General features: G+C 38.5%; 3 protein-coding genes across 5 annotated transcripts; 2 read left to right on the top strand and 1 right to left on the bottom strand.

The window, feature by feature from the left end:
• The first annotated feature begins 24,777 nt into the window (after nt 1–24,777).
• Nucleotides 24,778–47,124, top strand: psip1a (PC4 and SFRS1 interacting protein 1a). Of its 2 annotated transcripts, XM_041784299.1 has the most exons (17): nt 24,778–24,913; nt 25,285–25,374; nt 25,610–25,686; nt 26,607–26,745; nt 26,843–26,932; nt 27,238–27,330; nt 29,295–29,354; nt 29,444–29,504; nt 30,035–30,128; nt 30,807–30,987; nt 31,118–31,197; nt 31,439–31,494; nt 32,516–32,586; nt 35,524–35,625; nt 35,726–35,927; nt 42,594–42,684; nt 46,485–47,124. In XM_041784299.1, exons 2-17 carry the CDS (start codon nt 25,303–25,305, stop codon nt 46,513–46,515), a joined length of 1,500 nt encoding a protein of 499 aa, XP_041640233.1. In that variant the 5' UTR covers nt 24,778–24,913; nt 25,285–25,302; the 3' UTR covers nt 46,516–47,124. The 2 variants fall into 2 exon arrangements, with proteins under 2 accessions (XP_041640233.1, XP_041640234.1); XM_041784300.1 differs by lacking the exon at nt 27,238–27,330.
• Nucleotides 47,125–49,352: 2,228 nt separating this feature from the next.
• snapc3 (small nuclear RNA activating complex, polypeptide 3) lies at nt 49,353–59,364 on the bottom strand. The gene is made up of 9 exons (XM_041785454.1): nt 59,117–59,364; nt 56,436–56,519; nt 56,258–56,336; nt 56,069–56,173; nt 55,831–55,980; nt 55,629–55,711; nt 51,284–51,442; nt 49,763–49,870; nt 49,353–49,687 (listed from the first exon to the last, which is right to left on the bottom strand). Exons 1-9 carry the CDS (start codon nt 59,341–59,343, stop codon nt 49,540–49,542), a joined length of 1,143 nt encoding a protein of 380 aa, XP_041641388.1. The 5' UTR covers nt 59,344–59,364; the 3' UTR covers nt 49,353–49,539.
• Nucleotides 59,365–62,638: 3,274 nt separating this feature from the next.
• LOC121507918 (tetratricopeptide repeat protein 39B-like) lies at nt 62,639–71,437 on the top strand. 2 transcript variants are annotated; one of them, XM_041784313.1, is made up of 18 exons: nt 62,639–62,732; nt 63,912–63,943; nt 64,405–64,509; nt 64,655–64,786; nt 65,291–65,367; nt 66,715–66,844; nt 66,930–67,035; nt 67,147–67,212; nt 67,321–67,429; nt 67,795–67,862; nt 67,949–68,008; nt 68,736–68,897; nt 68,979–69,070; nt 69,158–69,278; nt 69,361–69,472; nt 69,554–69,671; nt 70,233–70,349; nt 70,736–71,436. In XM_041784313.1, exons 3-18 carry the CDS (start codon nt 64,415–64,417, stop codon nt 70,848–70,850), a joined length of 1,680 nt encoding a protein of 559 aa, XP_041640247.1. In that variant the 5' UTR covers nt 62,639–62,732; nt 63,912–63,943; nt 64,405–64,414; the 3' UTR covers nt 70,851–71,436. The 2 variants fall into 2 exon arrangements, with proteins under 2 accessions (XP_041640247.1, XP_041640246.1); XM_041784312.1 differs by lacking the exon at nt 62,639–62,732 and adding an exon at nt 63,094–63,320 and having other exon boundaries at nt 70,736–71,437.
• Nucleotides 71,438–71,736: the final 299 nt, after the last annotated feature.

Genomic DNA, 71,736 nt, shown 5'->3' with positions numbered 1-71,736 from the left:
TTTATAGGCACTCGAATTGTACTCAGTTTATGATCAAATAGTAGGAAATATTCACATAATTCACCTGAAGTTGTACCTTTCATTTATTGTCAGTTCTATTACTCAGACACAGTCCTTACCTCAGTCATTGAGTTCATCTTCAGCGGCATCTCTAACATCCAAATACCTTCTTTTTTACAATCAGTGATGACTGACAGGGCTGGAGTTAGAAACAAAGCTTAATTCTTCTAATCCAATTAACCACAAAAATGCATGTCCCAATATATCAAACAATTCCTCACAAAGCAGACAATAAATAATTTACAAGAAAAATAATCTTCAACTTATTCTCAAATCCCCTCCACTTTCCTTATTGTTTAATGCCCCCTATCCATTATGATCAGAAGAATTACAGAAAGAAGAATGGTGTAAAGCGAAATAATTAAAAAGTGCGGAGGAGTGATTATCACAGCCTCAGTGAACTGCCAGGCACAAGATAATCACATCCTCACTGAGGTGACTCTGGCCAGATGAACACACCGACACAGACAGCTCCTGCTACATCTCTGCCTGCAAGCTAAACAGGCTTACTCTACTACATAAACACAGTTGGCCCCGTTGGTCTGCTGTGTGGATGATGTGAGTCAGAGCAGCAGCATGCTGCCCTGCGATGGCACCAGTGACTGCTTTATCAGCATCCCATCATTTATGTTGTGTTAATTAGGTCCCTGTGGCTGTGGCTGGCTGGTAGCAGTGGCTGGTCCCATGAAGGGGAATGAGAGGATGAAGGTGGTCCTAGCAGACATAGTCACATTAACATGCCCTCAGCAATGGCACCAAACTGAGATACAAGCATGTCATAATTAATGCTAGTGAATTATTAATGCACCTGTCCTCATCTGCGCCACACAAGCTCTTGTGTTTTTTAACCTGCATCCTCCTGTGATTTTCAGAGTAAAACATTCACTGTGAGCTGCCTCTTCCTTTACATTCTTCCAGCGATGAGGACAAATGTCATCATCTGGAACTTGGAGTCAAGCTCAGCTGCTGCCCGGCCCCAGCTCAGCCGTCCTGTGTGCTCATTAGCTCAGGCCGAGGTCAGAGGGTCAGGACGAAGAGAGCTGCAGCACGCCGGCCCCACGGTGTACAGGGGCCGACGCACAGGCAGTCCCGCACAGGCCCCTGCTGCTGTGTTATTAGCTCACAGTCATGCTGCAGCGGGCCGGTGCAGGTCGCACACCATGGTCCGCTACAGCTCCTGGGAGAATCACACACTCACACAAGGCATGAGCTTTGAACTACAGAATACAAAACAGAGAAAACTTGCACCCTCGCACATTGAGCCGACACAAAATGGGAAAGCAGAGTGATATTTAGATCCATATTGACAGAACGGAATCCCATAAGCACCCTGCTTCTCCCCGTGTGTCAAATATTCCTCTAGGTGCGGATCATTCGGTTTTATTAGCTTGCTTTAAAATTCAATTGCACAAGATTTAAGTCTGTCTGTGAAATACAATGCACTCTCACAATCTCACTCATATTCTCTAGAGGTATGATCACCTCCAGAATCCTAAATATTGTGGCTGTTAATATCATGAATAAATGGCATAAGTTTGATTCACACTGAACAAATACAAGGAAATCCTACTTAACTTAAACAGTTTGATGAAATTTTTATTTAATCCACTAATCTGTTGCAATTTAGATGACAACTGAACACCAATAAAGCCAGTTTCTTTGCAAATCACTAGTATTTTTTAGCTTATGATCTTTTTTTTTGGAGTCATAATCGAGTATTATTGCCAAGTACATTTAGCTAAATGTACAAGAAATTTGACTTAAGTATTGTGGTGCCACAATAGACACAGAGGAAGATTAAAATAGTAAGAGGCTATAAAAGTAGATGAAACTCCACTGACAGGAATATTAAAACACAAAAAATAGGTAAAAATGTAGAAGGGAGGATTTATTCAGGTGTGGTATTGATTCAGTAACATTTTAATATAATAAAACACTACACACAAAATTTATGGATCAGTTTTATATCTATTACCTTCATGTTAACCTGTTTAAATGAAGATTTTTGCACATGCATACACAAGTATATAAATATATGATGTTTAACACTCCTGCAAATGTGCAATGTGAAGGATTTAGTGGCATCTAGCTGTGAAGTTGCAGATTGCAGCCAGCATATAGCCCTTCTCCCCAGTCTGCTAAACCAGGCATAATTAGGTGTTTGCAAAGCTCAGGAAAATGCTAAAGGATCACCCAAAAGGCACGTCTAAGTTTGTCCATTCTGTGCTTCTGTAGCACATTTATTCTGTTCAATCAGGAGAGTCTCATTGTGGTAAAGAATCTAATTTATAAGAGTTTCCTGACAAAGCTATAGCAGCATTATTTAAGACAAAACAGACAACAATATAAAAAAAAATTACAAACACATATAATCTACCCTATGGTGATTAACATGGCAGTAGAAGTTAGTCTAGTCCCTGTGTGGGAGCAAAGCTAAAAAATGTGTTTAGGCTGTCTAAAAGTGTTGAAAACATATTTATGAGTGTTATATTAGTGTCTGCAGAAGGAGCCCTTCAAGTCCTTTTTTGCTGAATACACTTTGGCCCATAGATTTTTACAATTTAGGGATTATTCCACGTTAATCCTTCACCACTGACATGAAAAGATGCATAGAACTTTACCACTTACCAGGGAAGTAGTTGCAGAAAAGTGGTGTGAATTTGACATGGGTAGACCAACATATATTCTAAGAATCAGCAATCAAATTTTTAAAGGAATATTCTTTAAAGGCATGAAGATCACAATGGGGAACTTCACAAAAGCAAGTTCTCAAATGCAGCTTTTAAATCTTGAGCAGGGGTTTTATAATCAAGTATAAAGAATGCTTACAATTTCTGTACAGAGCAAATGCAGCAAGTCTAGTTTTTAGATGGAAATATAAAAAAAAACTATAACCAAATCTTGCTCCCTGTACACCGACAACGCATATTAACTAAGTTGTAATAAATTTTAAGGCAGCACATGCAGCACACCCACACATCACCAGCGCAAAGGTGAAGTAACTCAGACTTACCTTCTGGTACCTTCAGTTGGGGTCGTATTTGTCATAGTCGAAACTATATAAATGCCCCTTGAAAGCTGAAACAGCTGTTTGTCCATCTGGGCTGCTGTAGTAGCAGCTCTCTTTGAGAGCACATAAAAATAAATGTAGTGCCATCTTTTGTTCAAGGTGTAGAATAAGTGGGTGGCCTCAGCTGTAGTGTAGCGTATTTCTCTAACGTGTCTGTGAGGCAAAAGCAATCAATCACAGATGATCTTAGTTCAGTCTGCTGGGTTGAACAAAGATAAACGTTATATCTCACTTTTAACAGTAAAAAAATTAATAAATGATGTATGTTATAAACTCCTTAATGCTTCTTTTAACATTGAACTAATTTTTCTTATCATACCAAGTTTTTTCCTTAAGCTAACCTTTAAAAATCTTACGCAGTAAGACCTTGTATTTTTTTTTTTATCTTATACTTATTTATGCATGACTTTTTAACTCATAACATTTCCACTACACAGATTGGTGTGTTGCTCAAAGTTGCATTTATTTGGCACTAGCAGTAGGTAACATACCCTTCTGGCCCAACACAGTCCGGCTGCAGACCGTACATCCCTGACGGCCATCTCGCACCGTTCATGTGAGGCACAGTCATTGTCAGAACGGAGGCGTTGTCGCTTGCTGACACAATGTATTTCCAGTTTTAGATTTTTTTTATTCAATTAAATTCTATTCATAAACAAAGTCTGGCAGTTGCAACATTAAATAACTGCATTACAAACATTACAGACAAAGCAACATTTAATTGACAAAGCAGAGAATTAGATCAGAGGTCTAATGTGGGATTAAATTATGTTTCAACCCATTTTAGAAGTAGTTTCACAAATGGTGGCTTACTTTAGCTTTGTTAGCTTCAGCCAATGCTAACATAGCTATGCTAGATATAGTTAACATAACTTCCTAAGCCAGTGAAGCCAAGTTAGCTTTAACAATGTGAGCTTTAGCAGACATAGCTAGCTAACATAGCTACGTAGATAATGTAGCTATGTATGTAGCTCACATGTGAGATTATCGTAGCTATGTTAGCTATGTTAGCTACATAGTTACATTATCTAGATAGCTTGCTGATAGCTCATTGGAGCTACATTTAATGAAGTTACAGTTGAATGGAGGATGAGCTTTACTATTTTTAACTGTTTTTTGCAGGTCATGTTTTAACTTTTGATGTCTGAACTGTTACCTTAACCCTTACCCTTAACCTGAAGTTTGATCTGATTTTATTTTGAACGTTTTAGCATGTATTTCTGTTCTGACAGAGGCAATGTCTTACATGAAAGGTCTACGACAGGGTTGCCAGGTCTGGGTAACAAATCTAGCCCAACAGGGAAGAAAACTAGCCCAAAACCAAGCCCAACGCTGAATTCAAAGGAAGCCAGTAAAACCATTGCCATACCACATGTATTGCTTGTGTGTGTGCAGGTGTGCTGCTTTTGTGTGTGGTGTGTATGTCTCTATGTGCCAGTGTGGCACAGAGGATCTTTGGTTGTGTGCCGTTTTCTATGTTTTCCTGCTTCTCTGCTGGTTGATTTAATTGTATTTGAGGGTAAATTAAGTAGTTTATTCCACTTTGGATATTTAACACACATACATAAGACATCAAAAATGGGTCCACAAAACCCGCGGCAGTACGTAAAAAGGAGACCAATTCCATGGGAAAACCGTGGACCTGTCAACGAGATGGGCCATCAGAGATGTACAGTCTGCAGCCCCACCCCACTCCTTTTGCTGTCGAAATGAGGTCAGGACTGGCTATGTGATGCCACAGGCAAACTGTCTTTTAAAAGGTAGGAGAGCAAGCGGTCTTTGTTGCCTTGTTGATGTTGCATATCATTCAGGTGTTCTCAAGTCTATGACTTCATGACACAACTTTACAAGTCCAGTTTGAAGCCAGCATTGATACACATAAGGTGATCAGACACAGGTGGGGTGCATAATTACAGAGTAAAAAAAACACAAAACTAGAGAGAAAAAGACATCACATGTGAAGTGAGAACTTTCAAAATAAAACAGGAAACACTGAAATCCAAAGTTACTGTTTATATCCCTTTATCAAAGCAAATCTAAGGATGTTTCAGAGCATATTTGTTTAAATTTGACATCTAAAGCTCATTTTTACTTTAGTGAATCAGTTAAAAAAAAAAAAAACTCCCCACATGGTTCATTCAGATGTGATGTATGTTCTGGTCAAAGATTTCTGTTTGATTTAACAGCATTATGAGAAGTTTTGTCCTGTAACGATGCCCTTTTTATTACTTTTAGACTTTGAGCTGTGCCTTTAATGTCAAAATCTTGCGCGTCCTCTGTTATGTATTTGTATAATTTATTTAAACAATGAATCAAGGCTGCTGCTCTGTGGGGTAAAAAAAAACCTCAAGTTGAATTGCAAAAAATTATCTAAAACCTTCAAATCTTTAGAGTGTGAACTGAGGATCCATGGTCACCCCTGCTGGGATCTCATGTTCCTTTAACTTATGTAATTTAATTTGATCTTGTATCGCAGTGTTGCAGCACTTGTTATGCTTTTTCAGAAAATAAAACACTTTTACACTCAGTCAACTTCATTATTTATGCATCTGAGGCATTGAGGGAATAAATATGCCTTTTGAACATGCATTACAGAGGCATGGCCTGACAAGTAGCAGTTTTATTTTTCCTTTAACACACCCTATATAGAGCGCAATAAAACTCCCCCTCAAGACATTTAAATTGCTAATCACCACATAGCTTTAATATCATAGAGACAATAAATAATTTAGACAAATGTCCAGTCGGCATAATTCATTAACTTGAGCTCAAATCCTGCTTTATTTCCAATCTGTCCAACCTTGAAACACTTTAATCCGGCGATGTTAAATGAGATAAAATCATAATTATGGCAGCGGTGCCTGTTATTTAAACCAGATCAAGGACAAGAAAGACTGCAGGGATGTAGCATGGATAGCCATGCAGGAGGAGGAGGAGAAAGAGGAGAGTAAATGGGACAAATCCTCCCAGACCTGTCATGCTTTGTGGTCTAATGTATTTTAAACCCAAAGACCATTAATGTCTTTATAAAGTCAAAACGAACCTTTTAATGTCAAGATGAGATGAAAGCCTGACGTATTAATACGTGCTATTAATTTTTAACAGCTAAAGCAACATAAAGAGCTTTTTGGGGGCCTTTTGTGTTTTACAGTAACATCAACATTCATGCAATTTGTTTGATAGCACCCCTGGAGCTGAACGCAACCCAACGCAACACTGTTTACCATTTGTGCATTGCTATCTGGCACTGTCCAAGCGTTGGAGCATTTTACGTCACTCTTGCATCAGTGAATAAAGAAGTTATGTTTGTCTTTTCTCCTGTGCATGTGTCTTAAGCTACAAGTGTAAGCAAGAAGTAGGTGATGTTAAATAATGCATGTCAGAAAGTCTGAGTGGTCAGAGGTGAAGGAGTCACTCACAGGGTGAAAAGTCTGATCTGATAGTGTGATGACTTTGGCTGGGCGTGGGTGCCATTAGGAGGTGTATGTGTTGGTAGATGGTGGCCAGAAAAGCTACCAGTCTGTATACACTGTTAATGCCGCAGCCACAACCTTCAGTGCCCTGCCCGTGCAAAGCCACCTTACCCCGTCTTCAGAAGTACAGGAAAACCACAGCAGGAATAACAAGTCAGAGATGTTGGATGAAATCAAGTCTCTATCCACAAAAGTCAAGAATCAACATGAAGAATGTCAATGTTTGTGCAGAGAGAGAGAGAAAGAGAGAAAGTGGGGGAAAAAAAGACATCTTAAAATATACATTTATTCAGAGCCTGTGCAAGATCAAACAGCAAAATTGATCTGCTCTTCCTTCAACCCTTGCTCCGCTCCCTCCTCTCAATTCCCCTTCTCACCAAGTATTGACTTTCCACGCAGGCCATTGCCATGACGACTCCAGCCTGGCCTGCTGTCACCTCTCCTCGGGGCAGAACCCTGACTATTATGGGATAGGGTTCATTTGACTGCCCTGGGCAAAGATGCGTTTGGATGAGTGCACAAAGCCCCATTCAGAAACACACTCTGTTTTTTCACACACATAATCATAAACTCTTCAGCTGGGTCCTCTGGTCGTACAGTAGAGAGCCACTGTCTCCCGGAGGGCCCATTCAGTCTACAAACTACTAAAACTGAGAATGTGAGCCAAAACTAATGCTGCAATTCTCCAGGATCCTCTCATATTAATCCATCAGGAAATCAGATTACTAACTGTGACCCATCAAATTTAATTAATCTGTCTGCTCCTTTAAAATGCTTCTTTGCTGACTCTTCTTACAGGGAAGAAATGTTGGGATGCTCCCAAGATTTTACAGGAAATCAGCAGGGATTATTTAAAGAAAGAAGGCAGCATAAAACTTGCAGGGCATGCTATAATAATGATGATAACTAAGTTCATATAGCACATTTAAAATGTGAGTTTACAAGGGCTTTGACAGACAAGCATTCACACAGACAAAGCAAAGACTAAAGAACTCACACAGTCACTGACACAAAGACACAATATAGACTGGATTCACAGGTAGACTCAGTCTGGGTATTAAACCTCCTGAGGCCCTGCATGTACAAATGAGGACATCACATAGAAATTATTTTTGATGTTAGAATTTTTTTTTTCTTTTTAAAACTTATTTTTGGGTCTTTTCATGCCTTTATTAGATAAAGGAGGACAGTGGATAGACTCGTAAACAGGGATGAGAGTGGGGAGAGTGGCCACAGGCCGGATTTGAGCCCGGCCGCCCACGCGCACCAATGTTAGAATTTTTTCGAGAATTTTCCTGAATGTCCATTAAAGTTTAATTTATTTGCTTGTTATCCAGTTTTGAAATTTTCAGGAATATTTTGGGAAACTTTGGGGATATATTTGAATATTTTGAAGAGTTTCATTGAAAGTTTTGGAGGAAATTTGCTTTGACGTTTTTTGGCCATTTTTATTGAAATTTGTTTGTCTGTTTGGAGGGATTTGTTGTAAAATTTTGAAGGCATTTTTATGGAATTCAAGAAATGCATCTGTAATCTTTTGGAATTTGATTTAATTTAGGAGGAATTAGCTTTGAAGGTTTCTCGTATTGTCATGGGTGTGGCAGTAGCTCAGTCTGGAAGGACTTGGGCTGGGAATTGGAGGGTCACAAATTCAAGTCCTGGTCAGACCATATCTGGACTTTGGCCTGGTAGCTGGAGAGTTGCCAGGTCACTTCCTGAGCACTGCCAAAGTGTCCCTGAGCAAGGCACTGAAGCCCCAAAAGCTCACAGCTGCCCTCCAACGAGAGCAGCAAGGCCATCACTCTGACAACTCTCCATTAGTGCATGGTCACAGTGATCCTGTCTGTGCATGTGTATTTGCATGTAATTCAGCCTATGCTGCTTAGCATGTATTGCAAATTGAGTGTAAATTGTAAATTTCCCTTCAGGGATTAATAAAGTATGACTTAACTGAAATTTGGACACTTTTTGTAAATTTTGGGGCAATTTGATTGGATGGGATGGTCCTTTGAAATTTTCAAGTTTTTTTATTGAAATTCAGGGGTATTTGTTTGAATGTTTGAGGAAATTTTCTTACCATTTTCATTAAATTTTGGGGAAAGTACTTATAAATTTTGTGGGATTTTCTGGGAATACTGTCATGGAATGATTAAGCTTTGTGATACAGTTTCACTGACACATTTGGGAAATACTTGAAGAATTTTTTGGGTTCTTTTTATGGTATAGTTTAAAAATATGTTTATATATTTATACTGGTAATTTATTTGAAATTTGTGTGGATTTTGGAAATCAAAATTCCCCAAATCTCAGAACTTTTAGTGTAAATTTAGCTGATGTTTGCTCTTAAAAAGTCCTTGTTGGGCAGTGATGTAGCTCAGTTGATGTAGCTCACCTTAAAGCAGAGGCTATAGTCCTCAGCGCACTGGTTGCAGGATTGAGTGCATGTTTGGTGCATGTCTTCCCTCACTTTCTCTCCCATATTTCCTGTCTCTCCTCAGCTGTCCTATCAAAAAAGGCAAAACACCAACAAATACTCTTAACAAAAAGTAGTTTTGGTCCATCATTAAAATGACCCCCCCATCCCTCTATCAATGACTGACTGAAGACAAACAACAACTGACCAAGTGGCCGTCACACAGCCTGAACATATGCTCTAAAATCTATCCAGTGCCATGTTTCCTGCAGAAACCGGACCTTCAGGAGAGTTGTAGACTTCATTTTTGGTCAAAACTACCTTCTGTTCAAACACAAGACTGAGCATCTGACCTACCAGGTCCCATTAACCCCAGATAAGTGAAAGAAACTAAAAATGCACTTCAATCAAAAGCTCAGGTCTTAGCAGGTTGTACTCCTGAGACCCTGCACGCACAAAGGACGACATTGCATTTTGGATATTCTACAACAGAGTAATACATTTTGAATTATTTTAGGTGATTGTCCAGAATATCCATTGAAGTTTCAGGAATTTTCTGGAAATTTTAAGGATTTTTTTTTGTATTTTCTGGGGAGTTTGCTGATATTTTTCAAGTATTTTCAAGGAGATTAGGGGATATATGTGTAAAAATATTGGAGAGTTTTTATTGGAGGTTTTGCGAAAAGATTTGCCTGGAAATTTAACGTCATTTTCATATGAATTTGGGAAATTAGTTTGAATATTTGGAGAAACCTGCTTTCAAATTTTTGGGTATTTTCATGGGAGTTAGGGAAAACATATTAGTTTTTTTTTTTTTATTAATAATTAGTTGGTCTTTGATCAAGATAATTTGGGGGCAGGGGGGGCATGAAACTTAGGAAATTTGATTGGAATATTTGGGGGAATTTGCAAGGTATTTTATGAAAATTTAGGAAATTTATTTTGATAGTGTTTAGCAACTTGGGTGGGAAATTTGAGGGGCTGGTGTCTTAAATTTTAACAAAATTCATATAGATCCTTTTTTCATGATTGGGGCATTTTTTCCACTTTTCATGGAATTTTGAGAATATTTGAAGGAATTGACCTGGAATTTTGGGGAAAACTTTCATTTGAATGTTTAGGCTTATAATCAAGTTTCACAGCTCACATCTCAGGAGTTAAATGCAATGTAAAGCAACATGAACAAAACTGTGCTTTATGTGAACCTCGTTCATAGGATACATACGTCTGAAAGGGAGAAAAATATGTGTCAAAAGACAAAATCCACCCACTTCAGAATACGCTGTATGAAAGTCATCTGAGGAGACTGTAACATCATTGGAAGTTCATTCATTTATCAGGTCGCTTCTTAGTCTTCAGACTGAAGTCCTTAATACAATCCATTTGACACCATATAAGTGAAGAAGTGCTGTTGTGGCTGGTCGGATGCTGGTTTGGTCCAGTGGTGCAGACATGAAGCAGCAGCTCTTGTGGAGGCAGATCTCAAATTGGTCAGAGAAGAGGATCAATAACAGCAGAACAGATAGAGAGAATGATGGACATTCCCAGGCATCTCACTGAAGTAAATTACATTAGAAACCCAGACACTGATTCATGATGAGGAAAGTAGCAGGAGAACTAGAACAGTTAGAGTTTTTGTAGGATAACTTGGCTCTTAAATTTAAGGAAACTTTCAGGTCCAGAAACATCACTTTAGTATTTTTGCATGAAGTCTGAGTGAATTTTCAGGGGAAGTTGGTTAATATTAAACTTTGTACTGGTGTCGTGAGTCTTGGAAATCCAAAGCAACCAAGGTCAATCATTTTTTTACGTTAATCGAAGTGTTTAGATTTTAAATGACAATGTTGTTATACAGTGCTTCCCAAAGTGTGGGCCAGGGCCCCCTGGTGGGCCCCACGAAGTAATTTACATTAACCAAAAAAACCTCAAAAACCTCAATAGAACTTGTGTAAGAAAAAAAACCCTTTAAACCCTGTTTTGAATTATAAATTCTTGATTATGTTATAATTTTGAGACTCAGCAGTAACAAAACACAGCCAGAAGTTTTAACTCATGTCACCTTTTCATCATTTATTTTGTTGGATATATGGGAGCGGTGTAACAGTTGAGGTGGTGTTGGATTAAATGGTGACACTCCATTAAACATTGTACCATGCTGTTCAGTTGCTAAAGAACTTCTAAGTGTCTCTGGTGACATTTAAGCTATTAGGGATGAGTTTGCTGGACCACAAAGCTGACTTTACAAAAGCTCCAATCCACATCTTTGTTCAGAGAGAAAAAAGGTCTTGACCAATCAGAATCATTTGAGGACAAGGAGGCAGTAGCTAGGCAGTGTTTGGTTGTACTGTGAGCTGTTAGCAATGGCTGCCTCCAGTGTAGTGGTTAGCTCGGATGTAGCTGTAATATACTGTAGCAGTGTTTTTATCTGAACTGGAAGCTTTTCATGATGGAAATATGTCTTCTCTCTTCTGATGACCTGTTTTGGCATGAGGTTGTGAAGGTTGTGGGTGAGGTTGTGTTGAACTGCAGGTGCATACAATGGCTACTGCCACAATAGCGATTAGCTTGGATGTAGCTGTAGCTGAAAAGTGACAGTTTAATCAGATTTCTACCACATTTCTTGATTGAAAACCGAAGCCAAAAGCCACACTAAACGCTTCTCTTAGCAGTGAAGATGTTTTTGCATGTCTCCTGATAGGCTTCAGCATGAATTTTAGCCAATGACATGTTTTGCCATACACTATGGCAGCGCTAGTCTGTATAGCTCAGGTTGGCATTGGAGCTGCAAATGTCCTCTACCTCATTTTGTCTTGTCACTTTGACTCGCCGGTCATAATCATTTTATGAGATTTTTTTTTAAAAGTCCTGCCCTTTCCAAATGCATTGTACGGAAAGTTTCATGAATGTGAAATATATCCATGCATTGGATATATGAAACAGTCTGTCTGGTGTGTCATGTTACCACAATGTAACTTTAAAGAGATTAACAATAGAAAATAAAATTTAAGTGAATTTAGATGCCTTATCTAAACAAAATAAATCTCATTTGATCATTAATGTTCCTTTTTGAAAACACAAACATTTTCTGAGCAATGTTATTGGCTCTGACAGCCAAGCATTTGTATTGAAATTATCAGTTTTATGATGTAAAAATCTTATTTCAAATACTTGAGTCTTGTGTAATGGTCGTAAGAGGGGGCTTGGTGGGCCCCTGAGGATTTTCTGTAGACATTTCCATGGCAACTGTTGACCCTTCCAATCAGAGACATGGTAGTGACACTCAAGGATTGTGGGCACTGTAGTATATTTGGCTGAGATTGAGAATAAACTATTTTTTCTTTTAAAAAAGGTTGACGTACTACTAGAGGAGCTTATACCGTCACATTACACTTAAGTAGCTTGTGGTAAGCCTAACTTGGATATTTCTGACAATATGGCTGATAATCAAATCTGCTTTGTAGAAATGAATGGGAGTTTACTTCCAGAACAAAGTAGTTGAGTTCTATTCCAAGCACTTGAAAACAGAGGGTAGAGGTCATTATAAACAGCTGAAAATAGGTCTGGGCATTTGCCTCACCTCCCATTCCAGTGGCAGCTCTACAGTTCTCTGTCTCAACATGGTCTTGTTTGCTTTTGTAGGCCACCAAGAGGCCTGCACTTCATAATCAGTGTGTAAAACACACTATTAATGAAAATGAGAATGCAGGCACCTGAAATGTGTGCTGTACATTGGCTAAGTGAACTCAGTAAATGTGAAAAAGTGAGTAAGTTCTTGTCAAAGTGGTTCATGTAATGTAGGCCAAGTAAAAAGTGTCCTTAGCTGAGAGAGTCTCTGCTCCAATTCCTTGACCTAAAGCTCCTCCTGTGGCCGGAGCTCATCAGTGCTGGATTTCTTTTTTAAAGGCCGTCTGTGGTGATCATGATCCCTGCTTCCCCATACTTCGTCATGATAGGTCTCTGCCCCGGGCCCCTCGTATGATGTGACAGTGCAGGAGCAGGTGACCAGTGGGTGGCACCCGTTAGGGCCAGCCTGGAGGTCAGTCGGTCACTGTCCCTACGAGGCAGCCCTGCCGCGGGTCACCTGCTGCCCGCTTCCCCCTCGTTATTTATCTCTCCCTGACAGCCCATTCCTCTTCCTGTCAAAGCCCCTCCTCTTTCATCTCCCCATTTTCTCCTCTCCTCTACTGAGTTTGGCACCGCTCCCCCCATCCTTTCGCCAATGCCGGCTACCCAGGCCAAGGCATGCTGAGTCGACCCCTTTGCTTCAACCCACGTCCGGGTCGAGTGACATCCAGCTTCTGGGGGCTCCCTAACGATGAGGGCCACGGAAAAAAGTCCACAGTGTGCGAGTTGCTCCGGCCGGTCCACCAGAGGGGTAATTACTTCCCCAAGTTGGGCTTGGACTTGGACTTCTTGCCCCCTAAAGTCTCTGTGGACTGACCGGGACGCAGCACCTCCTTTCATTAGAGGTAGAGCCTCGAAAACAGACGGAGTGAAGGCCCTCCTTTGGCCGGTGATAAATTGGTTTCCCTTGCAGACAAGGGGGGTGGAGGATGACACTCAGAGGACATGAAGGGGATGAGGAAGTCACAAATACAGGAGAGGAGATAAAAATATCTAAGCTGAAGGTAAAACATGAGCCGTGCAGTTTGGCCTCTGTTCCAGGTGTATTAGCTTGGGGAGCGCACATCAAGGACAGAGCCCAAAGTGGTGGGCATTAACATCAATGTAGCACATGGTTATCACTGGAAAATAATTGCTATCATCTTAGCTTAGACATAATTATCCCAAAGCCAGGTCCAGGGTTTCTGTACCTTCCTCTACCTCCCAGTGATCAGAGCCAGTATAAAGTGACACGGCCAGGAGAAAAAGGAGCGATGTGAACATGTAATTAGCAAGTGGTTTCATGTAAGTGCCCTTTGATTTATAATTCAGCACAGAGAGAACCCCCTGCTACCCAAGGCTAGTGCTCCTCTGAATTAGCCCTGCGACTGGGAGAGGCTGCTGCAGGAGAGGGGAGGGGGGGCGCTTACTAATTTGTGCACTGTTTGAGGTGGGTTTAAAAAGGGGAAGGAGACGTGAGGTCCATACCTGTACCTTGTAAGCGTCTGATCACAGAATAAGGCATTAAGGATGAACTGTTATGTAGGAACCTCTCTCTCTGATAAGATGAAATGATGGCTAAAGTTGTAAATGACTTTGCAGCTGAACTTTAGAGAGAAAAGTTTGATATGATGAAAGCTGCTGGTTTTTAACAAGACTCAGCAATAAAGTGCATGGTGGCATTAGATCTATTTGCAAATGGCAACCCATAAAGAGCCCAAACTGCGTATGAAGTTATTTTCTATGGGAATTGAGCAACATTATTTCCACTCTTGCTGAATCTTTGATGCAGGAAGCTTTTCTGTCAGCAGTGGCCTCATTTTTCCTCCGCTCAGCTCGGTACATACTGGATTCTCTTTGGTCCCCCATGGGTCCAATGATCCCCTGATCATCCTATATTCTGACGCCCTTATAAAGCTAATGTGCTGATTTTACGTTTTCAACCTGCCATGATCCCGCACAATCCCCTCTGTTCCCCCCCGGTTCCACTTTCGCACTCAAGTGAGGATCCGCTGCCGCTTTGATCACAGTCCCTCTGTTAAAGGTTTAAAACGTCTCAATTCCTGACGATTGTTGGGGCCTCTGCGGTTTACTTTAAGCGTTTCCCCATGCCCCCCTGTCCAAATTCACCACTCCTAAATGAGGTACCCTCTCTCCCAGCTTCCCATCCCAGCGCTGCTTTCAAGTTCCCCCGATTGGGTGCCGCAGCTGTAAGCCCTAGATTTTGTCTCCTCCATCTTTGTCAAGCCCATTTGCCAAATACAAAAAAGACCCAATAAGCTAGGTCTTCATTGCTGCTCTCCAAAGTAATCCCCAGATCTCCCACTCTCTCAAAAATCAATGCAAAGGTTGAGATGAGGTGAAACTCCCTTCTTAACTCATCTCGCTGGGACGTGATAAAGTCTTAGGAGCACTTTTTTTATAATCAGTGTGGCTCCATGATGAAACTAATTGTCCTATTTCGTGCAGCTGCACAGCTTTTCAAGATGTCCTTTTACAACACTTAGAAAACTGTAGGAGTGAGGGAGATGTAAGAGCTAGGATGATAGTAACAATTAAGGAAATGTAAGAAGTGTTTTACACAAAGGCACAAGGAAAAAACTAAAAGAAAGTCAGAACAACTATTTTAAGTCTTACAAAACAGAAAATAACTCTTGGAGTCCTCACCTGTGAAATATGAGCTCAGTATCCACTCACCTGAAGGAAATTTCAGGTCACTTTGGCTTTTAGATTTTCGATTTTCCTCACAGGATGCTCATTTATTCTGGCTCTGTGCCATCTCACACAGGGCAGCGATCATACAGTTGGCTTGTGTGAGCTTACGAACTGGAACTGGTTCCCACAATTTATATGGATGGTTTGGTGAAAACCTTCTGAAGTGGAGCACACAACTCCTGTTAAACTATAACTTTAACTTAATGGGGGTGCACTGAAATATTATGTTGACTGGCTAAATGCTCTGTTATGTTCAAAAGACTGGGGCCGTGTCAAAAGCTGCTTACTTCAACATGATTTATACTACATATGACACCAGAAAGCATAGATATTTCTATTTAACATTAATTTACATGTAAGTTATGTTTCAATTCAAATGTAGACAATGAAAAAATAAACCATTTTTGGAGTAAAATTACATAACCAAATCCCACAGGTGTTTGAATTCTGCCTATGGAGCACACATTTAACTTTTCACAAATTTAGCAAATTTTCACAAGTTTAGCATTAGTGACAAGAGTGTGGTGTGCCATGTGATCAGGTGATCTAAGATTCCTTTGTTCATCTTCCTTATGGATTATTGTTGCTTTTGATGGTCTGATGAGTGAAAAGAGAACTTCCTGAAAATGAGTTTGACTGCCTGTCTTAGTCATGTGGTCTTAAATGTAACCATTCTCTGTTCGTTTCAGTGATGAGGTAAAATCAAGAAGGTTTGGAAACAAAACAGGTATTTCCTGTACAAGATTGTTACAGGTGTTTCTAATGAATCCCACTAATGAATAGCCTTGCAAAGCAGATGTATACACCTGTTTCCATGTTTCTCACAGGCGAATCCATCTTGCAAAGCTCTCGTTTGAACCATTTGGGCCCGGTTAGAAAGCGACAGGACCAATTGGTGACAAGGGGCAGTACTTTCAGGCGCAGCGGAGTCGTGACGTAAGCAAGCAACAAGAGGCTAGTGCAATTATGGCGGAAGAGCTTAGTGTGGGTGCTGCTAAAGCACCAGTTAACAGAATTTGACTACATTTCTTCATCCAAAGAAGAACAAAGAACAGCAGTGAGTTGTTTTCTTTTCAAAAATGACAAAAGTCATGTATTGACACATCTACAGTCGCCATGGTTTGCGTTATTCCTCGGTAGCTGCGCATGCACACCTTGGTCGCGGCCATGTCACGTGTTTTGTTGCACTGATTGGCCCGTAAAGATGTGACAAACAGAACGTTCATCCAATCACCCTCAGAGTTTTTTTTTTCAAAGCCTCTGCCCTTTCCCAAACGCTTAGTATTGAAGGTTTTCCAGATGGATGTGTTTCACACATCCATCTGGCGTGTCAGGTTAACTTATGGGAGGGAATCATAAATTCTGTCGTTTAAGTATTGTGTTAGACTGCATTGAAGCATGAGTCATTTTTGTAGGCTGTTTAACTGAAACTACATGTATTTCAAAGAAAAAAATTAAGTTAAACAAAGATTAGTTATGTTGAATCTAATTGTAAATGTAAGTAAATTTCACTTTGAATTTTTTGTTCTGGAACTAAAACAGAGTAGTAGTTTTACACAGATTAATCCACAAAAAATTGATGCAAAAAGTGGCCTAGGTTTCTCTTAGTAGATCGGGCTGAATATTTTATCAGTGTATGCAATACAATCTGAATTCATAGTATGCATTTTGTGCATGTATGCCAGCCAACATAACCAGTGTGACTGTTTTGCTTCAATTGCATGGATAAATTTCACATTCATCTAGAAAATCTCTCATAGAAAGTGTTTGAGAAGGGCAGGACTTCTCAAAAAATTCTCTGAGGTGATTGGGCAAACGGTCTGTCTGTCACATTCATGACAGCCCAATCAGAGCGACAAGACTAATGAGGTTGTACGTATGTTCTTCTCTGGTAGTAACTTGAGCTAACAGGCTAATGCTTTCATACTTTCTGGCCTGCTGAGCCTCCCAGTGAATAAAATTCATGCAGAAGATGGTCAGAAGATTTGTATAAACATCTTCTCTGCCAAGAGAAGCTTTCACTGTCTCTTCTCTCTTGTTTGAATTAAGAAATGTGATCCAGTAACTATTAAACTCTATGCTAAAGCTACATCCGAGCTAATAGCTACCACAGCAGCAGCCATTATACACCAGCAAACCCAACCGGTAACTCTCATAAACTTATGCTGAAGCAGGTCAGCAGAAAGAGCAAAAACATACTTTTTGTCATGAAAAGCTTTCAGTGCTTTCAGTTTTTGCCTTTGTTTTAATAAAGAAATGTGGTCCAGTTCTGACAAAATGGCTGCTGAAGCTACATCTGAGCTCATCACTCTACCAGTAGCCATCGTATGAGTCAGTAAGACTCTCACCACCCCTTTCCCCCTAACGATCACAAACTCATGCATAAGCAGGTCGGAAGAAGAACGGAAATATCTTTTCCATCATGGAAAGCATTTAGTGTCATTTTTTGGTCTTTATTTTATACAAAAAAAGGGTGCAGTTCTTATAAAATTGGTGCTATACTATAGTTACATCTGAGCTAATCGCTGCAGCGGCAGCCATTGCTATCAGCTTTGAGTATGACTAAAGCTATTGTCTCGTTCTGACAGTATGAAGTCTGGTAAATCCATCTGCTTTGCAAGGCTAAAGCCAACAAGCAGCATGAAAATAAATGCTACTGTAATGTAATGTTTTAAATGTTGTTATAATAACACTAAAACAACCATGGACTGTTGTAATGATAACTGTCCCATTTATTTATTTAACCTTTATTTAACCAGGATTTATTCCCACTAAGATACAAAAATCTCTTACAAGGGAGTCCTGGCCAAGACAGCAGCACAATAAGTTTCACATGCATTAGTCAGGTTACAACAATCAGCAGCTTTCAGCAGAAAAAGATGTGCACACACTGGTCAAATGTTCACAGACCACTTTTTTGTAACCAATCACAGAGAGATGGCACAAAAACAATTTAAAAGTTCAGGAGTGTTTCTATTAAAACAATCTAAAATTCACGACAAAAGGCTTTAACCTGAGTCAGTGTAGGTGCAGAGTAGAGTGATATTTCTCTGTTAGCATGTTTGGCCAGTGACTTGATCCACCATGGTGAGAGAGACGATTAAAAATGCTTAACCAGGGCTTTAAGCATTAGCATTTGGGGTTTAAGGTCAGTAAAATGATTTGATAAAACCCGAGATATATCTGCTAGTCTCTTGTGTCTAAACCACACCTATGAGTGAGGTCTGGTTGAAAACGGGGGCTAATGCTGGGACAGCAGTAAATCTGCCAGCCAGCTTTGGCTAATGTCAGCCTGACAGAGGCTCCAAACCAGTGGGGTGGGATGTTCCGCTACAACCCTCTGCCCTATGGTCTACCATCATAATTAATATGTTGTTGTATCAAAGTTGAAGCATTTGCCTCCGAAATGTCCCGAGCCCAGCCCCCTTATTAAAGACCTGACCTCCAAGCAGCTGAAGGTTGCTCTGCAAACTTGGCACACCCCCGAGTGAAAACATCTGCTTTCCTCACAGGCAGGACCGCCGCGGACCCCACGTCTCAGCTGGTTCCCCCAGCTCGGAGAGAGAGCCCTTCCCCTGTCCTCGCTCACTGACCCCCACATTTATAACCCCCCCCCCCAGCCCTACTCCCACCTCCACAGAGACACTCCTCAAGCCTTGGGCTCAGGCCTGGACCTCTCCATCACCTCGGCCTCTCCCCCCGTCCACATGTAGAACCGTGCCAGTGTGGTCACTTTACCGCTGAGAGGACTGCTCCTGTCTTGTTATCCCCACATCACAGCCTGTTGAGAAGGAGGGGGGAGGAATGGAGGTATGAGATGGGAAGGAAGGAAGGCATGGAGGGAGGGAGATGGAGAGGGGGAGGAGGCATCTGCACTGCTCCCACAAAGCGGCGACTGTTGGAACGCTGACAGAAGCATCTGTCATCCCCTGCCTTCACAAACTCACCTGCTGTCCGAGGGCCCGACTCTTTCTATCTTCCTCCTTTGCTTCCTCCCACTTTTTCTCCCCTCACCATGGCCTCTGTGAGCTTTATGATTGTGTGAAGCTCTTGAACGCCTCCTGTAGAAATACAATGAACCTCTCTCCCTCTTTTACCCTCACTATTAGCACACTGACATACAGCTATCTATTTAAAATAAATATTTGAAAGTTTTTCTTTTTGCATGTGCCAAAAAATGATCTTTTTAACTATCAGAAAGTTATAATTTTGAGGCAATATATCCAAACAACAGCTTTGAATAATCACATTAAAATCCCTCTTTGCCAAATTCTTGCCAAATGAAGCAGTACTTAATATGGCCATGGTGTTAATGAATGTACTGACCTGTCTTGAAACTACTTTATCATTCTTCAGTGGCACCCCCGTCCATTCCCCTAACATGCTGAAGGGTTGCCAGCAGTCAGGGGGAAAGATGCCAATCCATGTGTATGACACACACATAAAAACACACACTCAAGGACACCATCGCTCATTAAAGTCTTGGGAAGGTGCCCTTCAGGTGATGCCACTCAGCAGAGAGTAAAAATGCAAAATCAATGATTCTGCACCAAGTTTGCAAAAGAAAAGTTTTTAATGTTTAGACTTAAAAGTAGTTTCGTCCATCCTTAGGCATCTGAAAAAAAATCTTGGGAGAAGTTAATGTTTTTTTTACAATGTTAAATGGCACACTATCTTGTCTGCTGTACAGATTATACTTGGGATTTTTTAATATAAGCAAAGTTAACTTTGAAGTTTTTGTTGCTGCACATCTGTCAGCAGACTGACCTGGAAGGCCAAAATCAAGGCTTTGTACAAAACCAGGATGACTCTATTTTCTGCGGAAGCTGAGGTCCTTGTGCAGCAAGATGTGCAGCTAAGGTTAGCTCTGTGACAAGCGGCAAACTGGACTCATTTTTAAAGGTGGCTGAGAGGAGGACACTTGGATGATCCTGACCACCCTCTGCGCCTCCTGCTGAGCAGACAGTGGGGCGCCTTCTCCCACAGACTGGTGCAGCTCTGCTGTCACAAGGACAACTACAGGAAATCTTTACTTCCCAAAGCAGTAACTCTTTTCAACACCCCATATCTGTTGAGATGAGACTTGCCATCCTTGCTCTCTCTACCTCATATACTGTTCTCTGTTCTGCTCTCTTTAATTTGCACATGTTATCTTTGCACAGCAAATTTTCACATTGTTGAACATTTTTTCCCATGGTTCATATTTGTACTTAATTATGACTAATGACTGCATTTGCATATTAACAGCTCTCTCTCTAATACAACTGTGCAACCAGATGTTGGTCAGTGCTTTTGCACATTTACACTTCTGTTGGGGAGGTGAGTAAAGGGGTGCCAAACAATTGAACTTTCTGATTGCAGTTACTCTCAGAATTCCTGTGCTTAATTGCATCTTAATTGCATCTCTTTTTTGTTGCATATTGAAATTGACTATTTGCATTTAATCTTGTTTTAGTTTCATTTTGAAATTTGGACTGTGTTGAACTAAAGGTAATGGACTTTCTGTTTGAATATAGACCTTCAGGAATTTCAGGTAGATCAAAGATTATGGCATGAACCTATGAATAAGGAACATTTAAAGGTGAAATGTTTGATAACACTGGGTGCATTGAATATAAATACAGTGTCTATAAAAAGTACTCACCCGCTTGATGTTTTACCCTTTAATTGATTTTATAAATCAGTCATGGTTAATATAAAATGGCTTATTTGAAAAAAAGAAACTCCCAACAAAATCTCTTTAACGTCAAAGTGAAAACAGATCTCAGCAGAGTAGTTTCAATCAATCAAAATCTGTAATTTAAGTGACTGCATAAATCTTCACCCCCTTTAGAGTCTGACCTGATTTAACAGAGTTCTAGCCAACTAGTGCTAGTAGTCTCTCAGTTTGTGAAATGGGATCACCTGAGTGCAGTGAATCAGTATTCCTGGCTACCATTACACCATGAAGACAAAAGAACACTCCAAGCAACTCAGATGAAAGGTTTTTGAAAAGTACTGTATGAGTCAGGGGATAGACACAAAAAAATCCATGATACTGAACCTTCCCTGGAGTTCAGTTTAATCCATCAACAAGAAAAGGAAGGAATATAATGTATAAAACTACCTAGATCAGGCCGTCCTCACAAACTGAGTGACCGTGCAAGAAGGAGACTAGAAAGGCCACCAAAACACCCATTCTGAATGAGTAACAAGTTTCAGCAGCTGAGATGGGAGGGACTGCATTCATCAACTTATGTCCAGGTTCTTCCCCAGTCAAAGCTTTATGGGGGAGTGGCAAAGAGAAAGCCATTGTTGAAGAAAACTGATTAAATCTCGACTAGAGTTCACCCAAAGGCATGTGGAAGACTCCGTGGTCAGGATGAAGAAAGTTCTTTGGTCTGGTGAGACCAAAATGGTGCTATTTGTCCATCAGACAAGATGCACATCACCACAAACACACCATCCCTACTGTGAAGCACAGAGGTGGCAGCATCATGCTGTAGGGATGCTTCTCAGCAGCCGGCCTTGGAAGGCTCGTAAAGGTAGAGGGTAAAATGGATACAGCAAAATGAAGGAAGATCCTGGAGGGCAATCTTATTCAGTCTGTAAGAGAACTACGACTTAGGAGAAGATTCATTTTCCAGCAAGACAATGACCTGAAGCATACAGGCTACGCGGAAATGGTTGAAAGACAACAAGGTGAATGTTCTGGAGTGGCCGAGTCAAAGACCAGACCTCAATCCAATAAAGAATTTATGGCTGGACTTAAAAAGGGCTGGTCATTCCTGATCCCCATGCAACCAAACAGAGGAAAGAAGAATAGAGTAAAATTGCAGTGCCCAGATTTGCAAGCCGGATAGAGACGTATCTAGATAGACTAAGTACTGTGATTTCTTTTGTCAAAAAAGCAAAATTGTATTGATAATAATTGATTTATAAAATCAATAAAAGGGTGAATACTTTTTCCAGGCAGCATACTCTAAGGTAATCAAAATAACACTAAATTAGTTTGAGATGATTTAACACCAATTTAGATAGGCCTCTTTAATATTGTATATCATTTTTACCAATTGTGTCCTAACGAAAGCTTCTTGGCTAAATATTCCACACTGCACCTTTAAGAAGTTAAAACAACATGGGCTATGAATCATGATGAAGACTTGGAAATAACAGGCAAATCTGTGAACAGATAAACATTTAATTCACCCATCAAGCTGGAGTGGGATGATCTTTGTGTGGCTGACTGTAAGATTGGCTGTCAAACAAGGCTATTTCAAATGAATCATCAAATATTTGACTACGTGGGGTCACCCCCATTGAGAACATAATCTTTGCACAACTGTGGAGTTCCTAAAATCAGCAGCCTGCAGAAACACAGAAAACTACTTTTATATTATCAGTTGTGAACCATATCTCAGACTGGTGCCTCTAGTTTGTCTCTCAAATGTCAGAGGGTTTTTAAAATAGGGAGTTGACTGTGAATGTCTTTGGTCATACACACTGTAAAGTTCCTTCTCTCTGTGTCTGTAGTGAGGACTCTGCAAAGAAGAGAGAGAGGCAGGTTAACAAATGAGTGAAGAAGGGTAGCAGGACTTTGTGGCCCTCAGAGACGGAGTGAGCTGGGATGTTCTGCCAACACCTCATCTGCCAGGGTGAAGGATACACACACCCCTAAACACACATACACAGAGACTGTCATCTCTGTGTAGCTCCATCCCTGGCCTGTGTTACAGCCCTGTGTCTGAGCGGGAACCCCACTAAGCTGGCTGGGGTCCAACACCAAGGTCTCTCACCTTGCAGGCTGGGCAGGGGGGCCCATGAGCTCCTTTGAGTTATTCCTGGACCCGGACCCTGGTTCCATCCCTCTCGTCTCCTTTTGTCTCCTCTGGCCCAGCCTGGCCTCCTCTTCTCCCTAAACCCCCTCTGTGGGACCGTGTGGCTGATGAGCCTGTCCTTCAACTATCAGCATCTTCTATTGTCTCAAACACACACACATGGACATGCAGCCGACGAGGATTTATTTAAGCCTGGTTGTGTATGTGCGTGGCCACAAATGATGAGGTCACCTTCATATGTGAACTTCCATCATCTGCATTTTCTTTAATAATGTAGCACTTAAGATTATGGTGGCTGACTTAAATGAAAGTTTGGATTTTTCTTTAATATGTAGCTGGAATTTATGTATGTGTAATAAAATCCAAATAAAAAATCTTAACAACCAGGACAGATTTTGAATTAGGGAAAGAGCTGAAATAATGAGAAAATGCTTAATGTTATGATTAATCTTCAGTCTTTTAAAAACAAAAAATGGTCAAATGTAATCTTGTATGGCATTTTTAGTATGAAAACTTGCTACTTTTGTGTGTTTTATGTTGTTATGAATTCAATATTTGGGGTTTGGAACAGTTAATTTTACTTGAGACAGTATCAGCAAAAAAGGCATTAATAAAGGAAAAAAAATCAACCAGAATCAAAACATAAAAACATGCTGCTCATAAAACTAAGCACATCAGCAATTCTGGCTCAGCCTCAGGACACATTTCCATCTCCTTCAAGAGAAATAACAGCCAAAATCTCTGGAAAAACAACAACAAAATAATATTTAGTGAAAAATGTTGCACTTTGGACCTTAGATTGAACAAAATGTGACATTAAAGAGACACAACAAAACATGCTTTGATGTTGTTATTTTCATTATTATTGCATAACAATTTTCCTTAGAAAATAAAAAGGTCCTCTCATATGAGAGAGAAAATTAAAAGGGAATGCAGAATTTTTTAAATAACACTTAAAATGATAGTTTTTTTTACGGTTGTATCATAAATTTGACACTGATTTGAGGCAAAATGAAAAAAAGATACAAGAACAAGAACATGAAGGAAATGACACTGGACCTCAGCGGACAAAATGTGGGATGAACCATGCCCATTGTATACAGCTTTTCAGCCTCAGCATCAGTACCATGCAGAGAGGTCGAACAGCTACAGAGCTCTCACTCTGATCGTATTATCAAATACTAAGAACATCCAAGCACCCCGAAGAAACACCAGTCCTAAAAGAAATCACGAGACGCATAGTTTATGATACTTCTACTTTTAAAGATTCATATTTTTGGTAAAACATTGCCCTCGTTTGTTTCGATAGCAGCTAGAGTCAATGTGGGTATATGTTTAGTAAGAATGTCCCGAGTGCGCGTGCGTGGAAGTTGACGCCCACTTTTTCAGACTAGTCCGTCTAATCAAATGTCTGTAGAGACGATCTTCGTAAGGGTTAGATGCTCAGCGCGGGTGCATTTATGAAAGTAGCATTAATAAACACATTATGACCTCAATTATACTTGGAAGATACTTGGCATTTTATTCATACTTTACTGAGCGCTTTCAGTGTTATTTAAAAACAAATAATCAATACATTAACCCACTTTAGTCACATTCACATCCCCATCCTGGCATGTAATGGTACAGTCCGACGACGTCCTGCGCGGGAGCGGAAAACGTGTTTCCGACTGTGTTTTCCTGTTGAAAAATTGCTTCAACATCACTTTGCCGCGATAAGACGAATATCTGACCTTCCCAAACACGTCTGAATAAGCTAGAGGTTAGTAAAGTATACGTGGTCGTAGTTTCGTCAGCATTTAGCAGCTATGCAGTAGCTAGCAGGTCTGTTTGTTGATGTTTCTGCTCTTCTTACATCTGGTTCACGCGTTTTCATTGAGCACTGAGGGGCTGCTAGGGGTATGTAAGATTAGAAAGAGTTTACTTAGTCTGTGTGTGGAATAAAAGAGTGTTTTCATTGACTGAATCGAATTGACATGATTAAGTAAGTTTAGATGTGAAACATCGCTGGTAGCTGTCAGGGGGAGGGGCACTGAATGAATGTGTACACGTTATACATACCAGAGCAGATGTACCTTATTACACAGACAGCACATGCGCAACATGTTAATCTGACATGCTTCTTTTTGGCAGCTTGGTAATACATTTAGCATGGCTCGAGACTGGAAACCTGGTGATCTGATCTTTGCCAAGATGAAGGGATATCCACACTGGCCTGCAAGAGTGAGTCTAGGCCTCCATCATAGGCCATGCCATTCATTTGGGATCATGTTTCACAATTTAATAAAGTTTGCTTCACATTTAACAGCAAGTGCATACACCATTTTCAAAAAAGACAGTACAAACATTTTCAACTCACAGACATGCCTCAGTTGTATAAACAAATAAAGGCCATACTGTTGTCCTTTGGTGCTTTCAGCCAAAGATGAACACTTTTTTCATTTTATTTTAATACCAGATCGATGAAGTTCCTGATGGAGCTGTGAAACCATCAAACATCAAGTTTCCGATCTTCTTCTTTGGCACCCATGAAACGTAAGTAGACAAATGTGCACTTCCTTTGTTATTTCCTGAAGTTTGATGGGCAATAAAGTGAAATGGTCACTAATTATTTGCTTAGTAGTAGAATATTGGCTTAAAGAGGATACTTCTAGAAATGCTGGTAAACTTAAATCAATTGTTATTTTAACAGGCATAACTGAGAGGAAAATATGACAGACTGTGGCGTAATAATATGCAAGAAAATTAGTGGTTTGAGTCAACTTTAAGTTGTTCACACTACTTTAAACAGCGTTCCCCCCTCATTATGTGAAATTGATTAATGAAACAAAAACAGTGATTTACCATGTAGTACACCTTATGGAGTGAAGTTGTTCTTGAGTTCTGATAATAATCAGCAGGGGTGTATGGAGCTGAGCAGTGCCTATCTGGGCCACATGGGGTTTGCTTGGGTGACAGAATTTGCCCCCAGTGGTGGAGAAAAAACACAAAGTGGTCCATCATAAGTTAGCAACACGAGCTGAAAGTGAGATACAGCAACAGAGTGGCAGCTTCCACTAGCAGTTTACACTTCCTCATGTACGAGTTTTTGCTGTAACGTCCAGCACTGTCATGATATGTCTGTCTTAGTGGCTCTGCTCTGGCAACTACAATGACATGAGAAATTCAACAATGTTTCTGGCTTTGAAAATTGCTATTTAATACAGAGATAATGTAAATCCTCAACTAAGAATACAGATAACATAAGGTTACTCATCAACTGTCTTCAGTTTCTTGTTTCCAGCTCTCCTGTGCACTGTTTAAGCCTTTCTCTTGGTACCTGAATATTTGATGTTCAGCTGAACAGACTCACCTGTCTGTTTAGTCTGCATCTCACGTGATGAACACTTACTACAGCTTGATGCTTTCAGAAGTATTCAATGAAAAATATTGTGCTTTTCTTTATTTTCACACAGAGCGTTTCTTGGCCCCAAAGATATTTTCCCCTACCTGCCAAACAAAGACAAGTATGCCAAGCCCAACAAGAGGAAAGGCTTCAATGAAGGATTGTGGGAGATTGAAAATAACCCAAAAGTTGAACTCACCGCACCCAAGGTGAGACTTCATTCGGAGTCCTCCAAAGATTGTTGTCATTGTGTTTGGATACTGTTTATGTCTTAGAATCAACTAATTTTTATTTGTTCTTCTGAAGCCGGTCCCTCCAGCTTCTTTTACTGAGAAGATAGCTGACACAAGCACAGAGGGAGAGGAGGAAGCAGAAGACAAGGGGACAAAATCTAAGGTAAGATTTTGTTTTTAAACCGGTCCCTTAAGAACAAAACAATGCTGCTTCCCTGCAATGACATGCTAATGTTTTGGTCATGTGTTTTGAGCTTCTTTCTTCTTTTGCTGCTTGTCCTGTAATCCTTTAACATGTCTCTTTGTCATGTACTGACATACCTGCAAAGGTAATGGCTTTCGAAGCGACCCTACCATTGATAAGAGTAGTGTGTGAAACAGAGGGATACTTTCTAACTTTTCTCCTTTTGAAGACTCATTGACGTTGCCACATTGCATCCTATGCTGTCGTGTCTTGGGTGCATTCAGGTTCCAGCAGGAAGTGAGGCTGAGCAGGAGAAAGAGAATAAGGAGGAGGAGGAAGGGTCTGTGGTCACTGAGCAGGGTCCTCAGAACCAGGATGTACGTACTTTTGGTGCTTTTGCATGTTGGAATCGTTAATGCGGTGTAGGTGGCCTGATTTGGTCTGAGTGGGGAAGCATGTGACACTTGGGTGTTTATTTTAGCGGTTAGTTTGTTTCTGTTTCACTCAGAGTTCCTGTTGATGGAAACAAACTTGTGTAGGTGTTTGGTGGTTTTATTAGAGGGGCTACCTGCGTTTGCAAAGCCACTGAGGTGCCAAATTGTAAAAATCAAACGGCTCAAGATCGATTAATGCTGTGCACAGCTGTCTCTAGATTGGAAATAAACAATCAGAAAGTGTGTTTTATTTTTCATATGCTGTGTTTCGGATTTCCATTTCCCGCCTTTCCATTTTCATGTTTTCACTAAACTGCTGTTTGCAATCAGTTGATGTGATTTTATTTTTGCATGGCTTTCTGTGTGCTTTGGAGAAAGGTAAGTTATCACTCAGTGTATGTCTGTAGTATTTTTAGATGAGTGAGAATATTCTGACACTTCACATTCTATCTCTGAAACATTTCACAATATGTACCATACTCAAAAGCTGGTGAGTGTATAATTGTTCTGCAATTTTCTGAATAAAGACCCTGATAACAGCTGCTGCAAAATTTTGAATAAGCCACATATTTTAATTAGAGACGCTGAAAGACAGGTCTGTGGTAGTATTAGGTATATTATCCTTGTTGATGGCTTAAGTGTACCCCATATCAGTGTCAGTAACTGATGTCAATGACAGTTTTTAAGGAAAGTATCATCTTAAATCTTTATCTGGAGGTCAGACCAGAAAAAATTACTTGAAATTGGCAACGACATTTAATAGATTAAGCCACATTATTTTCTTCACTAAGAACACAAGATTGAAGTAGGGCTGGGCAATTAATTGAAAATTAGATTAAACCGCTATATGGTCTGCTGCAATATTCAAATTGCAGTCAGTGCAATATTTCTTTAACCTGAAATAAGTCTAAATACCAGATACAACTTTTTTTTTTAAGGAGATGTTTTATGCTCTACACCATATGCAAACTTTCAAGGTTTTTTTTTTATGTTTTTTTTTTTTTTTTACAAAAATCCTACTTCTTTATGTGTGCGTTTTTTTCTTTAAAAAATAAGAATAACAAAGAAATGATTATCTCCTTCAAAAATAGCAATTGATATCAAATTTGCCATATGAACCAAAATTTCGTTTAGAATTTCTTTTTTTAAATTATTTATCCTTAGTTTAATATATCTAATATGGTGCTTATTATAATAAAGAGTGATTTATTGCTTGTGTTTGTTAAACAACAAATTAGATGGGGAACCTAAAATCGCAATTGCAATATTGGGAAAAACAATCACAATTAGATTATTTTTGCAAATTATTCAGCCCTAGATTGAAGCATTAAACTCTAAAAAATAACACATTTCAGTTGTGTAAAAAATTATACAAAAATTTATAGCAGAAACAGAGTCAGGTATGGAATAATTGTTCAGTAATTGAGGAAAACAATTCAAATAATTGTGATTTTGATTTTTGCCATAACCGCCCAGCCCTAGTGCATCCCTAAATTCAACTGCTTCCAAAAGATCTCATTAAAAATGTAAATAAAAAAAAAATCATTATCAATTACAAAAGATAGCATGAATTCTGTCCCATTAAAGCCATCTATGACCACATTATTACGTCTCTATATGGACAAAATAATATTATTATTATAATAATAAGTAAATAGGCAATGACAACAAATTTTCTATTTTTTCTTTTTTTCCTCTACACATAAGTGTAATATCACACTTATCCACTAGATGGTGCTGTTGATCAAAATAAACTGGACCATAATCATCGAAGATTTTATGTGGCAAGTTGTCACCTTGGCATACATACCTGGCCTATATAAGAGAACCTGTTTTATTTTACTTAGAAATAATTTTAAAAAGCATTGTATGTTTGTTTTGAATTCATCTGAGGTGTCACATTTCAGGGCTCGGCACAGCAAGATTCCATTGATGCTCCTAAACCCAAGAGAGGACGAAAGAAAAAGGTTGGTAGTATTTGACTAAGGTTGACATATTAGTTTTTGTGTTTTTTTAATTATATAGTATAATTTTTTTATTTGGAAATGTTTTCCAGAGTGAAGCTGACCCAGAGACTGAGAAAGAAGATGCTCCTGCAAGTCCCATTAGTGCCACAGGTAAGCTCTACCCCCTTAAAGCTTTATGCCTTAAGCCTGGCACACACAAAGAGATTTGTTTTAAAATCTTAACCAATTTAAGATGACGATGAATTATAACAGACCTAACACTTCTTAACATGTGTGGTGTGCAATAAGATGACCAGCACAGCACATTGCAGCCTACAGTTTGATAAAACCACAGCCAGGGAGTCCCTCACTCTCAAAACTTCAAATCTCACATGGTTACACTAAATTAAACAAGGTAAATTTTGTTAGCTGTGAGCTACCTGGTACATAAGGTGGCACCTGGCCAATAAGACAAATGTATTTTAGTGTGAACCCTGCTTTAAAGGATCATTAACTAAAAGTTTAAGCTTGTTCTAAACATTTTAAGATAAGTTGCTAATATGGAATGAATCAAAAAGCTAAGTTCATATAGATGAGACATGAATATATACATGAAGCTCAAATATTAGCTGAATTCTTCAGCTTTCATTCTCCTTCTGCATTAAATAATTTTTTTTGTGTTTTTACACCCATGTGACCAGGTGGAGAACTCCCCAAAAAAAGAGGAAGAAAGCCCAAGAATGAGAAGATGCTTTTGCTCCAGCAACGGGAACAGCAAAGCTCAGGAAATGAAATGTAACTATCATGAATTGAACAACAGACACAAATAAATACAAAAATCTCCCAGCTGTTCATGTTTCAGTGCACGTGTGATACTTTCACTCCCACTGATCTGTATCTGTATAGATGAAATATCCCTAAATCTCCGTTCAACAGATGTATAAACCAAAGTAAAGTAGCTGTGGATGTGAGATAAACTTATAGGTGCTTGCAGCTGTAGTTGCTCTAGTAACTTGAGAAGCTGAGTGTATTCAGTTTTTCAGTTAAACCTCAATCCCACATATTTATGCTCATTATTTTCAGTTATTTGGAATTCATAAATCATGGTTTTATTTCAATGCTCAGTTGTTTTTGTCAGCATCATTATACTTTTAAAATGTGCTGTTTTTCAAATGGCATTTACCTGAATACTATAAGTATTTTTTTTCCTAATTTTGTTTTGTTGCTTGTTTTGTCTAGTTTTAATATTTTGCTTGTGTTTTTTTCCTTTCAGCTCAGTAAGATTTTATATTGCCTTAGTACCTTAGTCGTCCATCTCTCCACCTTAATCTCTCTTTTTTTTTTTTTAATAAAAGTTGCTATATAGATATAGTCAATAACTCTAAAAACTGTCCAAACACTGCATGTCATGTAGGTAGTATCTAGCATTGACTTTAACTTGCCTAAACAAACCTTTATTTGTCTCCCATGAAGAGACACTGCTGAGTCAGACAGAAAGAGGAAGAGGGCGACAGAGGACAAGTCAAAGGGTGCAGAGGAGGAGAAGAAGAAGAAGGAGGAAAGCAAAGGAAAGGATGCAGAAGGGAAGGAGCCTGAAGCCAAGAAGAAGAAGCAGTCTAAGGAGGAAGGCTCTTCAGCCTCTGACGATGAAGAGGTATGTGTCTGCAGCATGCAAATCTCTCTGCAGATAGAATTTATCAATCTGAAACACCAGTGTTGGTCTCTTATAAAGAACTGACTGGTCTGTATGATACTTTCATTTAAATAATGTCTTTTAATTCCAGAAAAACAAAGGCAGAAAGAAAAACCAAAACTCAGAAATGGAAAAGGATGTGCGGCGGAAAAAAGCAGATGAACTCAGAGAGTATGTATGCAAACAGAGCCCATCAGAAACAGAACACAAAAATACTGTTTCATGATGTGTGTGACTCTGGTCCAAGATCCAAAGACTTGAAGACTGAGTGATATGAAAGAATTTGAAAAGTATTTATGAGGAAATTACCTCAATGAATGAGTTTGAAATTAAATGAAGGGACAAAATAGTTTGAGTTGAATCCCTTGGAGACGAAAACAAGGATGTCTGACATGGTTGATGTGTTTTGCAGGTCAAACAAAGATGATGGGAAGAAGAATGAAGAAAAGACAGGAGCCAAGAAAAAAGGTCATTGCTACAGTCCAAATACAAACATCAGAAGTAGTTAAACCAGGCATTCTAAGCAAGACAAACATCGAAAAAGAAATACTTTACAGGCTTTTATTTTGATTAGTGGTAAGACCAGGTAATTTTTTCAGGTGCTGTGGGAGTGTTTATTTTTCTATGATGGTGTTCTCAAATTTGAGATTTTTGCATTATTTGCTGCTAACACCCATGATGCACAAACTCACCTATGCACACACGCACAGTCTGACATGCAACTGTCCATTAAGCCTATGTTTCAGCACAGTTAAAGTGAAATTGTTTTTATTCAGCCACATTAGAGGTTTTTTTTGTGTGTGATTGGTCTGTGAAGGTCACGCCACAGCATCTCAAGCAGATACATGTCTGGACTTTGACTAGACCACTCCAAAACCTTACTTTCAAGAGGTGGACTTTCAGAGTCCACACTCAGAGGTTGACTTCTCCACCTCTGAATTGAGTCATCAGTGTGCTCTTGAAGTAATTTTGGTTGGCTGGAAGGTTCACCACTGTTTCAAGTTTCTCCATTTGTGGATAATGGCTCTCATCATGGTTTGCTGGAATCCCAAAGCCTTACAAATGGCTTTGTAATCCTTTACAGACTAATAGATGTCAATGACTTTGGTGGCATGATGTGTTGCTTTTGATTTAACAAAGGGTGGATAGTTACTTTTCACATAGGGCCAGGTAGGTTTGGATGACTTTTTACCTTCATAGATTAATTCATTATTTTAAAAATGCATTTTGTATTAACTTGGGTTGTCTTTGCCTAATATAAAAATGTGTTTGATGATCCTAAAAATTAGAATGTGACATATATACAACAAAATAAGAAATCAGGATGGGAAAAAAATACTTGTTCACAGCTCTGTGCTTAAAATCTAGTCCTGACTTCAGCTGTCATTTTAGCCACAAAGCAAGGTGATAAAGAGTCACCTCACACCTGGTTGAATTATATAACAAGTCGTATTACAGCATAAAGCATTAACTTGTTTCCTTTCTACAGAGATATCCACTGACTCCAAACTCCAGAAACTTCACAGTGAAATCAAGATTTCACTGAAAATTGACAACCCTGTAAGTTCAACTCAAACACTTTCTATGCACAAATATTTTATGTCTTTATCTACAGTTCATCTTTCTCTACTGAGAACTCTGCAAATCAGATCATTTTACTTTTCATGCTCTGAAAAAGACAAAGTATTACAACATTTTAATGGTCCCACAACTTTTGGTGTTCTGGGAATCCAGGGCAAAAGATAAAAAAAGACAGTATCTTAAGATGAATGTCACTGATGCTCTCATCCTTCAGTTGTTTAAGTAGCCATTAAATTTGATAAATAGTAGATCTCCTCTCTGTGCAGGGTTCAAATCGGGCTCTGAAACCTCTAAAGAAAACTGTTGTTTTTGGACTTTTTTTTTTTAAATCACACTCGACTATTGTTTTCAATGCTGCTTGTAACAGTGTTGACAACAAAGTACCAACCTCTGAAGACTTAAGGACTTTTAAAAGTTATAATTGTCAGTATCATAAGTTAGTTTCCTCTTTTCAATCAGAACCAAGAACATATGTTAGTTGAATGCAAGAGATGCAAGTATAGCAAGGAAAACAAGCCTCAGATTTTATCAGCAGTCATCTAGAGCCATCAGGGTCTTTCTAGCAATGCCTTTTTTGAATGCATATATTTAGGTTTCTTTGGATTACTATTTTTAACCATCATATCAGAAAGGCTTGACTTCATGTCTTAGTTAAAGGTGCTACAGCCCTTTTAGCAGCTGCCCTGGATTTGCCGTATACCTTTAATCATTCGCCACATGACACACATGCTCCCTGATCCTTGTTTACAACTTTACCACCGTCCTGTCCACTGGCGATTTTAGACTCTCTCTAGGGGTGCAAAAGCATCACAAATTTCATCTCAGCACCCCTAAAATATGACAAACACAAGCACGAGACAAAGTTGTACAACTACTGTTATTTTATATATTAGTAGTCATTTTGAATAATGATGTAATTAATAATAATATTCTAAGTCAGTTTCTCCCCAAGTGTGGGCCAGGGAACACTGGTGGGCCCTGGGGCTACTAGGTGGGCCGCAAGAGACCTCATGTAAAATCATACGAATAATTTTGAAAATTGAAATCAAGTTTTAAATGATCATAAAATCCTTGATAACATGTTATTATGCTTTTTTGATGTCCAAGAAATAACAAAAACAGCCTGAAGATTTAACTTACATGTCACCTTTTTTTGATAATAACTTATTGATGAATGGAATCGGTGTCATGGTTTGACTGGTGCTGAATTAACTGGTGACGCTCCATTTAACTTTCTGCTATGCTGTAGTAATGTTGCTAGAAAAGGGTTTTTTGGAGTCACAATGTACATTTTAAGAGATTATTGTCAGAAAATAATATATAGAGGACTTTCCAGGTGCCTGTTTAAACAAAGTTTAAACAGGCACCAAAGTCTCACCCCACAATTAGTTCAATTCCAATGTCTCAATCAGACCAACAGGTACACACAGACAGACACGGAGGCAGCAGCAGGTGGTTGTGAGTTGCAAGTGTTCAGAACAGCTTTAACTCTTTAAAGCCCAATACCTCAGATAACAGCTAAAAAATGGTTTTTTTTTTGGTGGGGGGGATTAGATGTTTATTTAATATTCCAACAACATCCATAAAAAGAAAAATTACAATATAATTTCACATATTTTTTTTTGTAGCTAATATGATACCTGGGGCATTTTTGGCAACTGAGGGCTTTTCAAAATATAATGTATCGGATTGTATACTAAAGGTTTTTAAGTAAATTATTTATCATGGTGATTAGAAAGCGGTCTCACAAAATTGTGTTTCAAGTATGATACACAAATTTTAAAATGTGACAAAGAAAGGTGAGATTAATTGCGAAGAGCTGCATGAATTCTGAGATTCATTGTAATTTTTAAAAACCAGTTAAATGATCGACAGTCCCATTTAGTTCCTCAAATTGTCAGTTGAATGTTGTTGTATAGCTTAGTTTAGAAAAGGTTGTAATAGTGCGCAGTACATGTGCTTTGTCAATAGAAAAGATAAATGGCACTGAACTTAAAATATGGCTCAAGAGTGAGTAGAATTACCTGCAATATTAAATCCTTCACAAAATAATGAACTAGTAATATTTTGATAATAATGACCCCACTACAAATTGAAAAATATAGCAAAAAACTTTTTTCCTATTGAATATTTTGTGGTTAAAAACCAGTGTTACTGCGTGTTACTATTATTCTTGTTAACAGGGATGTTACAGATATTTGTTTTCAATAAAACGAATCCTGAATCCTAATATCACCCCTTGTCCTCTCTTTCTGATTAAGGCATGAAAAGCCCCAAAATAGTCTTGAAAAACATGTGATTTGGCCTGAACAGAGTGATCTAGCTTTTGAGTATACTGTAGACATTTTCTTCTACTTATAAATTGCGGGTGATCTAGTACATTTTTCCCTCATTAGCATAGAGGATGATACTCTATCTTTCTTATATTCAAGGGAGTTGAGACATCGGTCATCTTAAGTTTGGGCTGTTCCCAAAATTTGCCACACATTTGTTATTTGTTAGTAAAGCACAGATATGTTTTTAGTACTCTTAGTTGAGATAATTGATCATCCTGCTGCCCGACCTCCTTGTTCTAGGTCAAGTTTAATGAAAGAACATATGCTGACGCCAGTTCACATAGCTGTTAGCATCAGTGTGAGTTATGTTTACTCAATGTGGGTCAGGCTAAACAGCTTCATAAAGTACTTTATGTAAAGAAAAGATTTATTCATTACATTAACTTTATAAAATAAATCCATTAAGACGCTAACAGAGACCAAATCATTACTGTTTAACCTAGAAAAGGAGAAAAAACACATTCATAATGATAAGGACAAGATCATCAGTCATTCCTACACACTGTAGAGCCCCAGCTCTTTATTTTGTTTTTTATAACTGTTGTCTTCCCTCTGTTACCTCCACTGCTCCAACATCTAGGATGTAAAGAAGTGTTTGGACGCTTTAGATGAGATTGGCACCCTTCAAGTCACAACCCAGCACCTGCAGAAGCACAGTGAACTCATCGCCACACTCAAAAAGGTACATTTAGAGTCAAAGCCTGACTGTTTTTTTAAAATGGACAATAACATTATAGCCGAGTTTGTCACCAAGCCTTTTGATGTGTGAAACGTTTTTACAGATCCGCAGGTTCAAGGCCAGCCAGGACATCATGGACAAGGCCACCATGCTGTATAACAAGTTTAAGAGCATGTTTCTGGTGGGTGAAGGTGACTGTGTGCTCAGCCAGGTGCTCAACAAGTCTTTAGCTGAACAGCGGCAGCATGAGGAGGCCAAGAAAGGAGCGCTGAAGAAAGTAGAACAAGCCAAGGAAAACAACCCAGGTACTCTTTTAATGTATTATTTAACAGTATAAATAATATGTGAAATGCTTCATTAAAAGGCTTTTCTGACAAGAATATGTGCCCCTCGCCCGTCCACAATCCCCTCAAGAACCCCCCCCCCCTTTTTTTCTTCACCTTCAGAAATTGTGTGCTAAAACAAGCCGTTCTCAGATTTTCCCCTCGTGATGTCATGTGGAGCACCGCCCCCAGGTTCGGTTGGCCCTCCCTGCTTGGAAGAAAGTTCTTCCCTCCTCTCCTGATCCTCCTCTCTCCTCTCAGCTGCCAGCTTTGTCTTTATAGTCCCATAACATAAAAAAAAAATTAATGACATTACTGCAGCACACATGTTCTTAAAGCCCAGGTTGTCCTGAAAAAAGTATGTTTAGAGCTCGACCGTGCACCCCAGGGTTGATGTTTTAAAAGCTTTTCAAGACAGCACCTGGGAAGACTGTATGAGCTTTTTCCCTCAGGGAGACCCCCCAAAACAGGATATTATAGTATTTAAGAGTACAAAACACGTGCAATATTTTGCAGGGTTTATTTTTCAGATTTTTTGTGTTTTTTTTTGTCTTTATTAAATAAAACAAACAGAGAAAAGAGGAAATGAGCGGAGAGGGAGTTGTTGCATCTTTACTTGGGGTGCCCTCCTCTACCAACTCAGCAAGATAATCATTTTTGAGCTCTTACTGTTCTGACTGGGCTAGGGTAGACCAGATAACACTCTAAAAGTGATCCTCACTTTTACTCACTCCCAAGGAAGACCAAAAACAAATATGCAGTCCACATTAAACATTTATTTCAACAAACATGAGTTAGAAAACAAACTTCTGGGAGAGTTCTGCCAAAGTAACCAACAAAACTTCTTTACCCCTAACATAGCTATCTTATCTCTATGGAAGTAAAGATCTAACCTGACTGTTTGACTGAAAAACACGAGAAAAACTAGAACTCTCTCCTACATCTGCCAGGATTAGATTTAGGATTTTGCGTATATTTAGAAAATGACAAACTGACTTGAAACACTGCAGAGCACTGATGGGTTCATGAGAAACGTCACCTGAGCTCCATCAGACTGAACCTTTAACAGCCATTCAAAAAGTACTTTCTTGTCACAGCTAGATTACCAAATATGAGTGCCTGCAAAACTTTGGGTTACTTGATGTAATCCCTGGTTCTTTGATAACAGAGTGAGGTGTTTCACTATGGGAATCGCTTAGGCGTGACCTATTTGGAAGCTCCAGTGACACAACGTCCGTCTGTGACAGACAGGTCGGACTGTGCTTGGGGCACACCCCCTTATACTATCACTGTCAGCCCGCCTCTGTCAAATCATTCTAGGCAGGTTTTTTACTGTGCCTATGCAAGGAGGGATATGGAGGTGAAACACCTCACTCTGTTATCGAAGAACCAGGGGTTACGTCAAGTAACCCAAAGTTCTTTTTCTAACTTCGTTCGGTGTTTCACTATGGGAGATATAGACAACTCCCAGATTGCATGAGCATCCTGAAGCCATAAAATATTACAGACTTAGCACCAGTTTTCAAAGTGACCCAAGTGCGACTGTTTCCAGCACTGATTGTGCCACAGATGGCCCTGAAACATCCAGTCAGTAAAATCTGACAAAAGTGTGGGGCGACACCCAGCTCGCCGCATCACAGATGTCCTGCACTAAGACACCTCTAAACAGAGCCCAAGAGGTGGCCATGTTCCTAGTGAAATGGGCCCTCAGGCCTTGAGGGGGCTGCAGGCCCCTAACATGGTAGGCCAGAGATGGCTTCCACGATCCAGTGGGATAGGCTCTGACGAGATAGCAGTTTGCCCTTATAAGGAGTACCCAAGACACAAACAGCTGATCATTTAAGCCTGCCCTCTGCCTGTTTGTCTGGAGTTCTGTGTTTTATCTTCGTAGATTTGTTCACATGGCTTCACGGTTCATTATCATTGTTAATTTCACAGCTGTGTTGAAGCTTGACTATGCTCATGCAGTCACAGATTCATTTGTTCTGTTGTTTCATAATAGCAGACCTCTGAAAAAACAATCCCTTGTCTGGGTACTGTTACGATGATGAAGTCAGGAGGAGCATGTCTGATTAAATCAAACGGCGGGAAAAGTTTTTTAAATTTAACGCCACTCCATTCATAGAAATAGGTTGAAGAGCTGTGGTCATCGTGCCAGAAAAATGGTAAACAAAAAACAGTTTATGAAAGAAAAGTGTTTAACGACAGCTCAGTTTTACAATGACTACAAAAACCTCAATCTTCCTGTAAACCTTTTCTCACTTTATTGTCAATAGAAATGGTTTAAGTAAACAGGCAAGTTTATTTTATGAAGACTTCTGTTTGGTCTGGCTTCATATTTGCCATAACCTCAGTGATAAGAAATCAGGATCAAAATTTAAACAATCAAACTTATTTAATGAAACATTTTTCAGTTTAGACCTTCGATGGAATTAAATGTCGACTGAACAAAAACTCAGACCAAAACAAACATGGTTTAAAATCACGTCATTACAGAAGCCCTGGGACAGAGGTTGCGCGAGACTTTTTTGCTGCCAATTTGTTCACATAAACATACGCAAAATAATTCATATTAAAAAAATATTTTTTCGATCTCAAAATTGAAGTTATCATTGCGAGACCATATCAGCAGTTTCAACCCTCTGCAGGATAACTGTAGCTGTAGTCCTCTCAGACACCTCCAGCAGCCTCTCAGTGCACTGGAGACCAGTGCACTTCAACTAGTCTACACTTTACACTTTACATATCTCCTCTCCAGATCTAAGGACAGTTGTAAAGTGCATCAACTCACAAGCATCAACTTTTGACTGCTATGTTGTGTATGAAAGCCAGGTCACTCCTGGGTTAAACACCTCAGTGGTACAATCATGATAGATCACAATATCTGATAAACTGAAGACCATGAAATATATCCCTGAGAAGGTACAGTGCAGGATTAATGGATTTATTCATTTTAATTTGATGTCAGTTTCACATCCTGTCATGCTTTAATCCTGTTGTTTTTTTCTTCTTCTATCTCAGCAAATCCACTTGGCAGAAAATCTGTTTCAAGTGGCCTTTATTCAATTAAAATGTTGATTTATGTCAGCAGTAACATTATAATGGTATTACACAACTATATTTGCCATATTGAAATTTTGTCCTATCCCTTTTTTTTGAGTCAAAAAGTATTTCCAGGGCAGTGTTATGTCACATTTCACTAACACATTTCGATGTTAAATAAGCAGGATACTGTTCAGCAAGCAGCTGTTTTTAATGAAAAAAGAGCAGCCTTGTGATCATGGAGTGATCTGGTCTCACCCTGAATGTACTGATGATGATTCACAAACAGCTACGACTTCATTAAGTATTTCTCTCTTCTTGCATGTGTTATCAGTTGCACTCTACGCATTCTTCAAGGGTTACTAGAGTGCAGCGTGTTTAAACTGAGCCACCATGATCACAGCCCATGATGTCATTGAAGAACAAGCAGTTTTCCGTATGATATGATTAGTCGTGGATGTTTCGTGGTATAAACATGTCAGAGGGTCAGATTAAAGGTGACTGACGTTGGCCTGTTGCTTTCGGCTCTTTATCTAATGTCATCGTCATACTTCATTCATACTTTCTGCACTGATTACAGTCTGTCAAACGGAGTAAACTAGTCATGTCCAGACTACAGAAGACAGCAGCTGTACAAGATATCATATCAGTATTACGTTTTACTGGCTATAATCTGGATATTCTTTAAAGCCCATGCATGAAGTGTGATAGAGAAAAACAAGCACACGCAACAGCTGTTGGGTGCTGATTTGCTGTCAATTACCAAGACAGTGAACGAAAAGAATGTGAAGAACTGTTGCAGGTGTGACCAGCCACCTTACATTTCTCTCAGCTTGTGTTCCCTTTGAGCTCTTCTATTCCAAACAAGCTAAACACTGCAGGAATTGGACTCAAATTGATTTTGAATTGGATATTTAGTCTGCCAGAAATTTCTCTGGGCTCTGCAGAAAATGTGTCATAGTTGCAGATTATGAAAAACAAAATCTCAGATTATATACTCTCACTGGATATTGCTAAAGGTTGGTTTACCTTCTCAGTTGCATAAAAAACATTTTTTGCAAATATTTATAAAATTATCTTAAGGATTTTTTCTAGATAGGATAGCTGAAGAGAAATAGTAGATGTAGGGAGAATGGTAGAGGACATGCACCAGGAAGCCAGGTGCCAGGATGGGGATTTGAACATGTGACCAGGGTGCTGAGAACTGTACTACTTTTTGATACCATGTGGGTTAAACAACATAGAATAGATTAAATGATCAAAGTTATTGAATGGTACCATTGCTTTAAAGAAATTCAGACCTTAGGTAGGGCTGGGAACTTTGGCATAAAATGCCATGTTACACAATAAAACGATGTAATAATGCAATTAAATACATATTCAGGTGTTAAAACCCCCAAAACAAGCCTGTGATGGCATACTCAACTAGGGCTGGGAAATTAATTGAAAATGTGATTAAATCGCAATATGGCCTCCCGCAATTGTCAAATCGCAGGAGGTGCAATATTTCTTTGACCTGAAATTTGTGTCAAAATACCAGTTTTAAACTTTTTTTTGCTGCAGAGATGTTATGCATGACATATCATGCAATCATTCAAGTGCCCATTTTTTTTTAAATAGTAAATGAATGCACAAGTCCCTCTGTGTTTACTTCTTTGTAACTGCACCTTTAGTTTCAAGTTTCATTTCTCTCCTGCTGAGGTGTGTCAACAATACCACATTTCCTGGATCTTTATAATAGAAGAACATGAATAAAATACCAACTGTGAACTTATATTTTGAAGAACTAGTCAGAAATAATATGTTTATTATTGGTTTACTTAGCTTTAGCAGCTGTGCCGGCTACTCTGTTAGATCTGTTTCGGTAACTTCGTTAAATGCCACAGCCCGCTTCTTAAAAAATCATCATGGGCTTTAAAAAATGAGTCATCAGCTGAAACATACCTTTAAATAGTTGTTTAAGCCATTATTATATGAATGCTGCAGTTCTGGTTTTAAGTAAAACCGAGTTGATGCACTGCAGTACACAGCTTTTGTTAAAGCATCAGGCAAGGTGACAGCGCTGCTTTGCAAAGCGAGCACGCTTGCTGTATGTTGCTGTTGATACGCATCAGACTTGGAGAGGAGAGAACACAGGTTAAACCTCACTGCCATGGGTGGAAAAAGTACACAATATTGTACTCAAGTAAAAGTCCATTTACTTTAGTTAGAATTTACTAATGTAAAATGTACTCAACTTAAAGTTTACTTCAAGTACTGGGTAGCTACTGAGGAGCTGTATAATATAAGTACATATCACTCTACTATGCTGACGGCGGCATCTGTTATGTCTTACATATGCACTAGAGCATTGGTTCTCAACTGGTGGGTCGGGACACAAAAGTGGGTCACAAAGCCTTTTTAAACGGGTCTTGGAAAAATGTATGTGGCAAAAAGTTTATATGTGCTTTTATTTTGAAGGATAAATCTCTTTGTCCTGTCATAGTTTTGGTCCTATTTCAAGTCTAAACTGGCCCAATTCTGATTAAAACCTTTGATAATGATTGAAAAAAATTGAAGAAATTAGGGTCATGATTTATCATGAAAGAAGTGGCGATGGTCCTGACGCAAGATAAGTTGAGATCCACTGGTCTAAATCGTTGCTTCTCAACTGGTGGATGACCCAGAAGTGGCCCGCTTTCTGTGTTTAGTGGATGTGTACCTGGACAGAAATATGAGGCAAACTAGTCTATGATGTACTTTTAAGACCCTGAAAACATCATGCCTCTACCCTTGACTGTCACAGTCATGAAAGCATAAAAAAAGCCATAATTTCAATATATAGGCTTAAAAATGTCTGAAATCATTCACTATGTAATATCTTTATCAATGTGTTGTAACTTGGACCCTGCCTTACTTTGTGAATCCACAGATGCTGTCTATTTTTTAATCAGGTTGAGCCTTACACACCTGTGTGGTACAGTATTTTAGATTTTTCTGAAGGGGAACTGGTTGAAGAACTATGATTGAATTACCTTTGCAAGTTTATAAATTGGTTTAGAGTTATTGAAAGTAAGTTGCAGATATTGGCAGTAAGTAAATGGTGAGCTGACACATAATATTCACAATTAGAAGTTTTAGCAATGAGCTTTGGCAGGATCCAGTGACTGTGTGACATCATAAGACCTGTCTGCTGATTATTTGTAAATCAATTGAGCTCAGTCGTGTCTTCAAAACCAACCTTGTAGCTGAGACTTTGAAGCTTTGTGCTTTCCCTTGGCTTCTTCTCCTCTTTCCTGGAGCTCATCACAGGATCTGTGTGGTTAGCATTCTGGGTACTGACACTGACCATAATCAGAGGTCTGCAGCCACATCCTCACTCTATTCATTCCCTTTATGATGTACATACTGTACTCCCACTCAAAGGAGTGCCTCTGTGAAAAGGTCTCTTTCTACAGCAAGGCATGCAAAATGGATGGAAAATTGTATTTTTTCACCAAGGTCTGGAGCTCGGCATGTGCCATCACATGCTCCTGTGTGCTGTCCTCTCTGCGGTGCTTTTAGGTTGTGTAGTGATGCTCCTTCTGACTGAGTCTGTGTGTGTGTCTCTCTATGCGCCGCCTGAAGACAAGATGACAAATGGTGATACGAGCCCCGAAGGGAAGAAACAGGAGACGGAGAAGGCACTTGAGGACACAACGGTTGGAGAAAATCACAGGTATTATACTCAGCACAGCTGGTGATAACTGTGAATGATTATGTTTGCACCAAGAAATTCAACAGACACTGAAGATGAGCTGTTTTACTTAAATTAGGTTTTACATGAAGAGCAAGTCAGACATTTATTGAATTAAACAAAGACAAAAGGGCATGTAGAATAAAAATATTTTATTCTTACTAAAATCTTCCCTTGCATTGAATTCGCCGTGTCTGACCCTAGAGTGCTGTCATAAGCAGTGACCTTTATTTTATAGCATTCAAAGTTATCCTCAAACCGCTCTACACAAAAGACGTGTTTCAAATACATTATTTAAGCTTTTTCAAGTAAATGCCTCAAGCTCATAGTTTCCTACTTGAGGTCTGAATCTTAAAACTGAGGCTGCTTTTATTTCTTCTGATAAAATCTTTTTCCATTTTGCCAAGGCGTATTTTTTTTTGAACATTTAAATTTAAAGTTTGGAAAATGTCCAGAGAATCAGATCAGAACAGACACTGTCTGGGGCTGTCTTCAAACAACTCAAAGAGGAGGACGTTTTCTCATGAAGCACCTCTTCACCTACTCTTTGAGGAAGCGGGATGTTCTGCTGAAAGCACAGGAAGTGGCACATCTAAAAACGTTGTATTAGCCAAATCGTGGAGACTATTAAACATGCAAGCAGAAAAGGGCACGGAGCAGCTGCACTCCTTGCTTCGTCACTGACACACCCATTCACTCACATGGAATTCCACGGACAATGGCCTGCTCTGTTTGCACAAACGGACATCACAGACTTTCCATTAGGGAGCTGACAGTGTCCGATCGGACATTTAAGTTCTCACATACACCTCCTGTGTGAATAATTTCACACATTACAGATTACAGATTATGACGGCCGAGGAGGGAAAGGGAATAAATGCATGAAACGGCCTTGATGCACTGTGGTAAGATTATAGTACAGGCTCACAAAGTGTACATTACTTTTTTAAAAATGATGGTAGTAGTAGGCTTGAAACTAAGGTGGCTTTCACACTAGGGACCTGGTCCCAGATCTGAGTGCACTTGAGCCCAAAGTCTGGTTTGTTTTGGTCAGTGTGAATGCAAACAAACCGTGCCCAGGCACTTGGCCCGGGTCCACTTGGGTAGGTGGCCTCGGGCGCGATTCAAGTGGACTCTGGCATGGTTCGGAGGTGGGAATGCAATTGTGCCCAGGTATGGGACAGAGCTTCGTATCAGCTCTCTGTCATCGTAAAAACTAAACTTCTTTCCAAGGTGCAGCAGTTTGTTGACATTTTTTCTCAATAAAAGGTGGAAATTGCAAAATCAAGTCAACAAATGGTCTTTCATGACTCACCTTAATGATGAACACAAGTTGGAGTCAGTCAGATGAGATGAAGAAACAATGAAAGTCTCCCGTTACCTCAAAAAACGCTGTATCCCTGCAGTGCAAGGACATTTAATCCACTGAACAAGAACAAGAACAACATTGCTGGCATTTTAAAAAGTGATTATAAATGACACTTGGTGGCACGGTCAACTTTTTTGCCGGGTTAAAAGAAAACAATCTTCGCTCAGGTCATGACCTGAGTGGTTGCTGTGGAAGCTGCTTCTTCTTTTCTCCTCCTTGGCAGGTTTTTAAACCAGCTTTGTGCATAACGTCACCTGCTGTATCAGACTGAGTACATACGCAAGTGGGCCCAGGCATGGTTCAGTGTTGCTAGTGTGAAAGCAAGCCAGCACACCGGGGGGGGATCGCGCTGCGGCGCAGCTTGCGTGAATCGAGCCTTAAGTGAATACAACCTAAGAGGTGAACAACGTAACATCCACTTTGGAGTGAAGGCAAAATATTTAAAGCTCTCTGCAGTGTACGTCTTAGGTCGAATACATGCTTGCTGTTTCGAGATCAGAACTCGGCTAATAATATAAGTAATCAATAGTAATATCAAATCAGCTCAGACTGAAGACTGTGATGACCGGTAGTCAGATAAGTCTACAACCAGTTTCTCTGATGTTTGCCTTCCTGCACTGACATAATTGTCCCAGTGTTCTGGCTTAATTAATGACCGTGTTTACTGGTGACTTTCAGCCTACTATGGTCTTACATTTAACCTTTATTTAACCAGGTTAGTTCCAGTGAGATCAAAGATCTCTTTTTCAAGGGTGACCTGATGTGATGTCATTAATACATCAGCTGATGAAAACAGAGCCCTTGCCAATGTCTGTTTTGTTTTTCATTTTAATGTCAAAATATCCCCAGCAAATATTAATCTCACAAAAAATGTAACTAAAAAGACATGGACACACTAAGCTGAAAGCAACAAGTTTACTCTTGCACTTGTTGAACTGTAACTCCGATCTTATCCTCATTATGCTGTAGTTACAGATTTAAAACAGAATTTTTGGGTTGCCATTGTATAGATGTAAAGAATTGCAGACTTGGTTTATCAGTTTGTCTTTAAAACTTTAACCTAGAGTCTCTACCACGATGTTGACTGTCAAACCTCTTCCAGTTTTTAAGGGAATACACAGCCGATGCATGGGATCTGTGGTAACCATGATGTTTACAAAAAAGTATTCACCTCCTTGGATTTTTTTTTACCCTTTTTATTTCTACAAAATTATGCTAGTTAAATAAAAACAAAAGTGAGGTAAAATAAGTGCTTGCATAAATAATCACCCTCAATGGCTGCAGTGAATGTGTCTCAAGTGATTCTAGTATAAAGACACCTGTGTCTGGGAGGTCCAGTCACTGATTAATTGGTATTCCTGGCTACCATTACACCATGAAAACAAAAGAACACTCAAGCAACTCATAGGAACAGTTAGTAAAAAGTATAAGTCAGGGGATGGATAAAAAATTTCCAAAGCACTGGAGATCCCCTGGAGTTCAGTTCAACCCATCATCAAGAAATGAAAGGATTATGGAGCATGCGTAAATCTGCCTAGATCAGGCTGCCCTCACAAACTGAGTGACCAGGAAAAAAAGAAACTAGTGAGATGGAAGAGACTCTGCATACAACTGTTGCCAGGGTTCTTCACTAGTAAAAGCTTTATGGGAAAGTGGCAAAGAGAAACTGGCACTGTTTAGGAAAACCCATTAAACCGCCACTAGAGTTTGCCAAAAGGCATTTGGGAGACCCCATGGTGGGAGAAAGTTCTTTTGTCTTATGAGACAAAAATGGTACTTTTTGTCCATCAGACAAAATGTTGTGTTTTGTGGACACCAAACACTGCACATCACCATGAACGCACCATCCCCACTGTGAAGCACGGTGGCGGCAGCATCATGCATCTACTAAATATTTATGTACTTATTTTACGTGACATTTTTTTGTTTTATTGACATTACTTTGTAGAAATCTGTTTTCACTTTGACATAAAAAGAGTTTTTTTTGTAACTTTTTATGTCTAAAGGCCAAATTATATTGGCCATGTTTGATTGATTTATAAAACCAATAAAAGGGTAAAACATCATGCTAATGTATAGGACAAGAGAGGTAGTCATGGATGGCTTATGTCTTAGTTGGAACTAATTCATGCAGTGGATTGATACATATTTTAGTTCTCTGTTAAGTAGCAACAGCTTTAGGACATATATGATAGATTTAGGGCTGCATGGTGATGCAGTGCTGCTTAGCTCTGCTGCCTCACAGCAAGGTTTGTGGTTCAAACCTCAGTCAGACCGGGCCTTTCTGCGTGTAGTTTGCATGTTCTCCCTGTGCATGTGTGGTTCTTCTCTGGTACTCTGGTTTCCTCTCACAGAGGAAGGCATGCTAATAGTTTTTCAGTTTTCCTGACTTTTTACTCCTCTTTGTTTGCAGCGCCCCCAAGGTCCAGGAAGAGTCCACTTGAGTTTTCTACATAAGGAACAGGGATAAAACTGCTGCTCTACCTTAAAAACTTTAGTCCAAACTGCGATCTCCTGCCTGGTTCTATCTGAGGAGGACCGATGATCAGTGTTTTCCAGTTTACTGACTTTGTTGAAGTTGCTGCTTGAAGGTTTCAGTTCATCAAACCTGTCACTACCTGACACAAAGACCGACCAATTTTATTTTCCTTTGCAGACATCTTGGGATCTTACTGAACATTCTCACAAAGACAGCATCAGTTGATCCTGTTTTACAACTGAAATAGATGGGTTTTCATGCCATCAGTCATTCCTAGGTCCTTTAGTTGCTTTGACTTTAATAATGGACTGAATTAAATCACTGTAGTTTTATAGTGTGATGCACCATGTTTACTAATATTGGTTGCACAAATGCTTTTGTCACTCAGATGCACAACAAAAATCTGAAGTTTGCCAAAGTTTTTCTTTCTAGATATCTTCATTTTAACCATGTTTATGTCTCTTTTTTAAAACTTGTTTTTGTTTTTAACATAGATGTAAATAAGAGTATTTTTGTGCCTGTCTGTAAACCGTATACAGCATCCTATAATAAAGTAGTACATTCAGTATCTTAACCTGTCTGTGAACCTTCATTTTTATTGTTTGGATGTAAATCAAGTTGTTTGAGAAAGCAAAACACTAATGTACATTTACTTTTACACCTTGAAGGAGCAGTTCATAAGTTTTATCTAAGGCTGCATTAACTGTAGTTAGAAGTGACCCAAATCTGTCTTTTTGTGTGTGTTTTTTTTTTGGCTTAGGGTAAACATATGGAAGCCCATTTCTGCCAAATAAAAGGAAAAAAACGTGAAAGTAAGGCAGTTCTTGAAAAAAAAAAAAAAAATCCTGTTATAACTACAAAAGCACTCGGAGAGCGCAGACCTCTGCCATTAGCCCTATTCCTCAGTAGTACAGAATCCTTTAAAAAAATTCCTGAAACCAGACAGTGGTTTGGATCACTCCCCAAATCGAATCAGTTCTTCTTTGTACCATTTCTGACATTTCCTGAAAATTTCATCAAAATCCGTCCACAACTTTTTGAGTTATGTTGCTGACAAACAAACTAACTAACAAACGAACAAACCCATCCGATCACATAACCTCCTTGGCGGAGGTAATTATGAGATAAATAGTCACAATTTTGAGATAAAAGTCATAATTATGAGATAAAAAATAATAATTATGAGATAAAAAGTCGAGTTACGAGATAAGTAATAATTATGAGATAAAAAGTCCTAACTTTAAGATAAAAAGTTGAAATTATGAAATAAAGTTGAAATATAAATCATTGAGACAAGTATGAGATAAAAAATCAACTACATTTAAAAAACATGAGATAAAAAGTTAAAATCATGAGATAAAACGTCGAAATTATTAGATAAAAAGTCAAAATTATGAGATAAAAAGTTGAAATTATAACAAGTCATAACTATATTTAAAAAACATGGGATAAAAAGTCAAAAATGAGATGTCAAAATTATGGGATAAAATCAAAATTATGTGGTAAGTAGAAATTATGAGAAGTCAAAATTATAAGATAAAAATTCAAAAATGAGAAAAAAATAAAAAATATTAGATAATCAAGTCATAATTACAGGATAAAAAGTTGAAATTATGAGATAAAAAGTCAAAATTATTAGATGAAAAGACAAAATTCTGCGATAAAAGTTTAAATTAAGAGATAATTGTCAAAATTATGAGATTTATAAAGTTTATATAGTTTATAAAGTTAGAATTGTGAGAAAAAATAAAAATTATGAGAAAAAGTCAAAATTGAGATAAAAAGTCAAAAATGTTCGGATGATGAAGTAATAGTTACGAGATAAAAAGCTGAAATTGTGAGGAAAAGAGTCAAAATTATGAGATAAAAATTCAAAAATATTAGATAAAACATCATAATTATGAGATAAAACAGCCAAAATTCTGACTTTTTATCTCAGAATTTTGAATTTTTATCCAATAATTATGACTTTCCTTTTTTTAATCGGCTTACTTCCACATTTTTCTTTTTTGAGTGCCATATAAACAGCACAAGCCATGTTGAATATAATCCTTTAATATCAGTTTCAGGCCACTTCATATCTGATCTTTTTGATTTCGACTTCAGACCAGCAAAGCTGCACTGAATGCAACTTTGACACCATTCTGGAGCAACAGCATCACCAGAGGCAGGAATCAGCCACACTTAATGAAACAAATGTCCAAGATGGCGGGGGTGGAGGCATTCAGTGGAGGCACAGTGAGGTGTTAGACCCCAATGATATTTTTGGTGATGCACCTGTACAAGCCAAACTTAAGTGGTTGTATCGTAATTGACCAGTTTTTTAAAGACATTTTTAGAGAAATGGCTGAACATGGTCACAGAGGGATGTGGCTGCAGTGCCAAAGAAAAGAAAAAAACCCTAGGTTTAGAAAAGCTAAAGACTCTAATCAGTGTAGAAGTCATGTTTGGATCATGCATCCAACAAGCTGCACTTTATCTTGGAGGATAAAAACCCAGCTTTCAGTCTTTAGAGCTGCTGAATAGCTCTATGGCTGCGGCTGAAAAGGACCCTCCAGACTCCATGTGTCATGGCCGTGGGAAAGACAGTTAACCCCAGTTAGCTCCTTCTGCTGTGTGTGGCATTTATATTTGCTTATGAAGTTGATTAGTTAATACTGATAGCCACTTCCACCAACAGTGTGTGAATTATCTTAAAACCCCTTTGTCTATCAGATGAGCGTAAAAGTTCCATGCAAGCTCATGTCTTTTAACAATTAAAAAAAGTTTACATAAATGAATTCAAAACCAGGTAAGTTTGATTATTGTAAACCAACTTTATTTTAAACACAACAAATCCTGGTAATCCTATTATTTAGTCTTTTTTTCTCTTTCAAAAGGAAAATATAGACTCTTCAAATGTCAGAACATTTCTTTTTGAAATATAAAACATCTCACTGTATTATACAGCATTAAATCAATGAGCCGAGCTCTCCTCCAAAGAAGAGCATTAGTTAAATGCTCCACGGTCCACATAAGGATAGGCCAGGAAATCTCCCAGCTTGTTGCCTTGAACATCATAGTGCAGCATCCGGAAACACTTATCACAGAAAAGGCATGGATCACTGGGAGCAAACTGGTCGTTAGTTGTGTACCACCTAGAAAAAAACAATATTTTTAATTGAAATGTGCAGTTTTTAAGGGAGAAGAGATATCATTGTATTTTTACACACCTTCCAATAAAGATGTGGCACACGGCACACTTCTGGGTGGCGAACCTGTGTTTATGTGTGATGAGTGGATAGAGCTTCTTATCTAGGCAGTCGTTCTTATGTGCTAGTCTGTAAAGAGAGAGAAGACATGAGCTTTTTCTAAGGAGTCTGTGGTAACCATTACACAGATTTGTCTCACATTTCTGACATTAAGAGAGGCTTTCATGAGCAGTTACAGTACGTTAATAATAAGTCAGCTCATAGACGGATCTACTATTACGCATTTCCTGCTGCAATGAAACCTAGCAACTCGGGTCTTGTGAGAGTGGTCGAAGCCTGTCTGACAATGAGGAGCTTTATTTAAAATCTTGTAGTACTTGATCAGACATTGGGAATTGCAGAGCTTTTTACATCTTGACACAAATCCAAAACATGACTAAATACAATATCACAATAGTTTATTTTATAAGAGTAGAGGAAGAGAACCAAAATGAATAGGTCTAATAATCTGGGACCAAACTGTCTAAGAAATTCATCGAAATCTGTTTTTCTTTTTTTAAGGGCTTTTCAGCTAAGACTGAAAGGTTGAGGTGAAATACACAAGAAATTTGGAAAGCTTTGATTGTATTTATTTTGATTCCTGTGGTCTGCTGCAGTCAGGAAAAATCCAAAGTAAAGCAAAGAAAAAAGAGGTGGCAAACCAAACACAAAAGTGGCCACTGCAGCTCAATGCCTCAGCTAGTACTCTTTACCATAATCTTGAAATTATACATGATTATACGTTTTTTTTTTTTCAAATTAAAAAGGATATTTTTTTGTCTTTTGCTTTAATAATACAAGTTTGCAGAAATTCTTTTGACACTTTCTTCAGTATTTTTCCACATTTTTCAGTTTCAGCGCATTCAAGATCTGCCAGTTTTCAAGTTGCCTAACAGACACACACAAATCACATAACCAGGAGATTATCAGAGAGGGATGAGTTCTAACCTGAGACCTGACCTGACCTGACCTGAGACCGTTTCTTTTTTTTTTTTTTTTTTGCAGCAGATGTTATGCATGACATATTATGCGATCATTTAGGTGCCATTTTTTTTAGAATAGTCTACAAAAAATCCTACCTTCTTCATTTTTGTACTTTTTTCTTATTAAATATAAGAATGACAAAAACCCTTCAATGAAACAATTTATATGCAATGTGCAATACGAGTCAAAATCATCATAATTGGACACTTTTAAAGAATTGTTCAGCCCTTGTTTAGGAATAAAAGAAAGTTAAGGAATAATCGCATATCAAATCGCAATTGCAATATTGGGGGAAAAAATTGCAATTAGATTATTTTCTAAAATCGTTCAGCCCTACTTCTGTCTGCACATGCAAAGTAGCATTGCCGCTTTTTAACGTCTTTTCTTCCTCGTTATGTGAAATTCATCCATGAAACAGAAACACCCAAACTGTGATGTTTGTTATCTGCAGCACCACTATTAACATTTATATTGATGAAAGTTTAGTGTTATGCTGGTGACAAATCAACCAGCACTAACCTGATGTCTGTGATGATGACGACATGTTCACAGTCTCCCTGGTGACAGTAGAGGTATGGGAAGCCCACTTTTACTTTCAGATCCACAAATCTTGTGTCCTCCATCTTGGCCTGGGTGTAAGTTGGGAAGTTGCGAGCCTTCGCCCATTCAATGGTAGTCCTGTATCGCACAGAGAGTGAGTATTGTAGCAAGATTATTTCAAAGAGATGTTTGTTAAAGTCAAATTTTATTTCATCAAACTGACTTCCAGTAATTCGCAACATCCGTGGTAACGAGCTTGAGGAAAAGTTTTTATTTTTCTTTTAACACATTAGGGTTGTCCCCAATTTTATGGATCTGTTTTTGGATGAAACTTTGTAAAAAGTTTCTGTTTTTCTATGGTCACATCACCTTCATTACCACACATTCCCAGAACATGTTTTTCAGAGCATGAGGGTTTGAGTGTGATGTTATGAAAACAGTGCTAACCACAAGTTTTGGTTATTTTGTATCCTGATCCTGACCTGAACAGGGATCACAAGGAGCCAATTAAACCCTCTCAATACAAGAGGTCTTTGTTCAAGCCATCACTTTTTAATTATATAAGCTCTGATTTAAAAAAACTGTTTTAAAAGAATCATTTATTGCTTTTACATACCCTTATTCCATAAAGTTGGGATGCTGTGTAAAACTTGAATAAAACAAAATACACTGATTTGCAAATCCTTTTAGTCTATGTTCATTTGAATACAGCATATTTATATTTCTTGTTCAAACTGATGAACTATATTGTTTTTGTAATTTACCCTTTTGAATTTGATGCTTGCAACAAAATCCAAAAAAGTTGGTCAACAAAAGACTGGGGAAGTTGTGAAATCGCCCAAAACACCTGGAACATTCCACAGGCAAAAAGGTTGATTGGTAACAGGTGGTAGTACCATGACTGGGCACAAAAGGAGCACTCCTAAAAGGCTCAGTCCTTTAAAATCAATGATGACGTGACCACTTTCTGAAAGACCATGTGGGCAAATACTTCAACAATTTATAAACAATGTTCCTAAGTGTGCAACTGCAAGATTTTCTGATGTTTCCCCATCTACAGTCCATAATATCATCGGAGGATTCAGAGAATGACGAGAAGGGCCAAGGCTATAAACCAACATTGAATTCCTCAGGTGGCCCTGCATTAAAAGACAGCATCACTCTGTGACAGATGTTACTACTTAAACTCAGGGACAGTATGCAACTGCACCTAAGGGGGTAAGTAAAAACTTTACTATGATTGAAAGCCATATAGCAGCAACTTCTAGAAGTGTCGCTGACTTCTCTGGACCTGAGCTCATCTGAGATGGCCTAACCTGAGGTGGAAAAGTGTGGTAAGTCTACATTTCAAATTGTTTTCGCAAATAATGGCTGCCAAGTTCTCCAGGCTGAAGAGGAAAAGAACTATCCAGATTTCTATCAACACAAAGTTAAAAAGCAAGCATCTGTGATCGTGTGGGGTTGTATTAGTGCCCATGACATGGGTTACTTGCACATCTGTGGAGGCACTGTTAATACTACCAGGTACATACTGGCTTTGGAGCAACATGGTGCCATTCAGATGGCTTATTTCAGAATTTCAGACAATGCCAAGCCACATTCTGCACAGGTTACAACAGCATGACTTCACATTAAAAGACTGCAGGTACTAGACTTGTCTGGATGTAGTCCATACCTGTCTTCCATTGAATATAAACAACAAATTATGGTGCACAAAAAAACCCAACAAACTGAAAGCTCACACTGTTGACAAAATTAAGATACACATTAAACAAGAATGGGAAAGACTTCCACTTCTTAAACTTAAAAATTTAATGTCTTCAAACCCCAGATGCTTACAGAGTGTTGTTAGCAGAAAAAGTGATGGAAAAAAAAAGCAATAAACATGTTTCTGTCACAACTTTAATGTAACATATTGCAGGCATCAAATTCAGAACCTTCGTTTAAAAAAGTTAATGCATTTGCAGATTATATATTCTGTCTTTGTACTGTATTCAGCTGAACTGAGGTCAAACAAGATTTGCAAATCCCTGTATTCAGTTTTTTATTATTATTTCACACAACCGGATGACTATTTTGAAATGTGTATCAATCATTACACACTGGAAAAAGGTTTGAAGAAAGGTAATAAGGAGCAGGATTCAGGGTAAGTGAGGTAACTTCAGGTTAGATCCTACTGCCTTTTCATGTTACAAAGGAGGAAATGTCTTCTGATAATTACAGAAAAAAAATTGACAAACTCTTGAACCTACGTAGCTTGGTGTCTAAATCCTTAAGAGTTTTCATTTGGGGAGGAATATATCCAAGAAACCAATTTCTTAAGTAAACAGATTATCTAAAGATTTGCAGAAATGTTTTCCTGTGAAATAAGTGCAGGGTTTTTTTCTTCTTAAGAAGGAAGAATATTTCCTAAGAATTCTGAGAAGGAAACAAAAACCTGCTTTTAACAAAACTTTTGGCTCAGATTTCTGGGGACTGGTTTAAAGTGTTTTGAGGAAAGTTTCAGTTCAATTCAGAAATTCTGAGAAATAGAAACAGGACAACATCTGCACTAGTGCCTGCAACTTTGACATGACATGGGAAACCTCACTATTGGTAAACATTGTATCATCTAAGTAAGGTGAAGTGGCTTCTTATGATATGCTTAGTAAAAGAGAGAATTTCAGGAAATCCATAAAAACTTAAATCTATTTTCGTCTGGTTTTAATAAAGACGACAATAAGTACAAGAATTACTGCAATGTTGAGTGAGATGTGTACAACTAGAAAACCACTCAACAAATAAGGCTCAAGAAGTCACACACAACATGAAAACACATCCAAGAAACACGTTCCCTCTCAGAAATACAGAGCTGAACGCCCTCATGGCTACTGCTGGTAAAGTCTCATCCTCTCACAGAGTTCATAACCAGCATCGTGTGACTATTCAGGGTGATGGTGGTTGCAGGCTGGTGTCTACAGAATTAGTAACCTGCCCTCCCGTATAAATGTACAGATACTGAATTATATATCAGTTGCTGTGATAAGGATTTATACATTTAAGTCTTGAAAAAGGCCTTTCTGTTGTTGCATGCTGCATCTTATGTAATAACATCCTAGAGAGTGAATAAAAATTTCACATATGATTTAAGTTGTTGTTACAAAGCAAAATCATTCTGTAGAAGATCTACGTGAAAATCACCTCAGGGACGGTGATGAATGCGCTCCAGGGAACGCAAAGGTTAAATGACTTCCTGCATAGTAAGAGATCCTCCTCTGTGTGGCATTTATGTCTACAATGTAAAGGGCTGTCTGTTTTCTCTACTCCACAGAGCAGTGCGGCTCATCCAATAAATCTCAGTTCCACACTAGACTGTATGTTTGTTACCAGGTCTTTTAAAGGTAATTGGTTTGATACTTTCTGATGTGTTTCAAGAAGTAAGGGAATCTAACTGCTGATTGGCTTTATTCACAAAGTCAAGTAGGTTTGTGGCTCAAGTTTAAATGGATTGTCAGCTGTGCTTTTAGTGCAGATACAGTGCATTCAGAAAGTATTCAGACCCCCTTCAATTTTTTAAAATTTTACTATGTCGCAGCCTGATTCTACAGAAAAAAAATTATTCTCATTAATCTACACTCAGTACCTCGTCATGACAAAGTAAATAGAGAATTCTAGAAATGTTTGCAAATTTATGAAAAATCAAAATTAAAATATCACATTGTCATAAGGATTCAGACCCCTTGCAACAACACTTGAAATTTAGCTCAGTCTCCTCCCATTTCTCTTGATCATTGCTGAAATGTTTCTACCACTTCATTGGAGTCCACTTGTGGTCAATTAATTGATTGGACATGATTTTGAGAGGCACACACCTCACTATAGAAGGCCTCACAGCTGACAATGCATATCAGAGCAAAAACCAAGCCATGAGGTCAAAGGAACTGCCTGCAGAGCTCAGAGACAGGATTGTTGCAAGGCACAGATCTGGGGAAGGCTAGAAAAAAGTTTTGCTGCACTGAAGGTTCCCAAGAGCACAGTGGTCTCTATAAATCTCAAATGGAAGAAGTTTGGCAGAACCAAGACTCTTCCAAGAGCTGGACATCTATCCTTAGTAAAAGTGATTATAGAATTACAGAATAATGGAGGCCACTGTGCTCTTGGGAACTTTCAGTGCAACAGAACTTTTTGTAGCCTTCACCAGATCTGTGCCTTGAGTAATTTTTCTTCATTTTTCATGCAAATTTTAGACAAATAACCTTGAAAGGGAGTGTTCCCAAGCAGATCAATATAATGAGAGGAAACTGTTTTAAAACAATCACTGGAATTATATGCAAGCAAGACTCACATGCTGATGTCCTGACACTCGGGGAACCGCATGTCATTATAGAAAATGCCTTCAAAGAAAAAGAAAGAGGACTTGAAGTGATCCTGAAAAAGAAAACATGAAATTGTCAGACATGATTATTTGATCTTATGTGGAATTACTGACAAATTCTGACCTTATAAAAAGTTATTTTTAATTTTAAGTGAATTCTATGCAAGCTTACTTTACTAATGAAGTCTGGAACCATGTCGGGGGTGTTACTGAACTCTCCACACACTTGCAAGTCGCTGACACAGCAGATTGCATCCTTGAGCTCTACCAGGCTGTGTGAGCCAGTCATCAATACAGTCATGTGAGGTCGCACGTACTTAAACTGAACATGAAATCAAGGAAAACATATCAGATAAGGATGGATGGTAAAAAATGATAGTCAGATTGGTATTTCAAGAAAGATAACGTACTCTATCGAGGACAGCTGGGTAGTAAACATTGATAGCTAGGATGATTTCTCCTTCAGGGATCATGTCAGTCATTGATGCAGGTTTTCTTCCAACACTAACACGCTCCTAAAGACAACAACCCAATGTTAGAACTGAGAACCTCAATATTTACTTATGTTCAGTACTTGAGTGATACTTCTGTGAACCCACCAGTTCATCTGCGTAGAGGTCATGTCTGTTCTTGTGTGTTTTCAAAGTAGCTCTGTAATCTTGCCTCTTTTTTCTCTCTCTGTTGACAATAAATCATAGGATATTAAACTCTTCATGCTTTGATGCAGTAGCTGTATCAAAGACACAATAAAGGAGGAAACACTTAAAAGTGTAATACATTAGTGTGTTAAGCGTCGGATCCTCTGGTACAACAGTTTCATCAGGCTGCTGATCCTCAGGATGGCAACGCAGTGAATCAATGCTAGAAAAGAGGAAAACAAGGTTAAAGTTTAGGAACTTCATGTGAAGAATAGAGTCTGTCATTTAAATGACGACTTAAATTAATCTTAGACCGTAGGTGAACACATTGATCCAAAGACATACTCTGACACTTAATATTTGCTTGGAATGATTATGATGTAAAAAATAAATAAATAAAGGTTGTGGACTGTGGATGTTTTGGGGGGGGGGGGTAATAAGATCAAATATAAGAGCACCAGTTGTGTGCTGTGGTGTGGCAACTAGGGCCGGGCAATTAATTGCAAATTTGATTAAACTGCAATATGGTCTGCTGCAATTTACAAATCGCAGAAGTTGCAGTATTTCTTTAACTTGAAATGTCTCAAAATACTAGTGTAATAAATCATTTTTTGCAGTGGCAGAGACTTTATGCTCACTATGCAAATATCTAAGTGTCAATTTTTTATAATGTTTACAAAAATCCTCCTTTTTGTGTTTTATGTATGTTTTTGTTTATCAAAATGAGTGGCATAAAAATGATAATGCCCTTAAACAAAGCCAAAGTAGTTAGCTATTTTGATCTAAAACTGATGAAGCCTAGCATTACTTCATGAAAGTCATACCCCATCTACAATCAGCTGGTAGCCAGCCTCACCTCCTCCACCCCAGCCGCCGCCATTATAGCTTAAAGCTTGTCGCACCCCCATATTCAGATTCATGCTACTATGGATTAATTAATTTGGAAATAATTTCATTGTTTTCAATACACATGGACTTATTTATGGAAATATTTGTTGTGTGAATTTGTCAAAAAATACATAAGATTAATCCAAGAATAATCGCATATTAAATTGCAATTGCAATATTTGGTAAAAAAAACAAACAAACTGCAATTAGATTATTTTTGCAAATCGTTCAGCCCTAGCAGCAACACATAAGAAGTTGTCATACAATTATGTACGAACAGAAACCCTGGTTAAAATTAAACAATTATATGCAACGATACCTACAAAACCTCTGTAATAACCAAAGTAGGAATTATGAACTTTTCAGCCTTTTATTTGACATAATTACACAAGTGGGGATGTCATGAAAAAATGAGTTTATGCTAAGAGTTTAGCCAGGACAGGGGTAGCAAGGGTGCTGAAATCAGAGTAGAATTCTCCTTTTTGCCATGCGTTTGAAGATATCAGTGACGTTGCTTAGGTAAAATAGCATGTCCCTCCATGAATAGCAGCGTAAGTCTGGGGAGTCTGTCTCCCACATCTGTCTCAGAGCTACAGTGCCGTGAAAAAAAGTATTTGCCCCCTTTTGATTCCTGATTTTTTTTTTTTTTTTTTTTGCATATTTATCTCACTTAAATGTTTCTGATCATCAAACCAATTTTAATATCTCACAAAGACAACCCAAGTAAATACAAAATGTAGTTTCTAAATGATGATTTTATTTATTAAGGGGAAAAATCCAAACCTATCTGGCCCTGTGTGAAAAAGTAATTGCCCCCTGAACCTACAGGTGGCAAACACTTTTTCATGGCACTGTATATAAAAAGCCTTTCAGTTTTAGTCACTTTAAGTCAAGGCATTTATCTTCATTTAACTAATGTAATTAGCCATATTTAAGATAAATATAGAGTTAAATTACCCATATTGATGCACTTTCAGTAGTTTGCTTGATTTAAAATGCACTGATGAAAGTACTAACGTACCTTACATGAAAAGTGAATAAATATCAGATTTTGAATATCCAACAATCCAGCTTTAACATTTCAGTCTAGTTTTAAACTCCCTGATGAAGACAAAACTCACTTTTCATCAGAGTTTTTATCACTAAAGATCTATTTTTGGCTAGTCTTAGCCTCCTCGTGGAGAAAAGGTAGTCGACAATAGTTTTTTGGTCATAGTTCAGTCAATAAAATTAACACTGCTGGCAAGGCAATCTAGAGGTTTCTTCATCATGTTTTATGTACCATAGGTGTTTTCTCAAACATTAGTGAGACAACCCCCTAAGGAGTTACACACTAGGTAGGGAAAAGACCTGAATTAATACTTCAAGGCATTTCAAATCCTAAAACCAAAAAAAACAAGGCCACGGGCAGTGACACTGATGATTTCTACTTAGTTATTTTTAATGTTTTAAACTACTGCCATTGGGTAGATGTCTGACAAAGGGCTTAGCAACATGCTGTATAAGCTGGAGTTTTTTTTGTTAATTTCAACAGCAAAGACCAAGTGAGTCTAACACTCACTTGGTCATCTACAGAAAGCAGGATGAAGTTGTTTTTCTGCTGATATAAAACGCCTTATGTAACAGCACACCACATAGTTCTAAGGGGAACATCATCAATGAAATGAGAGAAGCAAGTACTTAATCAACAGGGGGCGTTCATATCAACACTGACCGAAAGGTCCTCACAGGACCTTTAATGTTATTATAATAGGTTATCATAGGATACTATGTGTGGTAAATGACTCTACAAGGGTAAAAAACCTTCACTTTTTTATATGTTCCTACTTTTCCATAAAAGCTCACCAAAGTTAATTCAGTCATTCCAAACTAAAACTACATTGAACTGTTACTCAGGTAAACGTTAGGTGTACGTTGGTGTTGACGAGCTACCTGCAGATGGACTTGAGTTCAGCCATGGTCTCCGCATCGACCTGCATCTCTCTGGCAAAGTTAACGTCAAACGAGTCCTTGTCCTCCTCCTGGAAGGAGTACTCGCTCGGCTTCAGTCTGTTCAGCCACTCGTTCCTGAAAGAGCCGATATGAAACGTTTTTGTGTTGACATCTGCGTATTCATAGTCTGGGATGTTTTCTTCTACCGAACATTTGGATGCCGCCATGTTTCCCCACTTCCTGGCACGCAGGGGGATGTGGGTAATGTAGTTTTTGCATAAATGCCCCTCAGGATTAACTCAAGCCAGCAGAAAATGGTTTTCTACGTACTTAAAAAGTATAGAGAAATATTGAACAGCCATAAGACATGACTCCTATGATTTAATACCAGATTACATACCGAATATTTTAATTAAATGATTTAATTCAATTTAACATAAAATAAAATTACAAAAGTATAAAATGTTTAATCTAATCTGGCTTCTGGATTTATAGTTGTAAATCAGTATAACCGTAATGACAACCATAAGATCTCTTTACCGGGCTATTTAGTTTTGCCTTGTGGTTTAGATAATTTTAGAATGAAAAACGAAGGATTCTAGGATTTTCATTCCAAACTACATATGATAACATGTGAAGGAAAAAAAAAACAAAGTCCTGAGGTCCCATTAAAATCAGCTAAATAATAATATCAGCCAAATAAGTATCCAAGAGCTAAAAAGCTGTGTATAATAAAAAGGACTAAGCTAAAAGCTTACACATGCATCACCACATCAACACATACATGCATATCTTAATCTACACAAACACTTGCAAACACACTCAAACCCCACACAGTTTAAAACCTGTGCAATGTAACTTAAAAAATGCAAAAGAAACAGACACATACAGTACAACAATGCATGACTGATACATTCCTTGAAGGAAATATTGCACCAGATCAGTCTCTTATTGCATCAAAACAGTTTTTTTATTTCACCAAAATTGTGTATTATTTCACAGGAAGAGTCTCTTATTTCATAGAGAAAGTCTCGTTTGCACCAAAACAGTCTCTAAGTTCAGTTTCAGTCACCTATGGTTAGAAAATTAAACAGTTACAGCTGTGATGCTTTAAATCCCATGAAAAAACTGACAATAATAGTGCAGACTTTTTCTACTTTGCTCCCTGCCTCCTCCTCTCTGAGGTGTCAATATTTTTAATAAAATTACACAATAAACCAAAATAAAGAAGAATTGGAAAGCTAATTAGGCTAGAAATGATAAGTACAAGGACAAAACTCTCCTTGTTCTATCACAGAGGAGTTAAATGATTATTTTCCTGACAATATTTAGAAGTTAAACTTCGACATATCGATCATTTGTAATGGCGACACTTTTTCTTCCGTGTCCACCTTCCTGCTTAATACTGTTTAAGTGCACTTTACAATTCGTTATGCTTCTACCAAGGACTAGCTAAATTATATGGGCTATATTTCTCTCAACTGACAGATAAAATTAATTATATTATTAATCTATCAAAAACAAAGTTTGAAAAATAGAATACTGTAGCAACAGAAATATTTTTGCCCCATTACACTTGAATTTAATTTATCTCGACTCAACTATGAACATATTAAACCTGGTTTTGATTTGACATTTTATACCAAATTTGTAAGAAATCACAATTTCATGGGTTGAAAAAGACTCAACACACCATCTACTGTTTAAAATCAGTGCTGAACTTAACCAGCCCATTTACACCACACTGCTGGAGACTTGAATATGTTCATATTTCAGGAAAAGTTCCATGAGACACTCCTGCTTCACACATTCACACACCCTCCTCCATTGTGACCATTTAAGCATGTTTCCAAATAATGTAGTGAGAGTAATTTAATTTACAGCTGATGGAAAGTCAGTCACAGTCTTCTTCTCTTCAGGGCTCAACTGGTTATTAGATCTCACATGTCACTTTTGAAGGGGTGTGACCTATAAAATAACTGGATCAATGGACAGCCTATAGGCATGTGTTTCTTACCAGTGCGTTTGACATAACAGCATTTTCCATTATCATGCATCTAACTAACTATTATGCATCCTTTTTTCTTTTTTGCACAGACCCACAATTCACAGTGATATGTAGTAAGGAAGAATCACAATAAGAAAAAAAATCAATAAAAGAAAAACTACCGACCAAAATGTACCAAAAATGAAACTATGTTTTTAAATTTAAGGAGATAAAGGAAAAACCAACGAAAGATCTTTGTGAAGTTCAACTCTTCGTTAAGTTTTGGTTGATATATATATATTTTCTGTATTCAAAGTTTTCATTTTCAATAGCTATAGGAGCACAAACAGATGTGGCAGATGCACATTTTAAAGAAAAATGAAATATTAAGCTTCCTTCATGCTTTATAGATGAGCTGCAATTTCCAATACAGCGAGATGGTGTCAGGTAGGAGGGGCAGTGGAAAACAGCTGCAGACAACATGATTATAAAATTTATCCTAGAATGATAACCACTAAATCACAAGCGATAAATGGGAAAAGGGGGAAAACAAAAGCACAAGAAAACTAGCCCACAACCAAAAAAAAAACCTCCTATTCTTGACAATACTGAGAAAAGGGGAAATTAAACCACTGCTGCCATGCCGCTGCAATGAACACAAACTTCTAGGGAGACTGAGAAATGTACAGTGCTTAACAAATTTATTAGACCACCTGTCATATTTGTCTCAGAGACCATCCAGCATCATGAAGTGCTTTAATGCAGACGCTTTCATTTTCAGTGAGCTCTCCACGTTTTACCATTTTGAACAGGAATGAGGGATTTCAAACTGAATTCGCCTTTTTATACCCAAATTTGAGCTGGCTCACTGGGCTTCTCTGAGAAGTTAGAAATTAATCAAGCATAACATTCAACCACTAAAACTCATTTTTCTCTTCAGGAATGCAAGTAAATAACTATAATTTGACATATTAATCAAGAAATAATAATGTGCTTTACTATTTTTTCTGATTTTTTTGTGAATCAGTAAATTTGAAAATTCATGGATAACAATAATATTTTAGCATTAAAAATATCCTTTCAGTTAAAGAGCTTTTACATATTGGTGTATTAACCATTGCAGAAACATTAAAAATGATTTTGGTAATTACCAATGCTGTTAATTTAGGGCAGCTGTGGCATAAACCTTACTTTGGGTGGTGGTCTAATAAATTTGTTAAGCACTGTATCTTCAGATGTAAAACAAAGATCATCAGACTGGTGTGAAAAGGAGAGCCAAAAACACTGGTTAATGTTTTCCAGCACCAATAATCTTTAATCCTGGGGCAACTGGTTATTCTCATAAAATGTAATCAAGAAATATATAAGACAATGCTTATGTGACCTTTAACTTTCACACTCACAAGAAGAAGCACAGGGACATGCTCTCAAAACATCTGATGGTGAGATAATGAGTCAGCACAGAGTGCTGCAGCCCAGGAGTATATAAGTTTGCCACACCTGGCCCCAATCAGTGGCAAACAGCCACACACACACCTGGTGGTGCAGTGATTGACTCACACTTAGAAAGTTACCAGGCTGATCTTCCTCGCAGACGGTGAAGATGTAGTCCACTTTTCATATGACAGGGTAAATCTAACACTAATAAACCACCTTATACATCAACAGAAATAAAAAAAAATCATCAGTCTTGACACCAAGGATTAATGCTGAATTTTAAGCCAACGCCTCATTATCCTTTCAAACGAGCCTTTTTCAAACCGTAGTCAAATTTACACGCACACCCAGATTATCGTCACAAATTAGCTACGTGCTCTTTTAATTTGTTTCTCTAATTCGTAACACCATTTATTCCATCTTTGCAAATGGAGAGTTTGTCTTTAAAAAATGAAATATTGTTTGTCGCTCAAAGTGCAGGACCTTTTAGCTCGAAGGGAAGGAGTATTTTTAATTTTCCATGCGCAGGCATCAATAATGCCCTGTTACATGAGGAGACAAACGTGTGGGCCGGTCTTGCACATCACGGCCACTCCCGGACTCTTACCTTATAAATATCGCGGGAGGTGAAATTATAGTCGTCTGCAAGAGCAGTGTAAGATAATTAATCAGGGACTGACACATTTCAGACTGAAGAGCCAAATTTCTCTAATTGAGCAACTTTTTTGTTAATTTTTAATTCAACTTCAAATGGACACGAAAGGCAACTCACTACAATCGGTAGGTGCTTTTACTAAAGTTCTCTGCAGGTGTTTAAATAACAAGGAAGAGTTTCGTATCTTTTTTTTTATTTTAACTGTTTAATTTTAAACTTATTTTTGCATTTCTATTAAAAATATCGTTAAGTTTTTATCAGTAGATAATGGGGAGTGAATGTATGAATTGTGTGGCATAAATTAAAATAGAATAATGGAGTTGTCCCCCCACACTAGCATGAATGTTGCGTTCGGCGCTTTTTTTTTTACGTGCTTTTCTTTGTTTTTTTTCCGGCTTTACGCTTGGTTTACTTGCTCCTTTGAGGTTTTCATTTTTAAAGGCTGTCTTGCTAAAACAGTTGCTACATTTAAGTTTTGGTCAACCGGGACAGTCGCTAAAAAAAAAAAGCAACTCAAGACCATCATTTTCATTCATTCAAGACCTGTTAGCCGAGTGTTTGCGTCCTGGCATCACTTCCGGTCAAATTACGTGCCAGTATAAAAATGAATGAAACTTAAATGAAAAATTCCAATTTTACACTTCTATTCAAGACATTTTATGAGTTTCACTTTAAAAGTTACTCAAGGTAAAATCCCCCTCTTCCTATTCTTTCAGGTGGACCTTAAACAAACCACTGAGGATGCAAAGTAAGTGGCATAAGTCTTTGATTTTGTAGGTGTCATAAGAATTAAGCCTTGTGTGTCTCTGGTAATCGGATATTTGAGCATTCCACTGATAAATCTTCATCACATCCACTAATACTCATAGCATGAACATATTGTAATGCACTAAACACACACTAGAGGTCAGCAGATACATACAGTTACCTGATTGGCCTTCTTATTCACAAGAAACCTGATCAGCCATAACATTGAAGTCCCTTGTTCACGCTCCTTTCTCACTAATATGCGATTCAGATAAATTTACGGCATGCTGAAAATGTTTGAATTTATTTTTGCATGTTTAACCTAGTGTCACAGTTGATAATGAAAAATTAAACCCAAAGTCCTCACTCTTGTCAAAGATATTCATGTATGATCTCTCTGCAGGTGTAATATAGTGTGGGTTGAAATGTAGATGCCTATTAATTTACTAATCTGTTTTGCAGGCCACCTAAAATGGATTTAGAGACTTCACTGAAGGAATGCTCCGCTGCCCTTGATCTTTTTCTGGACAACAGATTTGCTGATGCGCTGGCCAGCTTAAAACCTTGGTAAGTCACTGATCATTATCACTCTTGCTGAGCTTTGTAGCGTTAAACTGTACTTCAGTTTTATTTATATTAGTCATTCATTGCTGTGCCATTTCTGCAATTGTATGCTGGATGAAGCATTTGGCTTTGAATTTGTCCCCCTCAGGAAGTCCCAGAGCATGTACCATGCCATGGGCTACAGCAGCATCCTGGTGATGCAGGCAGGCATGACCTTTGAGCCAAAGGACATGGATGCAGCCATGGCATCGCTGAGAGAATCCCTACAGACATGCCAGAGGTATTTCAGTCTCCTGTTTGTAATGGTTATTGCAACAATAGATCATATTTTTTGTTCGGCATCCAGGCTGTCCTCATAGATTTATTTTACATGCAGAACTGAGGCGGATGAGATAGTGTCTGAAATCCCCCTACCTGGGTGAAAGTAGGAGGATAGTACTGATTTAGGGCAGAGCTAGTAATAGCAGAGCAGAGAGAGAGAGACAGGAACTGTTGCAACTTAAATAGACCCCCTATTGAGAGTATGCCTGCCAGGTGATTCAATAATGACACATGCAGAGTGTGAAATCAGCGTAGCTCCAGTTGTCTGCTCCCAGGCATCTCTCCATGATGTAACATCTGGAACAATTTTAGTAAAGTTTCATACCCTTAAATGATTTCTGGGTTCATCATTTATCCATTTACTTATTTTCACGTAAATGTATTGGTTAATATTTGATAAAGAGAGACATGTCCTGAACATTTCTATTAGAACTAATTTGATCCTTTGTGTTTGCTTAATTAGTTTCAGGAAGAAAACTGGAATAGTGGAGACTTTGACCAGCCTGTGGTACAGACAGCCAGCTGATAACCTGACAGAGGGTGAGTGAGAAATTCCACTATCTCCACATAATACACCGTAGAGAAAGTCATTACTTGATCAGATCACATATCACATGATGACGAAGTTTGCATACAAGAAAAGAAAATTAATTTGGAATGCAGCCTAACTTAACAGTGCATCCATTTATCCCAAATTGACCAGAGTTTGCTCAAATCTGGGTAAATGCCAATGACTGGGTAATAGTTACATCACAAAATACCAGCGCCGTTACAGCCAGAGCTGCAAATAAAACCTTCTGTGTGGGTCTATTTTTACCTAAATGGGTACTCTAATCAACTGTCCTTTTAAGTAGCAGTGGGGTTATATTTTTTCCTCCAAAAACTGTTTCATAACTTTACCTGAGGACAGAGGACCCCATTATATGGTTAAAGCATATAATGTTGCTCAAAGCTGCACACTCACTAATGGGCCTTTCTGAAAACTGGCATAAGAACAGCATAAAGATATTATTTTAACATTAATCTCCATATACAGACAGTACAACTGAGTGGACTTACTAAATTTGATAATGCACATCTGATGTCTGTGTGTCTTTAAAGAGCAGAGGATGCCTGCATCATTAATGTAATTTTAAAACATACATTTTAAGGACTTTTTCCACAAACATATTTGCACAATAGTTGGTATAATATACCATTTAAAATCACTTAGAAAAGTTCTTGTTTTTGAGAAGGTGTCTTGCATTCCATAAGGTGTTTTCACACTCCACTGTTGTTGTACCTTGAGACATTCATAGTGATACCACAACGGCATGAAATTCAGTGTCCCCATCAGTTAATTGCCAATAGCCTGGCAGATTGGTTGCACCTAATGTAGGGAAGCCAGTCTTCTAAGCTGGCATGTTTGCCCTTGGGCTCATTTCCAGCATTCCAGTCCTCATTCTCTCCTTGATTTTCTATGCTTTCCACTGTCCTGTCTTCTCCAAATAATGGCAAAAATTCCCCAAATTGCTCCGTAAAGGCCCTGCTGTTCCCAGCTCCAAAGCCAACACAGAAAGGGTACCACTTCACCCCTCTATTGCAACTCTGCGACCTTTATAGTGAAGGTGAAACATCACAGGGGCATAAATATCACGGCTTGAAAGGGCACTGTGAACTAGGCTAGTGTCTAGGCCACCCCGAAGGGGTCCTGATCCCCACTCTGGAAACCCCTGTGTTAGGGCACTGCATATAATTAAAGTTTTCTATAACACTATAAGAAATTACTTCATCCAACAATAGAGAATGTCTATGTGCATTTTTATATCAACAGTCCCTTTGTCATTCGTTCAGTCTTATGGTTTATCAAGGTTATCATTTTTTGTGATGTTTATTTATTGTTAACAGAGGAGATGCATGCAGAGCTGTGCTACGCTGAAGTTCTGCTGCAGAAAGCTGCCCTCACATTCCTGGATGAGAGTATCATTGGCTTCATCAAAGGCGGGATGAGAATCCGAAACAGTTATCAAATTTTTAAGTAAGCGTGTTGAAAGGGAGCTTTGTGTGGGACATAAAAACAATAGAGCTGCATTACTAATCCTCATCAATTTATTATCCTCCAGAGACTGCCAGGTCTTGGCAAGTATGACAAAAGAAATGGAAAAGGAGAAGAGCACCTATGTTCACTTCAGGAGTGGGATCAGCATGGGCATTGGATCTTTTAATCTGGTAAGAGCTTTTGGAAAGTCTTGCAATCATCCTGTCAGGGGGTGTAGATCTATTATTTGTTTTTTTGTCAGTAAATTATATCACAATTAAGTCCTCTTTTACCTTCCTCAGATGCTGTCTCTGCTCCCATCCAGAGTCCTCAGATTAATGGAGTTTCTGGGCTTTTCAGGAGACCGGGTAAATGCCATCACTTAGAGGCAGCATTTGTTCGTTTTAATAAACTCTGTAATAAAAACAGAATGATTTTATTCATGATGTCAAATTGAATCTGTAATTATCTTACAGGAGCTAGGCCTGTCAGAGCTGAGACAAGGAGCAGGCAGCCACAGCCTGCGCTCCATCCTCAGCGCCCTGACCCTGCTCATGTATCACCTCTACATCACAGTCATTCTAGGTGAGACGCTATGTAATGGGACTGAATCAAATACTTCATTCATTCTTAGAAATATAGATAAGTTCTCTTTTTATTAAGACATTGAAGAAATGTGATGGTTAGTGTGGACTGCAGTGTTTAACTATGTTTAAATGTACATTTGAGATTCCTGTAAGTATGCTTTTTAGAATGTGGACTCCAGGAAGAATAGCTGTGCTCCTGGGTACAGCTAATAGCCATAATAACAAATAAACAATACAGATCATCAGCTCTAATATATAATCTCTCTCTCCCTCTTTAAAAACTAAAACCAACACTTTATAGGGGATTAATGATTTATCACAAGTCAAAAGCTCTTATTCTGTATTCTCATCCTCTTCCCTCAGGTACGGGTGAAGGAAACCTTAGTGAAGCTGAAACTCTGCTGGCACCCTACGCTCAAAAGTTTCCCAATGTAAGCAGCTTTATAAAGATCATACAGCAGATTTATTATTTCTAGATGTCGGTTTTTTACATTTTGGATGTGCACTTTTTCCACAGGGAGCTTTAATGCTTTTCTATACTGCAAGAATCGCGTTGCTCAAGGGGAACTTCACATTTGTAAGTACTGTGAATGTCTGGTTTTAAAGGGAACCTTAATACTAAGATATATTAGCCTTATTGGATTGAAATGAGTGTAGTTTCTTTAAGATGTAGTTTGGTGCTTTTTGCCTTTGTTATTGAGATAGGACAGTGGATAGAAATTAAAATAGGGATGAGAGAGTGGGGAATGACTCGGAGAAAGAGGCAAAGGCCGGACCTGAACCCCAGCCACCTGCATACATGAGGTGCGTCCCAACCACAAAGACATCTGCACCCCAAAGTTAGTGTCTTGTAGATGTACGTTTTATAAAGAAAAACACTAGATATAAGGAAACTCCAAGGAAACAAAATAGATTAACATGTAGGCTACCATTGTTGTGCATTGCAAGCTGGGTATGTCAAAAAGTTGCATTGCTGTTCTTCCATTTTTTTGTCGATGCACTCCCCTTGATCTACATTGCAGTAAATTATTGTCTTAGCCATCTTCACTGAAACTACACTCATGTTAAAAAAACAGTGCAACTATTTAACAACAGAGTGCATTGCACAACAAAGGCAGCCAACATGTGAATCTATTTGTTCAAATGTCAAAATGTATAAATCAAGTGCGTCTCTTTGTACAACATACATGTATGTTAATCTAAAGAAGTCAACATGTTTTAATATTCAGGGCTCCTCTTGAAGCGCAATCTCAGCCCATCTACTTGTAGTTTACATCACCTGAAATGTATGTTTTTCTCTGCAGGCCCAGGAGAAGTTCCTGGCATGCATTGCAGCGCAGGAAGAGTGGCGTCAGATTCACCACCTGTGTTACTGGGAGCTGATGTGGGCCTACTCCTTCGAACAAAACTGGATGGAAGCGTATCGATACGCTGACCTGCTCTGCAAAGAGAGCAAGTGGTCGCAGGTAACAAGCATCATCTTTCTTCCCCTTACACTTGCAGTATATTTTCCCCTCTTACAATGAGCTGTTTTATCTCCTTTGCAGGCTGTCTACGTCTTCCAAAAAGCTTCTATCCTGAGCATGCTTCCAGAGGAGGAGGTGAAGAAGCTTGGAGAAAATGTAGTGGAGTTATTTAGGTGTGTTTAAAAAGATTCCTGCACAAAATGTGGGTGTATGTTCAACCTGTAAACTATCATGCAATAACTGTGAAACATGGTTTGTAGGCAAGTGGATAGCCTCAGACTGAGGATTGCTGGTAAGTCGATTCCAACTGAGAAGTTTGCAGCAAAGAAGGCCCAGAGATACGCCTCTTCTTGCCCTGTGAAACTGGTCGTCCCTGCTCTGGTGAGAATCCACCTGATCCTACTTTATCTTGTTCGATTGCTGCTATTAGTCCTTGTTTCTCAAACAACTCTACTTTCTGCAGGAAATGATGTATGTATGGAATGGTTTTACTGTTGTTGGCAAAAGACCCGAGCTGACAGAAAGCATCCTGAACACTTTAGAGAAAGCAGAGGAGGAGCTCAGAGAAGATCCGAGTGAGTAAAACTAAAGATAAAAGAAAGCAACCACCTTTCAATTGTACAACTGCTAAAAGTGTTTTTTTTTTCTAATTGCAGACCCATCAGAGTATCACCTGGAGGACCACTGTGTTCTTCAGCTGCTGAAGGGTCTATGTCTCAGACAGCTGGGGCGTTTGGTCAAGGCCGAGCTCTGCTTTAATCACGTCATTTCCAAGTACGGTTCCTTTTACAATACTGCAACACAAATACCCTCAGTCTCTTCAGTCTCTGACTGAATCAAAGTAGTTAAATGGCAGCAGAAATAACTTGAAAGAGCAGCGTGACTTAATATTATTCTACAGATGATCTAAAACCCGGTTTAAAATTCACCTTAAGCTAATTCATGTGTACTTATTTGCAACATTCTCTTCCAGTATTCTCACTTGCACAACAGCATGTTCTTTTTAATCTAGAGAAAATAAAGCCACTAATAAATATCTCTTTTCATATTTTTCCCTTGAATTACTTAAATATACTCTCTTTCATTTTACTTTTCTGTTTAACCAGTTTTACCGGCAACCTTGTGACTTGGATAAATGCTGTGATTGCAAAATTAATTGACATTTCATGTATCACATTTCTTTTCCCATCTTAATGAAGATGATGTATAACATGCTGAGACTCTTCCTCTCTTTGTGATATTGAATAGATTTGATTTGGTTTCTTTACTGTTATATTTAAACAGAAGTGAAGTGATTTATTAATTTGTTCATTTTTCATTCATTTATTTGTGCAGAGAAGATGACCTAAAGCATTACAGCTACCTGGTGCCATTTACTATGTATGAGCTGGGCTTGCTGCACAGGCAGAAGGGCGACATCCCAACCGCTATCACCGTGATAGAAAATGCAATGTAAGTATTTTGAGCTCATCCATAGTCCAAGGTGTTTTTGTTATTCTTTGCATCAATAAGTGAAATAAAACTGCTCAAATTTTGGGGCGCGAATGCCTCGTGGTTAGGTCACGCCCATATACGCGGGCGGCCCAGGTGCAAAACTGGCCTGTGGCTCCATTTCCCGCATGTCTCTTCTCTGATCTCTTATTCCCGTTTCTGATTCTGCCTACTCTCCTTCTCTATCAATAAAGGCATAAAAAGCCCCAAAATATACATCTTTAAAATTGATCAAGTTTTGAAAGCATTCATTCCTATGGGAAATATCTTTTGCAATAAACATGCTAACTCAATTATCATCAACACTGTGTATCAGACAAAGATCTAATAATTGCTTTCATTTGTAGGACGAACTACAAAGACTACAACATGGAGTCAAGGCTACACTTCCGCATCCATGCAGCACTCAACACCATGGGAACCTTTGCAGCCAAACTTCCTCCTTCCCGTACCCCAGCTTAAAGCACTTATACTATGAAGCTTGACTGAGGAAAACACAAATCACAGGGAAGTCTGACACAAAGCCTGGTAACCCTGTTTGCTGCCTGTAATCTGTAACTGTACTTGAACTCCTCCAGGTGGGCATCTTGTCGTCAGCCCTTTATAATGGTGCATACATCCAAACTTAACTGTGCAGGTTTTGCAGAGCAAAGCTCTAAGATTTCAGTCCAGTGTACATCTTTAATAATTCTAAAACATGTTTTTTATGTTTGCTGTGTATGAAGTTTGGCTTGATAGTTAATCTAGTGAAAGAAAAGTGAAACTCATTTTGTTGATTTATTAAAACAGCATGTTCTTAGTAACGCTCCATCCATTTATTGCTTTTCTTACTTTCAGTTCTTTGAGAGATTAAAAAAGTAAACTATTTAAGGATTTTTGTTTCAGAATAATATAGTGTTATATTAAAACCTGGTACAGTTCATGTATGTTCTACAGTTAAATATCATCTTGTAAATAACTGTTAATTTCCCTTTTTCTGTGTATTATGAGTCATTCTGCTTTGTTTAATGATATTTACTGAATAAATATGACGATTTATGACTATGAAATGGTGAGGCAATTTGTAAGGCATATGCAAAGTTTGACAGTATAAGATAATTTGATCTTTTTTTTTTTTAAATATGATTTTAAACTATCTTTAACCATCTGTGTAGCTGGATAAATGGCAAGGCCTGGTGGAAAGCTTTTACTCCAGTCCATGTTTCTTTTCTTTAAAGAGATCCAGGTTTCCTCTGCACAGCTTTCTGAAGAATAAACCAGCTCCTTGGTCAGGGCCCCTGCAGCTGGATCACAGTCAGAGAGAAAACAACAGCTGTAACAATAATTCACTGCCAGATCTACAACTATC

The sequence above is a fragment of the Cheilinus undulatus genome, linkage group 4 (genome assembly GCF_018320785.1).
Source record: "Cheilinus undulatus linkage group 4, ASM1832078v1, whole genome shotgun sequence".
Taxonomy (NCBI): domain Eukaryota; kingdom Metazoa; phylum Chordata; class Actinopteri; order Labriformes; family Labridae; genus Cheilinus; species Cheilinus undulatus.
Note: the sequence above shows the minus strand (reverse complement) of the source record. Positions and strands in the feature narration are given on the sequence as shown.

Bases quoted from the DNA above. Each gene is read 5' to 3' on its own strand.
- psip1a (XM_041784299.1), top strand. From the start codon at position 25,303: ATGGCTCGAGACTGGAAACCTGGTGATCTGATCTTTGCCAAGATGAAG. The intron at 26,746-26,842 runs GTGAGACTTCAT...GTTCTTCTGAAG, and splicing joins TTGAACTCACCGCACCCAAG to CCGGTCCCTCCAGCTTCTTT. The intron at 30,988-31,117 runs GTATGTGTCTGC...TTTTAATTCCAG, and splicing joins CAGCCTCTGACGATGAAGAG to AAAAACAAAGGCAGAAAGAA.
- snapc3 (XM_041785454.1), bottom strand. From the start codon at position 59,343: ATGGCGGCATCCAAATGTTCGGTAGAAGAAAACATCCCAGACTATGAA. The intron at 56,174-56,257 runs GTGGGTTCACAG...TGTTGTCTTTAG, and splicing joins ACCTCTACGCAGATGAACTG to GAGCGTGTTAGTGTTGGAAG. The intron at 55,981-56,068 runs GTACGTTATCTT...TTTCATGTTCAG, and splicing joins ACCCAGCTGTCCTCGATAGA to TTTAAGTACGTGCGACCTCA.
- LOC121507918 (XM_041784312.1), top strand. From the start codon at position 63,291: ATGGACACGAAAGGCAACTCACTACAATCG. The intron at 67,213-67,320 runs GTAAATGCCATC...ATTATCTTACAG, and splicing joins TGGGCTTTTCAGGAGACCGG to GAGCTAGGCCTGTCAGAGCT. The intron at 68,898-68,978 runs GTAACAAGCATC...TCTCCTTTGCAG, and splicing joins AAGAGAGCAAGTGGTCGCAG to GCTGTCTACGTCTTCCAAAA.